Genomic DNA, 66,102 nt, shown 5'->3' on the forward strand with positions numbered 1-66,102 from the left:
CTGAGATTCTCATGCATGGTCAAGAATGACCCTCCTCCCGGTCCCCTCCGTCCCCAGGCTGTGGGAGGTGCTGGGACCAGGCACGGGGTGGGGGGGGGGCCGGAACTGGTTCAAGGCCAGCCTCCCAGGGTGACCGGATGCTTCCGGATGACACAGTGTCAGTTTCCTCCTCAGTGTGATGGGGACGGGTCCCCCGTGGGTGGGGGCAGCTGGGAGGGCGAGTGGCCTTGCACATCAGGTGTGGCTGTGACTGGTGGCCCCGGTGGCCCACGGCCTGCCTTCCCCGGCCCCTCTCAGAGCCTGCTGCCACCAGGGGGACGGGGTCTCCGGCCACTGGAACCACAGCGGGGTTTCTCGCCTCCACGCTGCTGGCACTTTGGGCTGGGGACGTCTTTGCTGCGGGGGGCTGTCCCGTAGCACCCCCGCCCTGTGGTGACAATGCAAAGTGCCTGCGGACATTGCCTGATGTCTCCTGGGGGGAGCCCCCCTCGCGCTCCCCGTGGGATCCCCCACCCCCAGCCCCGTCCTGCCTGGGGCACAGGGACAGAGCTGTCCCGCGTCCCCTCCCCACTGTCCCTCGGGAGCGTCCTTCAGCCCGCGCGTGAGGACCTGTTGGTCCCTCCGAACCAGTTTCTAACCAGACCGGTGACACTGGGGCACAGTGTCCTTGCCAGACGCCCCAGGGGTCCCGATGACGCTGAGGGGCCTCTGACCACCGTCCCCGGGGACGTGGGGTCCCTGCTGGTTGACCTCGCTGTCCCCTCCATCCTGGCGCTGCTGTTCTTGTCCATCGCCTATTTCTCCACTTTTCAAATTATTTTTTCCCCCTGTTCCTTGGTGCCGCCTAGGAGCTCCCCGTTGTCACATACTCTTCTTGGACAAACGTTTTGAGGCCAGAACCCTGTTTCCCGCCGTGACCCCGACCGACAGAGGCTTTTGGGTCGGGATGACATCAAATGACACTCGGGAAGTCGCACAGCAGCGCCCGGGCCACCAGGGTGCCCGAGGGGTGGAGGGAAGGGCTGTTTGACAAATACATAATAAAGGGACGTTACGAGCTCCCGGCAGGCAGGGGCGTGGGACACACAGGGGACAGCCTAGACAGATGTCACCCGGGCAGCGACTCACCCCACGGGTTCCTTCCGGGTCAAGGTCAGGTTGCGGTTGGGCCGGGCGTGGTTGATGGGGATGGTGGAGCCCTGGAGAAAGCACAGGGAGTCGCTGGAGGACGCCCGGGGGCCCAGGGGGGGTGTCTGGACCCCTGCACCGTGATGCCAGGTAGGAATGACAGGGACACCCGGGGAGGCCAGGGACGAGCAGACAGGCCGCCTAGAGGGGCACAGCGAGGCTGTACTTGGAGCCTGTCGGGCAGAGCCCGGGGGCGGGAAGCTTGTCCCACCGGCGGCTGGGCTGCCTGTCCCCCCAGCTCTAAGCAGCTGGGCCTGCCTATTGCTGGGGGTGACATCTCTTGTCGGGAGTGACAGGAGTGACGCAGCAGCAGCAGCAGCTCTGGGGGCTGGGACCGCCAGGCTGCAGTGCAGAGGAGGGACGCCGTGAGCCCTGGAGGGCTGGGTCTCCCTGGGGACCCCCCTCCCGGACACGGTTCCACACTCGACTCTTGGGGCCCGGGAATGTGGCGAGCTCTCCCTCCCGGGAAGATGTCATGTATCCCATTGACCTCAGGATGGCGGGGGTCATGCACGTGGTTCTAGAATCACCGCAGGGGCCCCCAGAAAACCACATTGCTTTCTCCAGTTAGTTGCAAAGGAGTCACAGGGATTCCAAGCCGGAGAAAGACGTGCTGTCGCCAGGAGACGGGGACCCGTGGGCAGCGGGGGGACTGGGGATCTCAGTCCCCCAACTGCACAAAACTGATCTCTGCCAGCAGCCGATCGGGCCCGCACGGAGGTTCTGCCCCGGAGCTCCCAGAAACGGCCCAGCCTGGCTGACACCCTGACTTTGACCTTGGCAGGCAACCAAGCCGAGGCCACCCAGAATTCCCACCTGCAGGATCTCGGGTTGGTGAATGCGTGTTGTTCTAAGCCACTTAGGTGTGGTGGTTACTTGGCACACAGCAGACTCTGTTGCCGCCCTCGGGGCTGACCCTCGAGCCTGGCCTGCCCGCGGGAGCCCACCCACCTGGATCTTGTCACACCAGCCGGCAAAGTAGCGGAAGGTCTGGATGGACATGCCCACGTGGGTCTTCAGGGCCAGCGTGTAGACGGCGCCGGCGTCCAGGGCCTCGATGGTGGCCAGCTCCTCCTGGTGCTGCTCCATGAGGTCGGCCAGCCTGCGACGGGGTGGCGGTGGGGTCGGGGGGCTCAGGCCTGGGACAGCCCGTCTGTCCCCTCAAGGAGGCGGGGCCCCGCCCTGCCCACTGAGACACGCTGGCCTCAGTTTCCCCATCTGAACCGTGGGATATGAACATTGACTGGCCGGGCGTGGTGGCTCACACCTGTCATCCCAGCACTCGGGGAGGCCGAGGCGGGAGGATCGCTCGAGGTCAGGAGTTCAAGACCAGCCTGAGCAAGAGCGAGACCCCGTCTCTGCTAAAAATAGAAAGAAATGAGCTGGACAACTTAAAAATATATATAGAAAAAAATAGTCAGGCACGGTGGCGCATGCCTGTAGTCCCAGCTACTCCTCCAGTCCCAGCTACTCGGGAGGCCGAGGCAGGAGGATCACTGGAGCCCAGGAGTCTGAGGTTGCTGTGAGTGAGGCTGACGCCACGGCACTCTAGCCCGGGCGACAGAGTGAGACTCTGTCTCAAAAAACAAAAAGAAAAAGAAAAACTCACACCCTCCAGAAGCCAATCATGGCAGTTAAGGGACCAGGGTCCCATCAGCTACAGGACAGCTGAACTCACTCTCTTTCACACAAACGGGACCCGTTAGCTCCAAGCTCTGCCCGCACCAAACTCAAATGATTTTTCACGCACCTGATTATCTCTCAGACAGCCCCCAAAAAAACGTTTTTAGCCATGTAGAGCCTGCCTGCTTTGCATGCCCCAGGAACCTCACCCAACAGTTGTTCCGGCTGCTCCCCGGAGGCCCCAGAGCCTCCCTTGTGCCCATCGGGATAGTCACTTTCTCTAACTCTCCCTTCTAGATGCTTCTCTCACAACAGGAGAAGGTCTTCTTCCTGCAATTCGTGCTGTGCTGTGCTCCGTAACACCTGTCACCACCCCACAGCCCTGACTGAACCAGGGAGCTTTGCAGTCACCTCCCTGGGAGATCGTGTCCCACCCTGTCCCGGGGCACCTCGGCCGGCCTCTGTGTTACTGAGCTGGGCAGAGGCAGCGGTGGGAACGCCCCGTCCGGGCCACGGGGACTTTGCACAGGGCACGACCGGGTCACTAGGGAGCTCTTGGGTCCCCGAGGTGTCCGCCCTCCTGCTGGGTCCTGGCTTGGAGCTGCACATTGGGGCTTGGCAGGCGCTGTTCCGACAGACGCCACCAGAGGGCAGCAGAGCACCTCGGGAAAGGCCTCGTCCACTCCCACAAGCTCAAGGTCGGGCCAGCATAGTGGGTCAACCAGACACACAGATCGGGGCCACTGGCGCTGTCCCCAGCTCGGTCACGCACGTCCCCAGCTCTGCCCGACCCCCACGAGCTCTAGGGACTGTCTGGCACCAGCCTATGACTTCCTAGAACCAGTGGCCTCTCCAAGGGTCTCCAGCCTGGGGCAGGCTGAGCACGCGGCCCCCACAGCCCTGGCCTGTCCCCAGCCCCCTGGTGTGTCTATTCCCCGTGCAAACCACGCAGGTCTCCTGGCTCTGGGTCCCTGCGGCTGCAGCCCTGGCGTTTCTGGCCTCAGAAACAAAAGCCAGGCCCGGCGCGGTGGCTCAGGCCTGTGATCCCAGCACTCTGGGAGGCCGAGGCAGGAGGATCACTCAAGGTCAGGAGTTCGAGACCAGCCTGAGCAAGAGTGAGACCCTGTCTCTACTAAAAAAATATGCAAAGAAATTATATGGACAAGTAAAAATATGTAGAGACTAAAGAGCCGGGCGTGGTGGCGCATGCCTGTAGTCTCAGCTACTAAGGAGGCCGAGGCGGGAGGATTGCTCAAGGTCAGGAGTTCGAGACCAGCCTGAGCAAGAGCGAGACCCCGTCTCTACTAAAAATAGAAAGAAATTATATGGACAACTAAAATATATATATACAAAAAATTGGCTGGGCATGGTGGCGCATGCCTGTAGTCCCAGCTACTCGGGAGGCTGAGGCAGGAGGATCTCTTGAGCCCGGGAGTTGGAGGCTGCTGTGAGCAAGGCTGACGCCATGGCACTCCATCCCGGGCAACAGAACGAGACTCTGTCTCAAAAAAAAAAAAAAAAAAGCCACACCATCCAGAAGCCAATCGTGGCAGTTAAGGGACCAGGGTTCCATCAGCTACAGGACAGCTGAACTCACTCTCTGTTGCAAAAACGGGACCCGTTAGCTCCAAGCTCTGCTCGCACCAAACTCAAATGATTTTTCACGCACCTGATTATCTCTCAAACACCCCAAAAAAACCCGGTTTTAGCCATGTAGAGCCTGCCTGCTTTGCATGCCCCAGGAACTTCACCCAACAGTTGTTCCGGCTGCTCCCCGGAGGCCCCAGAGCCTCCCTCGTGCCCACCGGGCACGTCACTTTCTCTAACTCTCCCTTCTAGATCCTTCTCTCACAACAGGATAAGGTCTTCTTCCTGCAATTCGTGCTGTGCTGTGCTCCGTAGCACCTGTCGCGGCCCCACAGCCCTGACTGAACCAGGGGGCTTTGCAGTCACCTCCCTGGGAGATCGTGTCCCACCCTGTCCCGGGGCACCTCGGCCGGCCTCTGTGTTACTGAGCTGGGCAGAGGCCGCGGTGGGAACGCCCCGTCCGGGGCACGGGGACTTTGCACAGGGCAAGACCGGGTCACTAGGGAGCTCTTGGGTCCCCGAGGTGTCCGCCCTCCTGCTGGGTCCTGGCTTGGAGCTGCACATTGGGGCTTGGCAGGCGCTGTTCCGACAGACGCCACCAGAGGGCAGCAGAGCACCTCGGGAAAGGCCTCGTCCACTCCCACAAGCTCAAGGTCGGGCCAGCATAGTGGGTCAACCAGACACACAGATCGGGGCCACTGGCGCTGTCTCCAGCTCGGTCACGCACGTCCCCAGCTCTGCCCGACCCCCAGGAGCTCTAGGGACTGTCTGGCACCAGCCGATGGCTTCCTAGAACCAGTGGCCTCTCCAAGGATCTCCAGCCTGGGGCAGGCTGAGCACGTGGCCCCCACAGCCCTGGCCTGTCCCCAGCCCCCTGGTGTGTCTATTCCCCGTGCAAACCATGCAGGTCCCCTGGCTCTGGGTCCCTGCGGCTGCAGCCCTGGCGTTTCTGGACTCAGAACAAAAGCCACTCTGTCCCCAAAGCCAAGGTGGCAACTGTCCTGCCAGGCGACAAGCCGTGCTGGGACCCCGCTGTAACCGGTTCCACACCCTCCAGACCCTCCTCAGGACCCTGGGGATACAAGCCGGGGGTCCCTGAGACTGGCTCAGCAGGCCACCCTGACACGGCGTGGCTCCCCTGCCCTGCACCCCCCTTCTGGAAACATCGCCGGCCTCTTTCCCCAGGACCCTGCAGGGCCTCCCTGTCCCCCCGAAGACTTCTGAACTGGGACAGAGGGGGGAAGGCCCTGCCTCCCTGATTGAAAAATAAGAAAGGCAGGCGGGCAAGAGAAAAGAGAGAAAAGAAAAGAAAAGAAAAAGAAAAGAAAAGAAAGAAAAGAAAAGAAAAGAAAAGAGGGAAGGGAAGGGAAAAGATAAGAGAAGAGGAGAGGAGAAACAGGGAAGGGAAAGGAAGGGAAGAAGGGAAGGAGGGAAGGGAAGGGAGGAGGGGAGGGGAGGGGAGAGGAGAGGAGGGGAGAAGAGACGAGAAGAGAAAGGAAGAGGAGGGAAGAAAGGATATGTGAGACCAGGAGACTCCAATCCCCCCTGGCGCCCCCTGGCAGGATCCCAGGGACAGGAGCCTTTGCAGGAGTGTCCCCTTGTGCCCAAGCTGAAGGTGGCGGTGGCTGACAGGTGGCCACGGGGCTGTCACCTGTACAGAAGCCGGCCCCGGTCCCGTGCGCTGATCTTCCCCCACAGTCCGTTCTCGAAGGCGTCCTTGGCCGCGGCCACTGCCTTGTCCACGTCGCTGATCTGGGCCAGAGACACCTGGCAGATGACCTGCGGTGAGAGCAGAGCTGTGACAGCTCGCCCCGGGCTGGGGCACCCAGACTCCTCTGCCTGACCCCAGCCCATGGGTGGGCTCGGGGGCAAGCTCAGCCCAGGGGAGGGCGCGGAGAGCGGGACCCAAGACATGACGGGTGGCGCCATCTTGGGAAGGTCTGAATGTCTTTCTCTATATCGAGGGCAGTCTCTTCATACTCCCATTGAACCCAGATGGGGGCAGAAAGATTTTGCTTCAGTGAAATAGACTAGGCATTGGAGGCGAGTGTCGGTGGCCCTGGATCGGCACCTGGGCGCTCACGTGTACCCTCACCTTGTCTGGGGGTGGAGGCGAGGCCAGAGCTCCTCGCTGGCCACCAGGGACAGCCGCACCCACCCGCATCCCACCCCAGTGCCAGCCAGTCCACGGCTGCCTCCCAATGCTCCAGCCCCAGGGGCCCCGCATGTCCTCTCTGGGCCCCTAAGCCCTGCCCATCCCTGAGTCCCTAACTCACTCTTTCTTTACACTCCCCTCAGATGACCCCCTTGGAGTGGGCTCTCCGTTTTCTGCAGGGGCACGAGGGATATGACAGGATGGGACGGGATAGAAAAATATCTGCCCTAGCACTGTGGGAGGCTGAGGCAGGAGGATCGCTTGAGCCCAGGAGTCTGAGGCTGCTGTGAGCGAGGCTGATGCCACGGCACTCTAGCCCGGGCGACAGAGCCAGACTCTGTGTCTATATATATATATATATATATCCGCGTGCAGCCATAAGAGCGAGTCTTGCTCCATGCAACCCGGGTTTCGGCCCCATCCCCACATGCATGAGCAGCACGTGAGCTCTGGCTCTCGACTTCACACGGTCACGGTCAAGAAAGCTCGGGCAACATGGGATTCCACTACAGCAAGAGCGCATAGAACACGTAAATATCAAACCATGGGCCTCGTGCTGAAATATGGCGGGGAGGCGACGCCATGCTTCTTCCTAGGGGGATTGACCCGGTTCCCAGTCTCTGAAGCAGGCACGGGACGCTGCAGAGCCTGACCCCAACCTCACGCCTACCCCATCCCCGTAGGACGGGCTGGACACTGACCAGGTCTGTTTTCCTGTCCATATCAAAGGCGCACGTCCAAGAAGAGGCCCCCACCCATGGAGCAGGTGGGACAGGCAGGGGACGAATCGGGAAGAGGCCGGGGCAGGGGGGCAGCGGAGGGTCGCCACGCCTCTGCACTCACACTTCCGTCGGTTGGGTTGATGGTGTCGTACGTCTTGCCGCCGTCGGCATCCACAAACGCTCCCCCAATGAAGAGCTGGTGGGGCATTTGGAGGGTCCGCTTGTTGACGGCCATTTCCACCTGGGGACCGAGGCCACGGCTATAGCATGGATTGTCTTTGACCAGCACAGACCCACGCGGGCACGCACGGAACACACAGATGGGTAGACAGCCACACACACGCACAACCAACGGGACCGGGGCTCAAGCCCGCATGGCCTCCTCGGGGGGCTTGGGGAGCTATCACGTGGGCAGAAAGCCAGGTGAGCCACCAAGGGGAGAGGGGCCCTGGGAGCCACCGGGACTCACGTAGTCGATGGCACACGGGCCCTCTTCATCGTCCCCTCGCAGTTTCCTCACTAACAGCTGGATGAAGTCCCCGAAGGTGGTTGCCATGTAAACATCCTCGTTTTCTAACTCCAGGCCGTCACACAGCTCCTTGACTTCCTCCACCAGCCTGGAGGAGGGACACGGAAAGACAGGGAGCACGGGAGGAGGCGTGGTGGCCCCCAGTTGTCCCAGAGGCAAAGGCAGGAACGCCACGTCCCTCTACCTAGAAGGGGCCTCCATCCAGCACCCAAAGGACGGCCGTGAGCCTAGAACTGGGGGAAGAGCCTCGGCTGTGCATTCAGAGGCGCGGTGGCTCACACCTGTCATCCCGGCACTCGGGGAGGCCGAGGCGGGAGGATCGCTCGAGGCCAGGAGTTCGAGACCAGCCTGAGCCAGAGCGAGACCCCCGTCTCTACTAAAAACCGTCTCGAATCCCTCCCCGGAACTTCCCCGGGGAGACTGCGCACGGCTACACCCTCCTTGTGGACACTCACGGCTGTCCCCGAGGGCCCCGCACACCCACGCTTGAGCCCTGGCAGGTTCCTGGGCCCGTGCAATCCAAGAGCGTAGCAAACACACGGGCTGCTCCGTCTGGCGGGGACTTGTGACGTGGCACCCGCTCGGTGGGGGGCAGGGGGTGGGGACGGGGCGGGGACCCCTCCCCTCCTGGCCTTACCTGACCACGTCCACGGACGCGGCCCCGGACTTGAAGAAATCGGTGGCATCTTCAACCTGCAGGACGTTCGGCAGGATCCGTTGCCAAGCGCTCTGCAAAGCAAGGCCCGGTGACACGGTGGCTCGGGGGACACCTGGGGCCGGGCTGGGCCGCTCTGTCCTCCAAGCTGCTGCCCTTTCCCGGGGTCCTGCCGGTCCTGGAGCAACTGCCCCGCTGGGGCAGCCCGTGCCACCGTCCTCACACCCAGCTCAGCTGGACACCCAGCTTCTCTGGGGTCCCCACGGCAGTTCGGGACATGCGAGGACTCTGGGGATGGCTGGGCACCGGGACGGCGGGGTGACTAGGTTTTGGTGTCCCCAGCATGACACGGACCCCAGGGGGCTGCAGCGGCGGCTCAGGGGCGGGTCCGAGGGAAGACACAGGGGCCACCGATGGGCTCGGGACACCTGGCTCCTCGTGCGACAGCAGCTGAATGAGGGTCTCCGCGTGGCAGGCAGAGGGCTCGGGGTGCGGCGAGACCCGGCGGGTGTGACATCTCTGCCACCTGCCGCCCCCCCGCCCGGCCTCAGCTCGGGAGAGCGTGAGGGTGCCTCACTGCCCCCCACCAGGCTCGCGGCGGGCGCTTGGGAAGTTCTGCTGCATGTCCGCCCGCCGGGCCCTCTGCTCCGACACCGGGGAGCCAGACAGCCCCAGACCAGCCTCTCCTCGTCCCGGCCACCCGCCGTGCACCCCGGTGGCCTCCTGACCACACGTCCTGGGGGCCCAGCCCAGCTCTCAGCAAGAGCATGACGGTGACAATCCCATCGATGGCTGGGGGTGGATGGGGGGCCGCGCAGCACAGCTAGGCCTGATCCCGGGCTCCAAGGACAGCTGTACCCTGTCCACGGTGGCCCCCTCGGGCCTCGGCTGGGACACGGTGACGACAGAGCCTGCTTCCCAGAGCCGTTCGAATCAGCACGCGCTACCCCTCTTCCTCCTCCTCCTCCTCCTCCTCCTCCTCCTCCTCCTCCTCCTCCTCCTCTTCCTCCTCCTCCTCTCCCTCCTCCTCTTCCTCTTCCTCCTCCTCCTCCCCCTCCTCCTTCTCCTCTCCCTCCTCCTCTTCCTCTTCCTCCTCCTCCTCCCCCTCCTCCTTCTCCTCTCCCTCCTCCTCTTCCTCCTCCTCCTCCTCCTCCCCCTCCTCCTCCTCTCCCTCCTCCTCCTTCTCCTCTTCCTCCTCCTCCTCCTCTTCCTCCTCCTCCTCCTCTTCCTCCTCCTCCTCCTCTTCCTCCTCCTCCTCCTCCACCTCTTTCTCCTCCTCCTCCACCTCTCCCTCTTCCTCCTCCTCCTCCTCCTCCTCTTCCTCCTCCTCCTCCTCCTCCTCCTCCTCCTCCCCCTCCTCCTCCTCCCCCTCCTCCTCCTCCCCCTCCTCCTCCTCCTCCCCCTCCTCCTCTTGCTCCTCCTCCTCCTTCTCTTCCTCATTCTCTTCCTCCTCCTCTTTCTCCTCCTCCTCCTCCTCTTCCTCCTCCTCCCCCTCTTCCTCCTCCTCCCCCTCTTCCTCCTCCTCCTCCTCTTCCTCCTCTTGCTCCTCCTCCTCCCCCTCTTCCTCCTCCTCCTCCTCTTCCTCCTCTTGCTCCTCCTCCTCCCCCTCTTCCTCCTCCTCCTCCTCTTCCTCCTCCTCCTCTTCCTCCTCTTCCTCCCCCTCCTCTACCTCCTCCTCCTCCTCCTCTTCCTCCTCCTCCTCCTTCTCTTCCTCCTCTTCCTCCTCCTCCTCCTCCTCCTCCTCCTCCTCCACCTCCTCCTCCTCCACCTCCTCCTCCTCCTCCTCCTCCACCTCCTCCTCCTCCTCCTCTCCCTCCTCCTCTTCCTCCTCTCCCTCCTCCTCTTCCTCCTCTCCCTCCTCCTCTTCCTCCTCTCCCTCCTCCTCCTCCTCCTCCTCTTCCTCCTCCTCCTACTCTTCCTCCTCTCCCTCCTCCTCCTTCTCCTCTCCCTCCTCCTCCTCCTCCTCCTCCAACTCTGCCTACACACACACTCTAGAACTATCTGCTGTTCTCACGATGACTCCTGGACTCGTGGCCACCAGGGACTGAGCCCCGGACCCATGACGGCTTCTAAACCACAGCATGTCCCTCACCAGCTTGGTGTCTAGTCCTCCGCCCGTGACCTTATCGTAGCTGTTTTAAAGTCGCATCTGCTGGCTCCGTCCTCGGTCCACAAACAGATGTCCCCACCCCACCCCGAGGGCCACTCCCCCCAGCAAGCTCCAGAAGGACCTCGTGACCACAGGCCAGGAACAAAGTCCAGAAAGTGACCACTGACCGAACTTCAGGAGGGGGAGACTCAGTCTCAGAGGGACAAGCAGCCTTGATACCACCCGGCAACGCTGGGCTGGAGCCCTGGTCTGTCTGACGGGCAGCTTGTGCCGGCCCACAGCCTGGGACTCTCCCTTTCGGGCAGCCTTTCTAGAAGTTTCTAGGGCACACATCCTCATCGCAGCGCATGGGGTTTGGCACCTGACTCTTTCAAATATTCCAGAGGCTTCCTGTTTCTTTTGTTTACTGTTGACAATGAGTCCCTTGAAGAATCAGAGTCAGCTGGGCAAACCCCAGGGCCCCCCCACTTGTAGAGGAAGGAGGGACAAGATTGTCCAAGACACAATAGAACCAACATTGCACCTGGGGACAGCACAGACACCCACAGAGGGTGGGCACAGCCCAGCTCTAGGAAGCGGGATTTGCAGAACACTTGTGCAGTGCACGACCTGGCCAACTGGACAGCAGCCTCGAAGCTGCCGCTTACCCGCACAGCCTCTGCGGTGACCAGCTCCTCCTCTGTCAACTCGAGGGCACTGCTGTCTGCTCCCTTGAAGAAGTTCGAGGCCGGGATCATCTTGCCGTCTTCCAGTTGGATGTTCTTCACCAGCAGCTGCAAAAGCAAGGATTTCACAGTCCCTGTGGTGGTCAGACCTCGGGCGGGGATGACAGTGGCCCCACAATGGGGCGCTGCGCTGGGCACCCCACCCTCCGTCTCCAGCCCTCACGGCAAGGCGGGAGCAGGGAGATCCAGATTCACGACGAGGAGAGAGTTCCGAGGGGGCCACTATTCTAGGGGACGTAGGAAACCGGGGACCCCCTGCCCACCTCACCCTGCCACACTCTCACTTCCCTTGCACGAGTAACGGCTTTATTATTGCTGTGACAAGGACGCCCACTCGTCAGAAAACCACGATTCAGGTGCCACATGGAGAGCCAGTCAAGAAAACAACGACATTCCCCATCAACCAGTAGCTCCCAGATTCCCGTGGAAACTTCTGGAGAACATCGTCAGAAGCCCGCGGGGGTCAGAGAGGTGGAAGGAGGAGAGGACGGGAAAAAGAATCGGGCATGGCCCCTCCGGTCTACACCCCAAGGGACGACACTCCAGGCTGGCCCCTGACCCCTGCGTCCATCCATCCGTCGATTTAGAGGGGTTCTGGGTGCCTGACGTGAACATTATAGACACATCCGGAATACTCCGCCGTCCACCTCGGATTTACTGAATTCAGTAACACGCTGGCATCGTTTGGGACCTGCTTGCTCATAAATACTTGCTCAATAAATGTCTTTGTTAGGCAGCAGGAAAAAAAAAAACGCATAAAACAAAACGAGCTGTGGCTAAAGTCATGGGTGGGCGGCACTTCTCTACTTGGTGGTGCCGTACCCTCTAGACCCCCACCCTGCCGCCTTTGGGGGACTTCTGAAGCTTTCTGTGACCTCAGGCCCCGCCAGACCCAGAAGTTTCCGAGCGAAGGCTTCACGCCAAGGGTCTCCACAAGCTGCCACCGTGGGTGTCATGGCGGATGCAGATGGGGCCTGGCATTGTGGCTGGAGCCCGTCCTCCTGCCCCTCCTCCTGAGCACAGAGAGGCCGAGGGGCTGTGCTCCCCTGCCCCTCCAGCCCGTCCCTAAAACCAAGCACTGACCGGCGTGGGGACAGGCAGGTGTAGCAATTCGTACTCCTGAGCCCACCCTGGCAGAGACCCAGGCCAGACTCCACCTGAACCTTGACCTTTGCAAGCTCCGCAGCCAGCCCCCGGCTGCCCTGCGCAATTCTCCAAGAGCATCCCCTCAGCGAGCCACTAGAACTCACTAGAACTTACTAGAACTCATTAGAGACAGATATTCTCTTGCAACTGCATTGCTCACCCATGAATACCCAACACCCTCAATCGCAGACATCAGCGGTGGCCTCTAGAACTTACTAGAGCTTACTAGAATGCACTAGAAATTACTAGAACTCACTAGAAGAGACAGATATTCTCTTGCAACTGCATTGCTCAGCCATGAATACTCAAAACCCTCAATCGCAGACATCAGCGGTGGCCTCTAGAACTTACTAGAACTTACTAGAACTCACTAGAATGCACTAGAACTTACTAGAACTCAATAGAACTCACTAGAGACAGATGTTCCCTTGCAACTGCATTGATCAGCCATGAATACCCAACACCCTCAATCGCAGACATCAGCGGTGGCCTCTAGAACTTACTAGAGCTTACTAGAACTCACTAGAATGCACTAGAACTTACTAGAACTCAGTAGAACTCACTAGAGACAGATGTTCTCTTGCAACTGCATTGCTCAGCCATGCATACCCAAAACCCTCAATCGCAGACATCAGCGGTGGCCTCTAGAACTTACTAGAGCTTACTAGAACTCACTAGAATGCACTAGAACTTACTAGAACTCACTAGAACTCACTAGAGACAGATGTTCTCTTGCAACTGCATTGCTCAGCCATGAATACCCAACACCCTCAATCGCAGACATCAGCGGTGGCCTCTAGAACTTACTAGAGCTTACTAGAACTTACTAGAACTCACTAGAATGCACTGGAACTTACTAGAACTTACTAGAACTCACCAGGGACAGATATTCTCTTGCAACTGCATTGCTCAGCCATGAATACCCAACACCCTCAATCGCAGACATCAGCGGTGGCCTCTAGAACTTACTAGAGCTTACTAGAATGCACTAGAACGTACTAGAACTTACTAGAACTCACCAGAGACAGATATTCTCTTGCAACTGCATTGCTCAGCCATGAATACCCAACACCCTCAATCGCAGACATCAGCGGTGGCCTCTAGAACTTACTAGAGCTTACTAGAACTCACTAGAATGTACTAGAACTCACTAGAACTCACTAGAGACAGATGTTCTCTTGCAACTGCATTGCTCACCCATGAATACCCAACACCCTCAATCGCAGACATCAGCGGTGGCCTCTAGAACTTACTAGAGCTTACTAGAACTCACTAGAATGTACTAGAACTCACTAGAGACAGATGTTCTCTTGCAACTGCATTGCTCAGCCATGAATACCCAACACCCTCAATCGCAGACATCAGCTGTGGCCTCTAGAACTCACTAGAACTTACTAGAACTCACTAGAATGCACTAGAACTTACTAGAACTCAGTAGAACTCACCAGAGACAGATATTCTCTTGCAACTGCATTGCTCAGCCATGCATACCCAACACCCTCAATCGCAGACATCAGCGGTGGCCTCTAGAACTTACTAGAGCTTACTAGAACTCACTAGAATGTACTAGAACTCACTAGAACTCACTAGAGACAGATGTTCTCTTGCAACTGCATTGCTCAGCCATGAATACCCAACACCCTCAATCGCAGACATCAGCGGTGGCCTCTAGAACTTACTAGAGCTTACTAGAATGCACTAGAACTTACTAGAACTTACTAGAACTCACTAGAATGCACTAGAACTTACTAGAACTCAGTAGAACTCACCAGAGACAGATGTTCTCTTGCAACTGCATTGCTCAGCCATGAATACCCAAAACCCTCAATCGCAGACATCAGCGGTGGCCTCTAGAACTTACTAGAGCTTACTAGAATGCACTAGAACGTACTAGAACTTACTAGAACTCACCAGAGACAGATATTCTCTTGCAACTGCATTGATCAGCCATGCATACCCAACACCCTCAATCGCAGACATCAGCGGTGGCCTCTAGAACTTACTAGAACTTACTAGAACTCACTAGAATGCACTAGAACTTACTAGAACTCAGTAGAACTCACCAGAGACAGATATTCTCTTGCAACTGCATTGATCAGCCATGCATACCCAACACCCTCAATCGCAGACATCAGCGGTGGCCTCTAGAACTTACTAGAACTTACTAGAATGCACTAGAACGTACTAGAACTTACTAGAACTCACCAGAGACAGATATTCTCTTGCAACTGCATTGCTCAGCCATGCATACCCAAAACCCTCAATCGCAGACATCAGTGGTGGCCTCCCCAGAACAGAGCAGTGTCTACACGGCTTCCGATAGGACTCAGGCCGACCCAACGCTTGGGGACCAATGTGGGCTTTTTCCTCCTGAATCTCATTTCTTCCCTTTTTTTTTTTTTTTTCTCAAAGCATCCTGGGCTCTTGCCGTAGGGCCTGAGCCCAAGGACTGGGGTGTGGGTGGCCTCGAACCCGAGGAACCGGCAGATGACCCCCAGCGTCACGCTCACCATTTTGTCATCATTCCCGAAGAGGATGAGTCCCGCTTTGGTGACCACGCCCGGCCGGTGGGCTCCCGGGATGGGCAAGGGTTCTCCCTCTGGCACGAGCCCCGAGGTGTTCAGGGTCGAGTTGAAAAACGTCAGCTTCTGCGGAGGGAGGAAGACCAGACAGTGGCGGACTCTGTCGCCCGGGCTAGAGTGCCGTGGCGTCAGCCTCACTCACAGCAGCCTCAGACTCCTGGGCTCAAGCGATCCTCCTGCCTCGGCCTCCCGAGTAGCTGGGACTACAGGCATGCACCACCACGCCCGGCTCATTTTTTCTATATATATTTTTAGCTGTCCAGATCATTTCTTTTCTATTTTTTAGTAGAGACGGGGTCTCGCTCTTGCTCAGGCTGGTCTCGAACTCCTGACCTCGAGCGATCCTCCTGCCTCGGCCTCCCTGAGTGCTGGGATGACAGGCGCAAGCCACCAGCACGCCCGGCCATCAAAATATTTCATAACCCATGACCCAGCTGTCCCCCAGAGTTACTGCAGGGAGGGCCACCCTTCTGCCACCGGATGGTGGACAGGTCTCTCGGGCTTCGGGGAGAGGCTGAGGTGTTTAGGGGGCAGTTGGGTGGGGGGTAAAGGTCAGGGCAGCGGCTGTTTGCTGACAGCTATCATGAACACGTGTGACAGTTTTACAGCCAGGGGGCACACGGGTGCAGCCAGCCGCGGGCGCGAACGCACCTGTCCGCAGGTCTCTGTCCAGGCTCCCGGCACCTTGTCGTTCCCGCGGATCCAGTTGTGGATGGCCTCGGCGGGCTGGTCCCAGTTCACCTGTGGGCGGTGGGGACGTGTGTCCTCGACTGGTCTCTCCCCGCGCCCCTGACACCCCGAGGCCCCCTGCACGGCGCGCCAAGCCCTGCTGAGGGAGTCGGGGACCCCCGCAGCCTCTCGGACACCGGCCTGAGTCCCTGCACTGGTGCGCCCTCCATCCTCGGTGCTCTCGGACCCTGCTCAGACCCGTCCCCCGGGGCCCCACGCACGGCTTCTTGTCACCTGCAGGGCCCCTGGAGGTGCCCACAAAGCACCTGTCATCCTGCACGTCCCCAAGGCCCCCCGACCGCTGCACCGCCTGGGCCACCTCATCTCGGGGACCTGTGACACCGCGTCTTATTTTTACCCCTACTCCCTCCTACCCCTACCCCCTCCGCTTGGGGACTGTGCCTGCCCGTCCCTCCTAAAGAGGAAGAGGAAGGAGCCCGGAGTAGCTCGTGCATGCCCCACGCGAGCTGCCCTCTCTTCCGGCTGCAAACAGTGACAACCTCAGTCACCCCTGCAGCCCCAGCCCACGCTCAGGCTGTCCCCGGAGGCGGGACAGGGCACTCACCATGGCCTTCTCCTTGCTCTGAATCCCCTCGTAGGTGGCTCCTTCCTCAGGCTGGGGGATTCTGGGAGCTTTGCCCTCCGCGATCAGCCTCACGGCCTGCACCTGCGGAGACCCCCGGGGCTCAGCTCTGGCAGGAGTGGGACCCTCCCTTGCTCCCGGCCCCTTGGGCGACACTAAGCCCGGCCCCTGCCCCAGACTGACCCCGCCTGCCCGGCAGAGAACAGGCACCCCGGAAATATCTGCTGTTGTGACCAGAGTTCGCGTGACTCTAACTCCAGGCTGCACAAAAGGGGCACAGAGCCACCGTCTCTGCCACACGGGGTGGGGGTCGGCCGGGCGCGGTGGCTCCCGCCTGTCCTGTTCCGTTTTTGGCTAAAGCTATCGGAGTGGATTCTGCCAGTCGTGAGCAAGAGCCTCTCCTAACACGATGCGCTGTTTGTTCTGGAGGTGTCTCTCGGGAGCCCCAAAGTGACAGGTCTCTCTGTTCAGAATCCTGGAATTTGGGGACTAGATTCCTGGCCAGCCAGGGACAGGCGCCTTCTTCTAGAAAGGGGGTCTCAGAAGGGAGAGGCCCGGTGGGCAGGAGTGTGTCGGGGGGGACAGGGCGGGGTGGGACTGGCTCCCGGCTCTTACCATCCCTTTGATGCCTTCGGGGAAGAGGAAGCGATTGTACAAGGTGCTCACGGTGTCGTCCGGGAGCACCTCACACTCCTTCTGGAGTAAAAGGTCCCCGGTGTCCAGACCGTCGTCCGCCCAGAAGATGGTGAACCCCCCTTTCTTATCTCCGTGAATGAGGGTCCTGGAGGCAGAAGAGTGAAACCTCGAGTCTGGAGGACGCCCTGGAGCAGCCCTGTGGCCTCTCCACGTTCCCGCCCCCCGGGAGGACCCATCCGTGCTCCCGAGGGAGGAAGGAGAAGGAGAAGGAAAACATTTATTAACACCAGCCAGGCCGGGTGCAGTGGTGGCTCATGCCTGTCATCCCAGCGCTCTGGGAGGCCGAGGCGGGAGGATCGCTCGAGGTCAGGAGTTCGAGACCAGCCTGAGCAAGAGCGAGACCCCGTCTCTACTAAACATAGAAAGAAATTAGCTGGACAACTAAAAATAGAGATAGAAAAAATGAGCCGGGCGTGGTGGCGCATGCCTGTCATCCCAGCTACTCGGGAGGCTGAGGCGGGAGGATGGCTTGAGCCCTGGAGTTTGAGGCCAGCCTGGACAGCATAGCAAGACCCCATCTCCACTAAAAAGAAAAAAAGAAAAATGAGCTGGGCATGGAGGCGCATGCCTGTCGTCCCAGCTCCTCGGGAGGCTGAGGCAGGAGGATCGCTGGAGCCCAGGAGGTTGAGGCTGCTGTGAGCGAGGCTGATGCCATGGCACTCTAGCCCGGGCGACAGAGCCAGACCCTGTCTCAAAAAACAAAAAAACCCACCAGCTAAGGGCCAGGCACCGTGCTAACAGCTCTCTCTATGCCTTGTGTAAACTTCACCCTCGCACCTTGGGGACCGGCTAGGACACGGTCGGGGTAAGGAAACCAACCGAGGTCCAGGGAAGCCAAACGGTGTCATCGAAGGTCAGGGGAGCCCGAATCCCCAACCAGACACGTCTGAGTACAAACCCACTCTGCCCTTCCCGGCTCCGCTGGCCCCTCCCTGACGTCCCTTCCGAAACGTCGCCGGCCACTGTCTTGCCGGGACAATCTTTGAGTCCGGCTTTCTGTGCTGGGGGGCGTGGCTGAGAGTAGCAACAGTGGGACCCCAGGCAGACGGCCTGGGTCGGTGTCCCCTCTCCCTGCGCACAGCCGAGGGCCCTGGGTGTCCCCAGCTGCAAGGAGGGAACACTGACAGTGCGGGGCGCTCAGCCACACCTGCTCCCGCGCCCCAGAGCCTTCTGGATGACACGTCACCCGTGCGTTTTACGCCAGCGTGATGCTCCCTCCGAGGCCCCTGGAGAAGTGCTCGGGGCCGAGGGACGGTGACAAGGCCGCGGGCCGGCGGAGGGGACCCCCGGGGACGTCTCACCAGTTGATGGAGGAGGCCCCGCGGTGCCTGGGCAGCAGGGACGGGTGGTAGATGATGGAGCCGTGGCGGGGGGCGTCGATGACCTCCATGGGGACGAACTGGCTGCAGAAGGGCAGGACGTTGAGCTCGGCCCCCAGAGCCCGGTACTTGGCCAGCACGTCCGGCAGGACCTGTCCCCGCGCCCGCCACCGCGGGAACTTGAACACGGGCACGCCGTCCTTCTCAGCCTCCAGGCCTGCGGGACGCGGACACGGGGGTGACAAACCGGCCCCGCTGAGCACCCACCCGCGCCCGCCGCCACCTCTGCGTCCCCAGCGAAGAGGCCGGTCCCCGCACCTGTCACCCCTGCCGGCCCCTCCCCCGCAACCCCGCGGGCAGCACGGCAGGGGACGCGCCAGCCGAGCACGGGGGGCTCCGGGGACGGCTCTGCCTCGACTCTGACTTCTGACCCCCCGAGACCCCCGAGCACCCCCGTCTTCCTGACCCCTGCCTGACCCCGGGTGGCCTGGCCACGCCCACTGCTCGGCCCTCTGGGCTGGGGGGGGGCGGGTCCCTGCGCTCGCGTCTCCGCCTCTCCGGGAGGAGGATGGGGAGGAGGAGGATGAGGAGGGTTTCCGGTCCCGGGAGCACCCCAACCTGTTCTGGGAGCACCCCCAACCTGTCCCGGGAGCACCCTCAACCTATCCCGGGAGCACCCCAACCTGTCCCGGGAGCACCCCCAACCTGTTCTGGGAGCACCCAAACCTATCCTGGGAGCACCCTCAACCTATCCCGGGAGCACCCCCAACCTGTCCCGGGACCCCCCCAACCCGTCCCGGGAGCACCCCCAACCCGTCCCGGGAGCACCCCAACCCGTCCCGGGAGCACCCCCACCTAACCTAGCCCAGGAGCACCCCCAACCTGTCCCAGGAGCACCCCAATCTGTCCCGGGAGCCCCCCAACCCATCCTGGGAGCACCCCCACCTGTACCGGGAGCCCCCCAACCCATCCCGGGAGCACCCCCACCTGTACCGGGAGCACCCCCAACCCGTCCCGGGAGCACCCCAAACCCATCCCGGGAGCACCCCCACCTGTCCCGGGAGCATCACAACCTGTCCTGGGAGCACCCCCAACCTGTCCCAGGAGCACCCCAACCTGTCCTGGGAGCACCCCCAACCTGTCCTGGGAGCACCCCCAACCTGTCCTGGGAGCACCCCAAACCTGTCCCGGGAGCACCCCAACCTGTCCTGGGAGCACCCGCACCTATCCCGGGAGCACCCCCAACCCGTCCTGGGAGCACCCCCAACCTGGCTCATACACACACGCACACGCACACACGTGCACTCTGAGACCCAGTCCCAGCCCGCAGGCCCCTCCCCCTGCCCTGTCACCCTCCTCAAAGGCCTGAATCTCAGCCCTTCCGGCCCCCAAGTCCCCCTAGTGGCAGCCTCTCTCTGTGCCCCGCCCCCGCCGTCCCCCCTCCACCCGTAACAAACACCTCTTGCGTTCCACTCCCTGTTCACCCCTGGCGTGACGTTTGGCCCCGGACTGTCCTGACCCTCTCTGCCACCGTGTCCCGGTCGCTGGTGATTCCGAGCGAGGCGGGGACACGTGTGAGCAGACCCGACCGCATTTGCAAAAGCTGCTCCACCAGGGACCTGTGACATTCCGCTGCGGGACCCCCGAACTCGGAGGGAAGTAGGAGCCCCGGCCGGGTCCCCCGTGGGCGGGGGCAGGGCTCGAGGGAGTGTCACACGTCACAACTGTGGTCAGGTGCAAGCCGTGCTAAGGTCCCCAGCTCACAGGCACGGGCCCAGACCCGTGATTCTCAAACTGTGCTCCTCCTGGAACCCGGGGGGGGGGGCCACCGGCGTCACCCGGGGACTCGTCAGAAATGACGATTCTCAGACTCCACCCGAGTCACCCGAGTCAGAAACCCCCAGGGTGGGCTCGGCGACACTCTGGGTTTTAACAAGCCCCCCCTGGGGCTGGTGACCCCTGGGGACGGGCCCACCTTTGCCGATGCTGATCCCCGGTGACCCTGCCCTGGGTTCCTTGCCAAGCCTGGGCGTTGGGGTCACAGAAGCTCAGAGTGGGACCCGGGACCAGGTCGGGGCTTCTCCGGGACGAGACCCCCGTCCCCGGGATCAGAGGGAGGGGGGAGACCTCCCCTTGGCTCCAGAAAAGTCCAGAAGCCAGTCAGCCCCAGGGCAGGCTTTGGAGTCGACCACTATGGCTGCCTCCCAGCAGGGACCCCCGCCCCCAAGCCCCCCGCCAGCCCTCTGTGCTCCCGGCCGCCCACTCACCCAGGGGGTCGGCCTTGCCGTCCTTGTCCGGCACGGTGAACACGCCCACCACCGTGTGGCCCTCTTTCCGCAGGTGGCAGTAGACCTCTTGGCCAAACAGGCTCTGCCCGATCACCGCGATCTTCATGGCAGCCGGGGGTGTCGGCAGGACTGGGTGACAGAGAAGAGAGCAGTGACACAGGGCTCGCCGGCCTCGGGTCCGAGCAGAGGCAGCTCGTGGTGGCCTGTCCTCCGCCTGGGGCTGTCCCCGTGGCCCCGTGGGCAGGGACACGGCCACGGCGGGGGGGGATGGCGGGGAGGACCCTAGACAACATGCGTGTGACCCAAAGGGTTCCCCAAAGGGTCCCCAAGGGTGCAATCTCAGATGCCACAGCAGGTGAGCCCGATGCGGATTGCAGAATGAAGGGATTCCTTCTAGAAACTCTCCAAACTGGCCTCTTTCGGTCACTGCACCCCCCACCAGGGGACAACGGGGCTTCCCATGGCAAAGACAGGTGGGTGTATGCGTGTATTTCCTTTATATTTATTCCTCGGAAGTCAGTGCAAGGCTAATTTTCTTTTCTATATATATTTTTAGTTGTCCGGATCATTTCTTTCTATTTTTTTTTTTTTTTTTTAGTAGAGACGGGGTCTCGCTCTTGCTCAGGCTGGTCTTGAACTCCTGCCCTCGAGCGATCCTCCCGCCTCGGCCTCCCAGAGCGCTGGGATGACAGGCGTGAGCCACCGCGCCCGGCCCAGTATCTTCTTTCTAGTCACAGTTTTATAGAAGCATCACTACTGTTTCCAAAACTTTTTCATCACCCCAGACAGAAATTCTGTGTCCATTAAGCAATAACCTCTAACCTACTTTCTGTCCCTATAAATGTGTCTGTCTGTCCCGGGTATCTCGTGCATACAATTTGTATCCAGCTTCTCCCACTTGGTATAATGTTTTCAAGGTTTATCCATATTGTAACATGTATCAGAACTTCATTCCTTTTGATGAAGGAATTCGTCACAGAATTCTTAGTTTTGGATAACATTTTTCAACTGCAGTGTGCTCACGTGATTCTTTTTAAATATTAATTCTAAATAACTGGTAAAAAATGTTCCATCTTTTTTATCTATATTCTTTTAATATACTATTTTGAGTTATTTTAACATCCTGGCCCGCTGACTCGATTATCTGTGGGTCTTGTACCAATTCTCCACAATCTCGTTCAGAAAATAGAAACAGAGGGAAATTCTCTCATTGTCTTTGGCCAACATTACCCCGAGACCAAAACCAGAGATATTGCAAGAAAAGCAAACAACAGGCCGGGCGCGGTGGCTCACGCCTGTCATCCCGGCACTCTGGGAGGCCGAGGCAGGAGGATCGCTCGAGGTCAGGAGTTCGAGACCAGCCTGAGCAAGAGCGAGACCCCGTCTCTACTAAAAATAGAAAGAAATTAGCTGGACAGCTAAAAATATATATAGAAAAAATGAGCCGGGCGTGGTGGCGCATGCCTGTCGTCCCAGCTACTCGGGAGGCTGAGGCAGGAGGATCGCTTGAGCCCAGGAGTCTGAGACTGCTGTGAGCGAGGCTGACGCCACGGCACTCTAGCCCGGGTGACAGAGGGAGACTCTGTCTCAAAAAAAAAAAAAAAAAAAGTCACTGGGTAGAGGTTTTTGGTTTTCAGGGTTTTCCATGACTGTCATTATTTTTTTCTTACCACAATGTTCTGGGGTTTTTGGTTTTTTTTTTCCCCCTATATTGAACATGATTGCTTATGGGAAAAAATAAAGGAGTATCCAAAAAAAAAAAAAAAATAGATCCTTTGGCTACAGGTGGGTAGAGTTAGAGTAGCCACCAGGGACACTGTTGTCACAGTCCAGGGACGCTGAGCTTGGCAGGGACAGGAGCCATAAGAGGGGCCTTAGCCGGTCTTGGCCTTTGGCTGCAGAAAGAGCAGGTGTCACGGGGGGAGGGGCTGGGGACGAGGCCACAGAGCCCCACGTGGGCAGTGGGGGGGGGCGGGTGGTGGCCTCGGCTGTCTCGCTGAGTCTTTGCGCCCTGTAGGGCTGGCTGCGGTGGCACCAGCTAGACTGTCAGGGCTTCCCAGGCCACCCGAGTCCCCCCAACCCAGGACCTGGCTTCTTGGGACCCAGCTGCCAGCCCTGCCGGGTCCAGCAGCCCCGCGGGGTCTGTGTCACTTGCTCTGGGTCCCCTCTGAGCCACGCTCTACCCGCCGTCTACCCACAGCCCCGGGCACAGGGGGACAGCGGCCTGGCCGGTCCCCTGAGGCTGCAGACCTCAGCCTAAGCTGGGTAGACGGGGTCCATTTCCGCGTCCTTGTCCCTACAGGGAACATCAGAGCGTCGTGTCCCCCGACATCGCGCTAAGAGGGGGTCACCGCTCGCAGGAAAGCGTGGGGTCTCCCTCCCCGGGGGGCCAGACGCGGGGCAGAGGCTCATGTCACCGTCGCGCGACCTGGGCAGGTAAGCACTGTGATTTGTGGTCCCTCCCGCTTGGGCAGACAAGAAACTGAGATTCAGCGCTCAGGGGACCGCGTGATTGGAGAGGAAACAAAGTCACCAGAGTTGGGGGGCGGCGGGGTCTGGCCTCGCCCAGGCAGGTGACAAGTTGGGAGCCTGGGGGGGGGGGGTGCCCGGGGAGGCTGGGATCTCTGGAGCGGGCCCAGGCACCACGACATGGGTCTGGGGTCTGCCCCTCCTGCTCACCCCCGGCCAGAGGGACCCGGGGACCCGGCCCGGTCCCCGCGGCTCTGGGGCGACCGCTCCAATCACAAGACGCCCTCGGCGCCAGGCCCCCGGAATTGGCCAATCGGAGGAGACCTTTCCCAGTCCCCGAATGGGGTGACGGGCCCCTGGGGGGAGGGGGGCCAAGCTGTCCCTCCAGCTCTCCCAGCCTCAGTTTCCTGTTCTTTAAGCCGGGCCAGTAGCGCCCACCCGACAGGGGTGAAGACCCCCGGCCGGGTTGGAGGCTCGGCTGCTCCAAAGAGAGCCCCGGTCCCCGGGTCCCAAGCCCGGCGACCCGGTGGCGAGGCAGGAGCCCTAGCGCGGTGGAGCTTCCGGGCCCTCCCCTCTCCGGAGTCCCCAGAGCCCCGGAGTCCCCTGGAGTCGCCGGGCGGGACAGTCCCCCTTCCCTCCCGCCCGGTCCTGCGCTCTCGGGGCGCGCGGGGACTCACCGGCTGCGGCAGCAGGCGCAGGCTTCTGGGGACAGACGGGACCTCTGGGAGCCCAGCAGTCCCGGGACAGGGGATGGTGGCCCAGACCCGCCCCCGCCAATCGGCCGGCTCCGGCCAAGGCCAGCGCCCGCGGGGGGAGGGGCGCGGGGCGGGCAGAAGGTCACCCAGTCGCCGGGTGGGGGCGGGGACGCTGCGCCCTGGCGCGGGGATCGCGGTGGCTGTCCCGCTCACCCTCTCCGGGCCCCGCGGGCATCTACGGAGGCCACAGTCCTAAGGCCTGTCCAACGGGGGGCAGGGGGGTCCCCGCACTCATGCACTCATTGCATCTAGAAGGGCAAGGGACCCTTCTAGAACGTGCTGGGCACCCAGGGGCGCTGGGAGTTCTGAGGACCCGCCAAGGCCGAATCAAATCGAGCAACCCCTTCCTTCACCCGAGTCCCTGCGTGGGTGGCTGGGGACGCAGAGCCAAACAAGACCCCCCGTCCCCGGTGATCCTGCAGCCGCAGGGACCATGCCCCTTGTACGGTGGCTCCCCCAGTCCCGGTGGGTATCGGGGTTCCCGCCTGCCCAGCGCCTCCCCGGGTTTCTCTCTGGGCAGCTCTTCTTCCTTCCCTTCTGTCTCTCTTCCGCCTGGTCCCGGGGTGCCGACCCCTCCCCTGGTTCCCTGGGGAACCTGGTCAGCCCCGTCTCCAGCAGGGACGTCTGTGCCTCTCTGCGCCCAGGGACACGCAGGGAAAAAGAACACAGCGGATGATAAATCTGAACATCGCTCCCGAGGCAGGAAACCTGTGAGCTGCATTTCCTGCTGTAGACCCAAAACCCAGTTGATGACACATAGTAGTTGGTAAATAAACGTTTGTTGAATGACTTCACGATGGTATTTTGCCCACAGGCCAGCCCGGACGAATCGCTCCGTTGTGGGATCCCAGGAAGACTCTGAGTTTATTTCATGAACACTCCTCAATGGCAATTTTTCCAGGGATCCTGGAATGATTTAATGGACATGTCACCCGCTCCGCCACACCCACCCCAGCAGGAAAGCAAAGTCTGTCTTAGTGTCCTGGGAATTCCAAGGAGCCTCATCCCATCTGAAGCTGATTGAGACGCAAAGATTTTTTTTTTTTTTTCAGACAGAGTGTCACTCTGTCACCCGGGCTAGAGTGCCGTGGCATCAGCCTCGCTCACAGCAACCTCAGACTCCTGGGCTCCAGCGATCCTCCTGCCTCAGCCTCCCGAGTAGCTGGGACTACAGGCATGCGCCACCACACCCGGCTCATTTTTCTCTATATATATTTTTAGTTGTCCAGCTAATTTCTTTTTATCTTTAGTAGAGACGGGGTCTTGCTCTTGCTCAGGCTGGTCTCGAACTCCTGACCTGGAGCGATCCTCCCACCTCGGCCTCCCAGAGTGCTGGGATGACAGGCGGGAACCACCGCACGTGGCCAGATTCTTGACACTGAGCTAATTCTGTAGTACAATGAGGCTCCTCAGGGATGTTTGCAGGGTTGAGTGTGTTTTGCATGTAGGAAAAACGTAAATAATCAGAGACCAGGGGATGGACCTGGTAGTTTTAAAACTCTTCGATGCTCTTCCCCTTGAGAAGTGGAGTTTCATTCCCTGCCCTTTGAGGGATGGGGAATGGACTTAGCAAATTCCTTCTGCTACGTGACTGTGATTTCTCAATCCATCCTTTCCTAGAGCAGACAGGGAAACTGAGGCTCACGGTCAAAGCCTGGCAGAAGCCAGCTCGTCTGAGTCCCGGGACTCTATGGTACTCTCTGAACCAGGCTCACTGAAACCCTCTTTGGCCAGTTTGGTTCAAGGTGCCAGGCCTGCCCTGGCCCTCGATGCCACCTAGCAGAGGCTGGCTGGTGCTTCAGGGATGGCCTTGTGTACGGTGTCCTTTGGGACCCCCAGCCCTGTCCCTTGAAAACTCCCTCATTTATAGCACAGACCACACTCTGCTATAACCATCAATATGTTTGTGTCTCTCTCTCAGCTGCAGGACCTCCGAGGGCAGGGACAGGGTCTGGTGGCCGGGTCCTCCTGGGGAGGGCAGGGTGAGCTTACACAGCCCTCGGGTGGGGGTAAAGGGATCAGGGGGGCCGGGCGCAGTGGCTCACCCTGCCTGCCATCCCGGCACTCTGGGAGGCCGAGGCGGGAGGATCGCTCGAGGTCAGGAGTTCGAGACCAGCCTGACCAAGAGCGAGACCCCATCTCCACTAAAAATAGAAATAAATTAGCTGGACAACTAAAAATATATATAGAAAAAATGAGCCGGCCGTGGTGGCGCATGCCTGTAGTCCCAGCTACTCGGGAGGCTGAGGCGGGAGGATCGCTGGAGCCCAGGAGTCTGAGGCTGCTGTGAGCAAGGCTGACGCCACAGCACTCTAGCCCGGGCGACAGAGCCAGACTCTGTCTCCAAAAAAATAATAATAAATAAAATAAAGGGTTGGCCGGGCGCGGTGGCTCACGCCTGTAATCCTAGCACTCTGGGAGGCCGAGGCGGGTGGATCGCTCGAGGTCAGGAGTTCGAGACCAGCCTGAGCAAGAGTGAGACCCCGTCTCTACTAAAAATAGAAAGAAATTATATGGACAACTAAAATATATATATACAAAAAAATGAGCCGGGCATGGTGGCACATGCCTGTAGTCCCAGCTCCTCGGGAGGCCGAGGCAGGAGGATCGCTTAAGCCCAGGAGTCTGAGGCTGCTGTGAGCGAGGCTGACGCCACGGCACTCACTCTAGCCCGGGCAACAGAGTGAGACTCTGTCTCAAAATAAATAAATAAATAAATAAATAAAATAAAGGGATCGGGGAGCCTGGCTCAGGCTGCGTGGACGGGACAGAGACGCAGATTCTTCTGTTGTATAAGGATGATTCAGCCAGTTCTTTGGGGGCTCAGGAACTGGCTACCGTGTGCACACTGCAAAGAAAACATTAACTCTAAGGACTATGGCCTTTGGGAGATCAAAGAGCGCAGGGCAAGTGACCTGGACTTTTTTTTTTTTTTTAAGTTTTTTTTTCCCAAGTTTTTTTTTCCCCAAGTTTTTTTTTCCCAAGTTTTTTTTTGTTTGTTTGTTTAATTTTTAAATTTTTTTTTAAATATCTCCCACCTGTGAGTTACTTGTGATATCACCTGGCGCTGCCCCTCCCCCCCACCTTAGGAAGGCTCCCCAGTGGGAATCTAGAAATCAGGGTGGGATGGATTGAACCAGAATTTGAAAGGCAATCCAGATGGAGAGAATAGTAAGGACACAGCACAGATGCACGGAGGTGGGGACATGGGTCCTTTCTGAGCAGTGACAAGACGGTGTCGCTCACCGGGCGGCGGCAGGGGACATCCTGCCAGGTGGGGGCGGGGACTGTGGGTTACCCCGTGTGGTCCTGGTACCCAGTGTTCTGATGTCATAGCCAGGACAATTTCAATCACGTTTCAGGAAGACATTATGGTATCAATTTTTCATTTTACAAAATATAAACATCTTAAAAAAAACCTAATCAATTTCCTGGAATAGTATTTAGCCATAAAAAAGAACGTTCTGGCATATGCTACAACATGAGTAAACCTTGGGGACATTATGCTAAGTAACATGAGCCGGTCACAACAGGACAAGTGCTGTATGATGCCACTGACATGAGGTCCCTAGAACCGTCTCATTCGCAGAGACAGAGAGCAGAGCGGTGGGTGGCAGGAGCCGGGGGACGCGCCCGGCCTAAAGTCGTATAGTATCTAATCATATCAGAATTTAGGAGGGTGGGAGCTACATGAGGTTGTATTATTAAAGGCAGAAGCCTTCCAGTAACTTCTTCATAAGGAGTCAACTTACGTTTCCCACTGGGAGTGGGTCTGATGGCCATCAACGTTCATGACGGCACCTTGGGCCAAGGTGACACAGGAAAGGAATTCCCAATGCTGGGAATCACTTGAAGTCCAAATGGGTCCTTAGCTTTGCACAAGAAAGAATTCAGGCCGGGCGCGGTGGCTCCCGCCTGTCATCCCAGCACTCTGGGAGGCCGAGGAGGGAGGATCGCTCAAGGTCAGGAGTTCGAGACCAGCCTGAGCAAGAGCGAGACCCCGCCTCTACTAAAAAAATAGAAAGAAATGATCTGGACAACTAAAAATATAGATAGAAAAATGAGCCGGGCGTGGTGGCGCATGCCTGTGGTCCCAGCTACTCGGGAGGCTGAGGCAGGAGGATCGCTCAAGGTCAGGAGTTCGAGACCAGCCTGAGCAAGAGTGAGACCCCGCCTCTACTAAAAAAATAGAAAGAAATGATCTGGACAACTAAAAATATAGATAGAAAAATTAGCCGGGCGTGGTGGTGCATGCCTGTCTTCCCAGCTACTTGGGAGGCTGAGGCAGGAGGATCGCTTGAGCCCAGGAGTCTGAGGCTGCTGTGAGCGAGGCTGACACCACGGTGCTCTAGCCTGGGCAACACAGAGAGACTCTGTCTCAAAAAAAAAAAAGAATTCAGAGCCTGCCGACCGTATAAAGCAAAAGCGAGTTTTATTCAGTAAGTATAGAAAAATCTCTGCAGACAAGGGTAGAGGCTAATCCTCCCGACAGAGGAGGACTGGCCCCCATTTGTCCTTTAGCCCCCTCTATTTAAGAAACAGATTAATTATAGGGTAAACAAGGGCAGGAATATTCATGTTATTTCTTGGAAAGGGGCAGTGTTTTCCTGGAATTAGGGTGACGCTCTCCTTCTGACTAAATACGGTCTAGCGGGAGGTGTCATGGTGTCAGGTGCATGCTGGGAGTGGGAGCTTTCCTTATGGCAATTTTTGGGTAGAATTATGGTCTTGTGGGTAGAATGAAGCCACGAGGTCAAGGAGCGGCCAACTGCTCCGCCATCTTGGTTCCAGCTGCTTGGCTGGTCTTGCCGTCCTCCTGTTTTGATCAGGGTAGTTCTGAACTTTGCTTGGAGATCTCCTGACTCGGTTGAGCAACGCCTGCAGCCGTGCCTGCCTGTTCCCCGTCTCCAAGGCAATCCAACCGATTCGGTTCACTTTGTCAATCTCAGTTTTTAAGCTACACTTTGTTCTTTGGACCTTTCCAGAAGTCTAAGGGTGACAGGTCCAGCGGGAACGCCATCGTGGCAGTAACACTGTATTTAACCACTCCATAAATTGCCCGGTAAAATGTGTTCTCCTGTCGCCGGAGAGCTCTGCAGGGACACCCCAGAAAGGAAGCACATTTTCTAGTCGCTTCTTAGCACCAGCTTGCTTGCAGGGGGAAGCTTCTCTCTGACTAGAAAACAGGAAAACTATAACAAGAACATGCCGATACCCTCTTCACGGAGGCCACGGAATCAAGTCCAACCGTAAAAGTGCAAAGGGTCCATCAGGGGGTGGAGATGCACCGCTTGGAATTTTTCTTCTCTTCCCAGGATTATAAGTTTGACAAAGCAGACAGTTGCTATGAATGGGTTTTACAAATTTGAGACCTGTCTCTTCACCAGTATTTTTTTATAGTTTGGATCATCTTTTTTTTTTTTTTTTTTTTTTTTTTTTTTTTTGAGAGAGAGCCTCACTCTGTCGCCTGGGATAGAGTGCCGTGGCGTCAGCCTCGCTCACAGCAACCTCAGACTCCTGGGCTCAAGCGATCCTCCTGCCTCAGCCTCCCAAGTAGCTGGGACTACAGGCATGCGCCACCACGCCCGGCTCAATTTTTTCCATATATATTTTTAGCTGTCCAGATCATTCCTTTCTATTTTTAGCAGACACGGGGTCTCGCTCTTGCTCAGGCTGGTCTCGAACTCCTGACCTCCAGCGATCCTCCCGCCTCGGCCTCCCAGAGTGCTGGGATCACAGGCGTGAGCCACCGCGCCCGGCCTGATTTCTTGTATTTTATTTAGAGACGGGGTCTTGCTATGTTGTCCAGGCTGGTCTCCCCAGAGTGCTGGGATGACAGGCAGGAGCCGCCACGCCCGGCCGAGGAAGGTTTTTCATTTACTCTTCATCTCAGAACTGCAGGAGCGCAAAGACCTCCTCGCCCCAAAAGCTCCATGTTACCATGGGGGAAACTGAGGCCTGGGGCCTGACCCCCTCCCCTCCGGACTGAGGTCTCACGGTGAGCGGCGAAGGTGGGACCCGGGCGCGGATCTGTCACTCTGTGTCAAGGACAGAGACAGAGAGAGACCTAAGGACACAGCTGAGGGGCCGTGGGCTGTGTGGGTGTTTCCTTTTCTTACTCAATGCGGGTGGACATCTGTCGGGGTCCCCAAGAATGCGCAGAAGCGACAGCCATAGATGCGCGCTGGCTTCAGCGCCGAGGAGGGAGGGGCTCTTCTGCAAGAGGGGACAAAGGTCCCGCCCCCCCAGAGCACGGGGGACTGAGGCATCCCGGAGCCTGCCTAGGGGTTCCGCAGCCCTGCGCTGGGGACCTACGGGTGACCACGGGGTGGCAGCGCCGTCCCGCAAATGATCCTGAATCTCCATCCTCCGGAAGCCTCTTGCCAGCGAGGACAGAGGGGACCGCTGCGTCCCCCGGGGCTGAGGTCCCAAGACCAGGGTCGAAAGTCCCCACGCAAAACACCTTAGCAAGTGACAGCGTGGCGCGCGACAGGCCTGGGGAGGTTGGAGGTTGACACCGTGGGGTTGTCCTGTCCTGCTGGGGGTCGGGTCCCCGGGTATGCGGATTGCAAGACCTCGCTGCCTGAGTCGTGCCTATTTTTTTTTACCCTCTGGAGTCAGCCTCGGTGAGGGGACAGCCGGGAGCCCCGGGACGGAGACCCACCGTGGGACAGGCGACGCCAGGTTTGCCACCCGCCGCAGGGCTGCCGTGAGCAAGCGCAGAGCCCTTAGCGTGGTCCCCGTCCTCACCCCCTCCCCGGTGACCCTCGGGTCCCCTGTTGCAAAAACGGAGACCGAGGTTACATCATCCTCCGCCCCGGCCAGCGCCGGACTCGGCACATCCCAGGAGAAAACACGAGAATAAAAGCAAACTAAACAAACCGGAACAAGATAAAAGACGATCGCGTTTCAAAGCGAGAGATCTGCTCTAAAAACGCAACCACGACAGGCAGCGAAGACGACTTTTCAGCCAACAGGGCGCATCTGTCATTTGAAATGTGATTTTTTTTTTTTTTTTTTTTTTGACCGGGCTAGAGTGCCGTGGTGTCAGCCTCGCTCACAGCAGCCTCAACCTCCTGGGCTCAAGCGATCCTCCTGCCTCAGCCTCCCGAGTAGCTGGGACGACAGCCATGCGCCACCATGCCCGGCTAATTTTTCTTTTTTTCTTTTTTGTAGAGATGGGGTCTTGCTATGTTGTCCAGGCTGGCCTCAAACTCCGGGGCTCAAGCCATCCTCCTGCCTCAGCTTCCCGAGTAGCTGGAACTACAGGCATGCACCACCACGCCCGGCTCATTTTTTCTATATATATTTTTAGCTGTCCGGCTAATTTCTTTCTATTTTTAGTAGAGACGGGGTCTCGCTCTTGCTCAGGCTGGTCTCGAACTTCCGACCTCGAGCGATCCTCCCACCTCGGCCTCCCAGAGTGCTGGGGTGACAGGCGGGAGCCACCGTGCCCGGCCCACATCTTGATTTCAATGAGACTTTCTCCCCAAACCTCTGCCTCCCTCCACTTAAAAAACACACAGAAGCCCAGAGTGCTGAGTCAAGGGAGTTCATCCCTCATGGGTTGTGACAGTCTGGGGCTGTCCCCGCTGGGGGACTTGGGGCAGCCTGGGGCACGGGGCGGGGGAAGCCCGCAGGCTTCCTGATACAGAGACTCCTAGGGCTGAACCCCAGCACTTTGTGAGCCTGAGGACAGGCCGGGGGAGGGCGGAGAAGGCGAGATGTGGGCAGGGACAGGACAGGGTGTGTCGCCCAGGCCGGTCAGGAGGACGAGGCCACCAGCCGGGCTCAGCGTCAGGCGTAGCTGCTTGGTGGGACGTCAAGTCTCACGACAGATTTGCCCATTTTTTTCCCAGGATGGAACTCTGGATTTTGATAACCTTATTTTAATATTCGAATAGTGTTATTTAATTTTAATTAAATAATAAATCAATTAATTACTAATAAATCAATGTATTGGTTAATAATAAGTTAATTATTAATTAATGAATTAGTTTGTTGAGTGGTGATCAACTGATTCGTAATTAATTTATTGAGTGGTGATAAATTACTTATTAATTAATGGATTAATTGATTGAGTGGCGATAAATTAATGGATTGACTTATTGAGTGGTGATAAATTAATTATTAATTAATGATTAATTTATTGAGTGGTGATAAATTAATTATTAATTAATGGGTTGATTTATCGAGTGGTAAATTAATTATTAATTGATGGATTAGTTTGTTGAGTGGCAATTAATTAATGGATTAATTTATTGAGTGGTAATAAAGAAATTATTAATTAGTGGATTGATTTATTGAGTAGTAATAAATTAATTGATTAAATTATTAATTAATTAAATTAACTTATAGATTAATTGGACTAATTAAAAGTCCGATATTCATTTTACTATTATGGAAATAATTTTTTAAAATGATTTTAAAAGTTCTAAAATCACAGCCAAGCCGCACAAAACATCGTCTGTGGGCTGGAAGTTTGTAGGGCACAGGGCACAGGGGACAGGGCACCCTCACGGGCCGTGTTGCTGCGGTGCCCGGCGTGTCGTAGGCACTCAGCCAGCAGTTCCTGACTCCACGAATGAAGGAATGGACGGATGAGTGGATGGATGGATGAGTGGATGGACGGATGAGTGGATGGATGGATGGACGGATGAGTGGATGGATGGATGGATGAGTGAATGGATGGATGGACGGATGAGTGAATGGATGGATGGACGGATGAGTGAATGGATGGATGAGTGGATGGATGGACGGATGCGTGGATGGATGGATGGATGAGTGGATGGATGGACGGATGAGTGGATGGATGGATGGATGAGTGGATGGATGGACGGATGCGTGGATGGATGGATGGATGCGTGGATGGATGGATGGATGAGTGGATGGATGGACAGATGAGTGGATGGACGGACGGATGCGTGGATGGATGGATGGATGAGTGGATGGATGGATGGACGGATGAGTGGATGGATGAGTGGATGGATGGACGGATGGACGGATGAGTGGATGGATGGACGGATGAGTGGATGGATGGATGGACGGATGAGTGGATGGATGGATGGACGGATGAGTGGATGGATGAGTGGATGGATGAGTGGATGGATGGACGGATGAGTGGATGGATGGATGGATGGATGAGTGGATGGACGGATGAGTGGATGGATGAGTGGATGGATGGACGGATGAGTAGATGGATGGATGAATGAGTGGATGGATGGATGGACGGATGAGTGGATGGATGGATGGACGGATGAGTGGATGGATGGATGGACGGATGAGTGGATGGATGAGTGGATGGATGAGTGGATGGATGGACGGATGAGTGGATGGATGGATGGATGGATGAGTGGATGGACGGATGAGTGGATGGATGAGTGGATGGATGGACGGATGAGTAGATGGATGGATGAATGAGTGGATGGATGGATGGATGGATGAGAGAATGGATGGATGGATGAGTGGATGGATGGATGGATGGACGGATGAGTGGATGGATGGACGGATGAGTGGATGGATGGACGGATGAGTGGATGGATGAAAGGGTTGGCAGGATGTCCCGTTCCCGTGGGGCCGGAGGGCTCGCGTGGACCCCGTGTCCCGCGGGAGAACGCAGGGACCAGAGGCGGATGCGGGAGCCGGTGAGCACACGGGGCCAGCCGGGACCCTGCTGACACTCTGGTTCTGCAAGGCGACAGCTGCTACTTCCTTAGCCCTCAGGCCAGGGCTTAGCACAAACACAAGGACCTGAGCCAGCACAAGCCCCAGCGACACCTGCGAGCTATTCCCAGCCGATGGCCACCTGCGGGGGGGGGGGTGCTCAGTCCTGCGAGGCCAGGCAGGGAGGCCAGTGGCTGCGCCGGCCCAGGGACCCTGGGGCCGGCACCCGGTTGGCCGGGACTTGGAGACCCTGTGTGGGGTCCCCCTGTCCACGGAGGAGCTAGAAGCCGTGTTGAGGGGTCGGGGTCTCTCGTCTGTGCATCCCCCGCTCTGCGTGCGCTAATGACACGCATGCTCGAGTCCCTTTCGGTGCGGGCACACAGCCCGCTGTGTGTCGTGTGTGCGTGTGTGCGTGTGTGTGTGTGTGCACGTGTGTGTGTGTGTGTGCACGTGTGTGTGTGTGTCTGTGCGCCCCGCCGTGTGTGCCCGGGAGCTCGTCCCCACGCCCAGAGGGTCCCGGTGGCCCAGACTGGCTGCGCACGCGCCCTGGGGCCTCGCCCCGAATGCCTGAGGTCTGAACGTCCCCGGGGAGCCGGGCCGGGGTGGGGAGGTCGCCGGGCCGCATTCCTGGCTGGTGCGCGCAGGCGCGCAAGGCGCACATTCCATTCATAACATCCCCGTGCAGTTCGTGATTGACAGGGAAGAGGAAGGGAAGGCCGGCTCCTCCCGGCAGCTCCCGGGGCTGCCCAGCAACCCGGCCCCCCGGAAGCCACGCCCCCCCTCTCTGGGTGGCCTTGGGGGAGGGGGGTGCGCTGTGGCTGGGAACAGGGACAAGGTGCCCCAGGCCCAGGGGGACTCCAAGCGTCAGAGCCAGCCAGGGCTGCATCTGCCCCGCACAGGTCCCGCCCCGGGATGGCTTCCTGTCACTCCCATTTCACAGCTGGGAAGACTGAGGCTCGGCGCGCTGAAGTCACTTGGGCCTGTCATTCTCCATCCTGTTGACTGTGCAAAGGCCCCGGGGCCGCTCACCAGGGGCTTTTTCCTCCCGTGACCTGTGAACATCTCCCTTATCTGAGTCCCACCGTCCTCCCGAGCCACCTGGGCCCTCCCCCAGTCCCTCCTCCTGGCCCTGCGTGTGCTTGTGTGTCTCTGGTGACAGCTTTGAGGAGATCCCAGCACTCTGGGAGGCCGAGGCGGGAGGATCGCTGGAGGTCGGGAGTTCGAGACCAGCCTGAGCAAGAGCGAGACCCCGTCTCTACTAAAAATAGAAAGAAATGAGCTGGACAGCTAAAAATATAGATAGAAAAATGAGCCAAGCATGGTGGTGCATGCCTGTAGTCCCAGCTACTTGGGAAGCAGAGGCAGGAGGATGGCTTGAGCCCCGGAGTTTGAGGCCAGCCTGGACAGCATAGCAAGACCCCATCTCTACAAAAAAGAAAAAAAGAAAAATAAGCCGGGCGTGGTGGCGCATGCCTGTCGTCCCAGCTACTCGGGAGGCTGAGGCAGGAGGATGGCTTGAGCCCAGGAGGTTGAGGCTGCTGTGAGCGAGGCTGACGCCACGGCACTCTAGCCCGGGCGACAGAGCCAGACTCTGTCTCAAAAAAAAAAAAAAATCCTCTAAGTCCCCCCTAGATCTGTGCTCACAAAGGCCCAACTTCTCAGCAGGGTACAAGACCGAGTGGTTCTCAAAGGGGTTCCAAGAGCCCTGGGGCTCCGAGACCCTTTCAGGGGGTCTGAAAGGGGAAACCATGTTGGTGACAAAGTTATTTCTCTTCTCGTCCTCGTTCTGTCCTTGGGAGGTGTGTTGACCTCTAACCGTCTGGGTTCAGTGCCTTAAGTCCCTCCAAAGTCGGTTAAGGGGTACAGAGATGCAGTTAAGCAAGAGGAGTAAGTTCTAGTAAGTTCTAGTAAGTTCCAGTAGGTTCTAGTAAGTTCTAGTATCACAGCAGGGAAATTGCAGTTCACAGTAACGTATCGTCTATTTCAGAATAGCTAGAAGAGGAGATTTATAATGTTCCCACACAAAGAAAAGGAAAATATTTGGGGTGATTGGACACATCCCAGCTGCCCTGAATTGACCGTCAGACATTGTATACAGGTATCAGATTATCCCACGTTCCCCCAAAATCCGAACAGCTAATATATAACAAAAAACAAATAAAAGTAATAAAAGCCTCTCCTCATATTTATTTATTTTTTTTGGAGACAGAGTCTCGCTCTGTCACCCGGGCTAGAGTGCTGTGGCGTCAGCCTCGCTCACAGCAGCCTCAGACTCCTGGGCTCCAGCAATCCTCCTGCCTCAGCCTCCCGAGTCGCTGGGACTACAGGCATGCACCACCACGCCCGGCTAATTTTTTCTATACATTTTTAGTTGTCCAGATCATTTCTATTTTTTTTTTATTATTATTTTTTTAGTAGAGACGGGGTCTTGCTCTTGCTCAGGCTGGTCTCGAACTCCTGACCTCGAGCGATCCTCCCGCCTCGGCCTCCCAGAGTGCCGGGATGACAGGCGTGAGCCACCGCACCCGGTCGTAAAGGGGTCTTGAGATCAAAACATTTGAGGATCTCGGGCTTAAAGTGGGTTCGAATCCAGCCCTGTCCCCGAACGTCTGTGACTTGAACTTTTGCAAAGATGCAGTTCCTCTTCCTCAAAAGCGTGTTCCTCGCGGCGCTACGTGGGCCATACATGAGATGACACGGCCAGAACACGGAGCTGCATGCAGTTGGCCAACCGTGCAACTTTGCTCAGGCTGCCAGCTGCCCTGGACGAGGGTGCCCGTGGGCTCTGGAGGGGACTCTTAGCAGCTAGGTACTCAGAGCCTGGCCAGCAAGGACGCGCCAAGCCCCTGCCCGTAGCATTCATCCCGCCTGGCACCTTCCCCAGGCGGGCACCCGGCCAGCTGCCTGAGTACACATTTTCCTGCATGTCCAAGGTGTGAGAAAATTTGCACATTCGTTGTTGATCTTGCCGGAGAAGGCCTGGTTTTCAAAAGCGGCGTGTTTTCGACCGGTTGCAAAGTACATTCTGTAATTCCCAACCAAAATACCAGCTGACGTAAAAGAACCTCCTTCACGGAAAAAAAAAAAAAAAAAAAAAAAAAAAAAAAAAAATTTGTTTAGAGCTGAATCTCCGAAGGCTCGCAGAGGGTGAAATAAATATTTCTTCCCCAGGCTGGGCCCCCCCCACCTCCCCAGAAGGATCACGCTGGGACTCCCCTTGCACGGCCCGGGCCGTGGCCACAAAGCGGGTACAGAACTGAAACACCCAAAGCAAACCACAGGAGGCGAGAAGCTATGCAAACTGCAAAGAGAATTCAGCGCGGTGGCCGCTTACAAAATAAATATACAAACCCCTGTGGCTCGCCAGATGCCCCAAAATAGCTGCAACAAAATATATTGAGGGGGAAAAAAGGTCCCATTGACAATTCAACGAGAAATCAGAAATTCCTAGGAGTATACTAACCCAGGGAAGCACACGCAGGAGTTTAATCAGAGGACTCCGGACTCTTCCCTGACAGATGGAGAGAGAGAGAGACTTCCCGGGTTAGCAAGACATAAAATTGTAAACATATGTTTCTAGCAAACATGTTTCTAGCAAGAAATATTTGAAAAGGGAGTCAACTGGGTGGGGAGTTGGGTTTGTCTTATCAGACAATAAAACTAAAATTCTTTTCCGGCCGGGCGCGGCGGCTCACGCTTGTCATCCCAGCACTCTGGGAGGCCGAGGCGGGAGGATCGCTCGAGGTCAGGAGTTCGAGACCAGCCTGAGCAAGAGCGAGACCCCGTCTCTACTAAAAATAGAAAGAAATGATCTGGACAGCTAGAAATATATAGAAAAAAAATTAGCCGGGCGTGGTGGCGCCTGCCTATAGTCCCAGCTACTCGGGGAGGCTGAGGCAGGAGGATGGTTTGAGCCCTGGAGTTTGAGGCCAGCCTGGACAACATAGCAAGACCCCATCTCTACAAAAAAGAAAAATGAGCCGGGTGTGGTGGCGCATGCCTGTAGTCCCAGCTACTCAGGGGGAGGCTGAGGCAGGAGGATCGCTTGAGCCCAGGAGTCTGAGGTTGCTGTGAGCGAGGCTGACGCCACGGCACTCTAGCCCGGGCGACAGAGCCAGACTCTGTGTCAAAAAAAAAAATTTGAAACTGTCCTCTGGCCTCCCGCGCACCTACCTGTGACATGTTCCCAACAGCATCGCTCAGCCAAGGCAGCTTCCACGGTGGCTCTGCAGTCACGGGCTGGCGTGGGGACCATGCAGCGGAGCTACTTGCTGGCCGTGTGTGATCCGGACCAGTCCCCCCTCCGTGCTGGGGTCCCCTTGCCCCCTTGCGGCGAGGGAGAGGGTCTGAGCGAGCACCCCCGGCTCACTCCGTCCACGATGGTGACGGTGACGCTGGCTGTCCACCCCAGGCCCCGGGGACACAGAGGGCCTTTGAGCCGGGCTGGCAGGCTGAAGGCTGGAGTCCCCGGGGCTACCCGAGCGTCCCGGCGGGAATGCTTTGAAGACGCCCTGCCCTTCCTGGGGCCGCGGCCCAGCTCCCGCCATCCTTCATCCCACAGGGGTCCCCGAGCTGGTGGGGGGCAGGTGGATCCCGGCCAGGGAGTTGCTGTGTCCCTTCTTGTCCCCGTCACCCGCCCCCCCCGGCCCCCGGCTGCCTGTTTCCTCCCCCAACCCCCTCGTAGGAGCTCGCTGGAGCTGCAGAAATAAAGATCCGCATTGACTCAGAGCCAGAGCAAAGCCCAGCTTGCCGGGAGCCCGTATTTCCCGTGGGGACCCGCATGCCACCGCGGGGACCCACATGCCACCGAGGGGATACAGCTCGTGCTTAGCGGTGGCAGCGCCAAGTGGACTCCTTAATTCCACAGCAGCGAAGGATGTCTCAACTCTGAGATTCTTTCCTCTCCGGCATTCCGAGGCGGTGGGGGCCAAAGCCACGCTGTCACAGGTGCGGTGGCTCAAAATGACGCCACAGCGGGTGTCTGGCTGGTTAACGATGAAGGGGTTAAACCAAGATATCCCCGGTGGCTTGGGGACATGGCAGATGGCAAAAAAAAAAAAAAAAAAAAAAGAAGGGTATCAATAGCAATTGATCTTCGTGAGAATCAGGGCTCTGTCGAGGTGGTGAGTTCGAATTTATGCCTGTTCGCGTGACGGACAGGAATAAATCTTCAAAATCCCAGAACAACTCAAGGCAATTGTTGGCCTCAACCCAGCCTGGCGGGGGGGGGGTCTGTCTGGCATTGACTCCGGCCCTTGGGAGGGAAAGATGGCCAGTGTCACCCGCCCTGAGGGTCCGGCACCAACCCGACCCCGCTCCTACCTGCTACAGCCTGTCCTTGACGTCACTCGACGGTCGGGGTGAGGGTTGGACACGCCCTCAGCGTGTGATCTGCCCACTGGGTCCCGGACAGACAGACGGACAAGGCTGGACGCCCCCCCCAACCCCCCCCCCGTCCTGATAACACTCCCCCCCCCCCCCGGCTCGACCCCAAGGCGGTCGCGAGTGACAACGTCCAATGTAGGGACATCTGGACACAATCCCGAAACAAGAAAGTAAACTCCAGGTGTGTGAAGGATCTAACCATAAAAACAGTCTATTATTATCCATGCTGTAAAGGGCTGACCACGAGAATCTGTACAGGACTCAGGAAAATCAGCAAGAAAATAAAAAAAAAAAATCAAACAACCCCATTCGAAAGTGGGCAAAGGACATGCGGAGAAACGTCTCAAAAGAACACAGAAAAATATATGAAAACATGCTCAAGGTCTCTAATCACCAGGGAAACGCAAACCAAAACCACAGTGAGATATCACCTTACTCCGGTGAGAATGGCTGTTATCAAAAAAATCCCAAATCAACAAATAGTGGTGGCCGGGCGCGGTGGCTCACGCCTGTCATCCCGGCACTCTGGGAGGCCGAGGCGGGAGGATCGCTCGAGGTCAGGAGTTCGAGACCAGCCTGAGCAAGAGCGAGACCCCGTCTCTACTAAAAATAGAAAGAAATTAGCTGGACAACTAAAAATATATATATAGAAAAAAATTAGCCAAGCATGGTGGCGCATGGCTGTAGTCCCAGCTACTCGGGAGGCTGAGGCAGGAGGATCGCTTGAGCCCAGGAGTCTGAGGCTGCTGTGAGCGAGGCTGACGCCACGGCACTCTAGCCCAGGCGACAGAGCCAGACTCTGTCTCAAAAAAAAAAAAAAAAGTCTAATGAAGTTTTAGAACCAAATATAGAAGAGTATTTTTTAAATCCCACCAGCGAAGAAGGCTTTACTAAGCAGGAAACCAAACCTGGAAGCCCTAAAGGAAAAATGAGTGACAGGTTTGAATCTTGCAAAAACTAAACGCATGGTGTTGTAAGCAAACGAAAAGACCAGTTGCAGGCAGGGAGAAAACAGTTCGCAGCAAATGTGATGTATCAGCGGTTAATATCTGCGTTGCATAAACATCTGTTACAAATAACTAAGGAAAAGGTAGCAAGGGGGTGAGGATAAAACCAACGATTCCCAGGAGAAGTCAGAGGGCCCCTCTGAGAGGGAATATATCTCAATCTCACGAGCAATGCTGAAAAGGAATTTAAAAGAACGCACCATTTCTCGTTTATTTCTTTGATGATGGCCACGTTCTGCTGTGGCGCTATAGCCTGCTATTTTTTTTTTTTCATTTAATCACATAAGCATAGATTAATACATTTTTTTTTTTTTGAGACAGAGTCTGGCTCTGTTGCCCGGGCTAGAGTGCCGTGGCGTCAGCCTCGCTCACAGCAACCTCAGACTCCTGGGCTCAAGCGATCCTCCTGCCTCAGCCTCCCGAGTAGCTGGGACGACAGGCATGTGCCACCACGCCCGGCTCATTTTTCTTTTTTGCTTTTTTGTAGAGATAGGGTCTTGCTATGTTGCCCAGGCTGGCCTCCAACTCCCGGGCTCAAGCGATCCTCCTACCTCAGTCTCCCGAGTAGCCAGGACTACAGGCATGCACCACCATGCCCGGCTCATTTTTTCTATATATATTTTTAGTTGTCCATATAATTTCTTTCTATTTTTAGTAGAGACGGGGTCTCGCTCTTGCTCAGGCTGGTCTCGAACTCCTGACCTCGAGCGATCCTCCTGCCTCGGCCTCCCAGAGTGCTGGGGTGACAGGCGGGAGCCACTGCGCCCGGCCCAAGATTTTATTTCTAGAAACCACCACCTGAATTTTGTCTTTGTACTTTCACAAGCTGTGATACTTTCTGCTTTGGAGAAGGAGTTGGAGTTCAGAGCAGCCCAGACCCTCAGGAGAGAAGTCTGGAAAGAGACCCCTGCGGCTTTGGGAGGGTTACGAGTGTCCTGCTCACGGATCTTTTGGTAATTTAAAAATATGGGACATTTTTGTATTTTAACGGAGCCATTTGATACAGTTGCTTTTTAAACCAAGAACAAAAATTTACTTCTGTCTTTATCTAGTTTCACCTTGTTAGGGGCTGTTGAGTCCCCAAAGCATGACAGAGTGCCATGCCTGGAACATTCTTCCCACAACCAAAAAAAAAAAAAAAAATCTCAGCAGTAACTGCAAAGGACAGGAAGATAAATTCAAAGAATCATAAGCTCATGGAGGAAAATGCCAGCTCAGGTCCCGAGAGAAGGTTCCGGAAGGACAGGAGCAGCACCCTTGCCCTGTTGGCAGGGTCCTTGGGACGGCCTCCCCGGCAGACACGTGAGGGGACTTTGGCCATGAAAGAAGGCACGGCCACTTTGAGACCAGAGCAGGCCACGATTATTTTTAAATGAGGGCAAAAGTAGGAAACCTGCAAAAAAAAAAAAAAAAAAAAAGAAAAAAGAAAAAAACCATGAAAAAATGCAAAACATCAAACCGAGACTGCACCTAAGAGGGTCAGCAGAACAGAGAAACAGTCTGAGAACCGTCCAGAACCACACAGACAGAGAGGTCAGGACAAGGGAAAAAGGCCGGGCGTGGGGGCTCACACCTGTCATCCCGGCACTCTGGGAGGCCGAGGCGGGAGGATCGCTCGAGGTCGGGAGTTCGAGACCAGCCTGAGCAAGAGCGAGACCCCGTCTCTACTAAAAAATAGAAAGAAAGTAGCTGGACAGCTAAAAATATATAGAAAAAATTAGCTGGGCGTGGTGGCGCATGCCTGTCATCCCAGCTACTCGGGAGCCCTTGGTGGCCACTCAACAAAGTCCCCAACCCTCAGCGGAGGCTCCACGTGTGCTCCTGGCGACGTCTTCCCGGTGACAACCTCGCCCACCTAAGTGCTTAACCTTCCGGCTGCGAATTTTAATATCTCGCCGGGGACCCTGGTGTAGCAGCGACAGCTCCTCTCTCGTCCCCTCCACGGTTGGTCACTGGAATTCGGCTGCGGGGAAGAAGTCCACCGGCTTTGGAACATCAATGATTAAGCCACACGCCGGTCCGCAGAGCCCGGGGCACGAGGACAGCGGGGCTTCCAGTCCAAAGGGTGGCGGGAGTCACTTTTTAACCGGGCGGGCACTTGTCCCTGCGCAGGGGCTGACCTTTGCTGTCGCTGCCCTCGCTGGCTCCCACCCAGCTCCGCTGCTGAGCTCAGCGGGCCCAGCATGAGCCCGGCGTGTGCTCCGGGGGGGCCTGGCTCCTCCCTGCGCGTCCTGGTGTTTCTGCGCCCCTGTCCTGCCCCAACGAGGACACCTCCCTGCCACGGCCTCCCTTCTCCTAGCAGAGACGGACTCGGGTCTGTTGCTAGTGGCTGTCCCCTCTGCACGCACATGTACACACATGCACACCTGCATACATGCACACGTACATACACACAGGTGCAAACATACACACGCGTGCACAGATGCACACGTACACACACAGACATATAAATACACACACACACAGGTGAACACATATATGCATATACATACGCACAAACACAATACATGCATAGATACACACCTACACACATACATATATACACATAAACATGTACATATATACACACAGATAAACACATATACACATATACATGTGTGCACACACATGCAGGCATAGATACACATATGCACAACACATGCATATACATATACATGTATGTACACACGCACACAAATACATATGCACACATACATGCATAGATACACATATGCACAACACATACATGTATACATATACATGTGTGTACACGGGCACACATATGCACATGCATGCATAGATACACATGTACACACACATACATATACACATATGTGTGCATATACACACCTATGTGCACATACACCTGCACACGCATACACACATGCACATATATGTGCACACATATACACATGTATGCACATACGTGCATGCATAGATACACACGTACACATATACACATACATATACACATATGTACGCACATACACACCTATGTGCACATACACCTGCACACACGTACACACATGCACACATGTACATGTGCACACACACAGTTACTTAGACACACGTGCATACACATGCCTGAGCTCACCTGGCTGCACAGGCACACACGTGCACACACGTGCACACACATGCACGCAGCATTATACCTCCAGCAGCAGCCTAGCTAGACGTCCGCGGGGCCCCTCTCTCTCCGCCGTCTCGGGGAGAAGCCCCGGCTGCCCTCTGGGGCCACTTGGTGGCCTTTCCCAGCTCTGCTGAGGGTGGGCGTCAGACAAGGGGGACCCTGATGACATCGGGGCCGCGGATCGAACTGCACTTCGGGCCGCCTGGTAGGAGGGGAGGGGCAGCCACGTTGGACTGTCTGGTTTCCGTCCTTCTAGTGAGTCTGTCCGCCCGCGACTGTGACAATGACCACAAACTCTGTGTCTTCAAACCACACTCTTTTAAGAGGTCTGAGAATCGAGGTGTCGTCAGCACGGCTGGCTCCCCCCGAAGCTAAGGGGGACTCTGCTTTCTTCGCCTTTTCCTGGTGCTAGCTCTCAGCAGCCTCAGACTCCTGGGCTCAAGCGAGCCTCCCGCCTCGGCCTCCCGAGTAGCTGGGACGACAGGCGTGTGCCACCACGCCCGGCTCATTTTTTCTATTTTTAGTTGTTTGGCTAATTTCTTTCTATCGTTAGTAGAGACGGGGTCTCGCTCTTGCTCAGGCCGGTCTCGAACTCCTGACCTCGAGCGATCCTCCAGCCTCGGCCTCCCAGAGTGCTGGGGTGACAGGCATGAGCCACCGCCGCCCGGCCAAGTTCCATTTTTTAAAAATCCACCTCCCCCCCGCCAAGATTTGTACTGGAATCACGTTGAATGATAGATCAGTAGGACAAAAATTGGAATCTTTACGAGGCTGAGTCTTCCCGTACAGGAAAGATGGTAGACAGCCTCCTTTGGTTTTCCTTCTGTTTCCCGTTAAGGTTTTACTGTATCCCAGCTGACCACTGGGCTGTTTGTGATTTTCCTCACTGTCATGAAAGCCACAAACGCTCTTTATCGCTACAGCTCTCAGTTGGGTTTTTATTGCATTGCTGGCCCCAGTGGGGACTGTCCCTTCACCCCTGCCCTGTGCCAGGCTTGGCCGTTTGACCTGTTTTGCCCAATGTGTCTTGGCAGAGAGGATGCAAGCTGAGGTTGGAAATGGGCTTATATGTCGTGGCTCTGCCCTCGCCGTGAGGACATGCCCCGCTGGCCCGAGGGTTCCAGGAAGAGGACCGGCAGCCCCCAGAGCAGAGTTATGGCAGGACCCCCTCTGTCTGCCCGGCACGGGACCGAGGCCAGCTGAGATCAGCAGACTCCCAGCCAACCACGGTCTCCCAGCTGTGATGCCAAACCACTGCTGTTTCAGAGCAGTGAGCTTCGAGGTGGGATGTTCCTTACGCAGCAGTTGCTGACTGATACAATGAAACTCGAATGGCCTGTCCATTTCCGTGGGTTGATCTCACGGCTGGCCATCAATCGAACAGCTTTATAAATTCTGGTAGATTTCAGTCGATCGTTTCCTGCCTTCCCGGATAATCACCTCGTATGCTGTGGAGGTCGTCTTTCCCTTCCTCTCCTATCATTGTCCTTTATTTCTTTTTCTTGTCATATCACATTGGCAAAGACTTTGCAAACCACGAGAGGGCGTATTTACGTTTGTGCGTGTGCTGGGTGTGTGCTGCTGTTTGTGAATGGATGTACGTGTGTTTCTAGCGGCCTGAGAACATGTCTGCAGGCGTGGTGAATCTGGCCGGAGTCCCTCTCATAAAGAAAACCAAAAATGGAATCCCAGCACTCTGGGAGGCCGAGGCGGGAGGATCGCTCGAGGTCAGGAGATCGAGACCAGCCCGAGCAAGAGCAAGACCTCGTCTCTACTAAAAATAGAAAGAAATTAGCTGGACAGCTAAAAATATACAGAAAAAATTAGCCAGGCATGGTGGTGCATGCCTGTAGTCCCAGCTACGCCTACAGTCCCAGCTACTCTTGTAGTCCCAGCTACTCCTACAGTCCCAGCTACTCCTCTGGTCCCAGCTACTCCTCTGGTCCCAGCTACTCCTGTAGTCCCAGCTACTCCTACAGTCCCAGCTACTCCTGTAGTCCCAGCTACTCCTCTAGTCCCAGCTACTCCTACAGTCCCAGCTACTCCCACAGTCCCAGCTACTCCTCTAGTCCCAGCTACTCCTACAGTCCCAGCTACTCCTCTAGTCCCAGCTACTCCTACAGTCCCAGCTACTCCTGTAGTCCCAGCTACTCCTACAGTCCCACCTACTCCTCTGGTCCCAGCTACTCCTACGGTCCCAGCTACTCCTGTAGTCCCAGCTACTCCTACAGTCCCAGCTTCTCCTGCAGTCCCAGCTACTCCTCTAGTCCCAGATACTCCTGTAGGCCCAGCTACTCCTCTAGTCCCAGCAACTCCCACAGTCCCAGCTACTCCTACAGTCCCAGCTACTCCTCTGGTCCCAGCTACTCCTACAGTCCCAGCTGCTCCTGCAGTCCCAGCTACTCCTCTAGTCCCAGCTACTCGGGAGGCCGAGGACAGCATGGCGGCAGGAGATGAGATACCTCCTGACACTCAACTCCACCAACACAAACTCAAGAGTCGCCAGCCCCCATCATAGGGTGGGCAGGATCCACCTGGCTTTCTCGGGTAAAGGCTCAATATGCGAGGCCACCCAATTGTCCAAGGGTACAGTGCCCTGGGGCTGGGGGTACATTGGGGACCCTTCTTATAGATACAGGGCTGGCCCCTGTGTGGGGGTGGAAGGAGTGAGCCCCGGGGTCTGGTGTTGAACAGAATGGTCCAACCATTGGTTCTCCCAAGAGATCCGCCATATTGTAGGTGTGCACACAGCTCCCCGGCGAAGACTCCACTTTCCAGCTCGTCTGGCAGTGGATGAGGCCGTGTGACCGAGTTCTGGCCACGGGGACATGCACAGAAGCGGCTGAGCGGGTCCCCCACTGGCCGGCGCCTGTTGAGACGTCTTGGGTATCGGAGGAGCCACAATGGTGAAGGAGGCTGGGTGCTCCCACGAAGGCCACGGTATCAGCCCAGACTGCTCACTCGCGGGCTGTCCCAAAAAAGTGTGACACACGGGTCCCTCCGTAGCCTCTCGGTTGTCCCTGGCCCTGAGGCTGGCTGCAGCGGGAGGGTGGCAGGCTGTCCCGCCCAGAGGCGGGCTGCCACCCACTGTCACCCAGAAGGGACAGCTTAGACCACTCCTCTCACCGCCACCCACACTCCCTGTCCCCAAGACAGTCAGTGGGCTTCTGGGCACACACGCCGAGAGGAGGTCAGTGGCGTGTACCGTGTACAGTGGGTCCTCGGCGCAGGAGGTCCGTGTGCCCGAGGTCCTTCCTCCTGCGGCGTCACCGTCCTGGCCAAATGACAGTCCTCCCTGTCCCCCCCTCCTCCCTCTTATCTGGGGCTGGATGACGACAGCCTGTGTTAACACGGCTGGAAATCGATGCCTCGCTTCCCCGGGCACTTGCGGGCAGGGTCAAAGGGCAGAGGTCACCAGGGCCAGCCTGCTCCCTGGGGCAAAGGCCACTTAGGACGGGATGCCCATCCTCCCAGCGGCTGTGCTGTGTGTCCTGGGCACTCATGACAGCCCCGTGCCTGCCAGCTCTTGCCGGGAGGGACAGACAAGTGGCGGTCGGTCCCCAAGCCAGCGAGCGCGATGGCTTCTAGCTTCTGGGATGCGTGTGACGTACGACTCCTGTCTCTCTCTGTCTCTGTCTCTGTCACCCCGTGACACCTCTCTGCTGCAAACCCCCGGGTGCTGTGCCACCTGCCTGCAGATCGCTAAGGGTCTCACTGCAAAACACTTGTCCTCGGGTCCCCAACTGCCCCAGCCTCCCAGCCGGTACACGATGGTGGATAAGTGCGTACAAATCTCAACGGCAGAGACCGCACGTGGGTCGGGCAGTTAGGGACGGCAGAAGAGTCGGTCTCATCGCATCTCTGGGCTTCTCGGAGTGTCACCTCTCTGCCTGGTCAAGATTCCTAATATTTTTAGGCCGGGCGCGCTGGCTCACGCCTGTCATCCCAGCACTCTGGGAAGCCGAGGCGGGAGGATCGCTCGAGGTCAGGAGTTCGAGACCAGCCTGAGCAAGAGCGAGACCCCGTCTCTGCTAAAAATAGAAAGAAATTATACGGACAGCTAAAAATATATATAGAAAAAATGAGCCGGGCGTGGTGGCGCACGCCTGTCGTCCCAGCTACTCAGGAGGCTGAGGCAGGAGGATGGCTGGAGCCCAGGAGTCTGAGGCTGCTGTGAGGGAGGCTGACGCCACGGCACTCTAGCCTGGGCGACAGAGCCAGACTCTGTCTCAAAACAAAACAAAAACCAACCAAACAAAAGATTCCTGATATTTTCACGGTCACTATGCAAGAAGGAAGTGCCATGGATCTGGGGGGGGGGTCCAAGAGGGTAAATGACCTTCCTGCCAGCACTCAGCGACCAGGGCTGCCAGGTGGCTGGGAGCAGGGGACCCCTGAGGGACCACAGGGGACGCTGGCGTGTGGCCTGGATTTGGGTTCAAGGAACACCAGGGTGGGAAGTCGGAATGAGCAGAAGCCCCCGTGGCTGGCACGGAGCCGGCCCGACCCTGCTGGCCCAGGGCTGGGGACCCCAAGGGGCCTCTGTGTCCCTCCGAGGACAAAACAAGGTCCCCGTGAGCCCCGCAGATCCAGACTCATAGACTCCGCCCCAGAATGGTCCCCACGTCCCCTGCGCCAAAGCCGAGGGCGCCAACACACGAATGCCAAGACGCTGTTAAGAAGTTCTTTTTTTTTTTTTCTCTCTTTTTATTGGCAAAGTAAATATTTTTATGAAGGACCAAAGAAAATATACATAATTGTCACATATGTACACCAGCTTTATAGATTTTTTTTTCCTTTTGTAAATTTCAAATGTACACAAACGTTGATATGTTATTAAAAGATCTTTTTTGTTGTTTTGATGTCGCCGTAGCTATGTACAGTTTATTTACATACATTCATAGGATGTGAAATAAACCTGTCCCAAACAAGCTAGTTCATTTCGTGTTCATGGCTGGGCGGAAGGAAGGAATGGCCGTTCTCCATCGGAGTCCTCGCGCGCCCGGCCACCCGGCCCGCTCCCGGCTCCGGAGGGCGTCCTGGAGGCTGGCACCCGGATTTGTGCGGGACCCCGGAGCAGGGTGGGGACCCTAACGGCTGTGTCTGTCTGCCCCGTGCGTTTAACTCAAGCACCCGGTCCCCAACGAGGGTCGCTTTTGGCCTCTCCCAGCGCCAGGCCCCCAGGGCGCTGCCCACGTCCCCTTGGGGACCACGGCGAGGGCGGGAGGCATTTTGGACGGAGGTGGGGGGGGCTGAGGGGGGGGGACCCCTGACACCCGCAGTGCAAGACCCGGACTTTGGCCCAGTTCCTTCTCCGCCAGCAGCGCTCGCTCCCTCCTCCGGGAAGGCGACATTGCAAAACGGCACATTTCCGGGGAAGTGCTGGCGTGGGCCCGGGTGGCGAGCCCAGGGGGAGCAGGGCCAGGGCCTGTCCCCTCAAAAATAAACCAAAAAACCCCCCTTCTCCACCCAGCTGCTGCAGCAGAGGCCGCCCCTCCCCCCCCTGCAGAAGGGAGGCGCGAAGGCACCAAGGCGCAAAGGCCTGTCCCAGCCGCGTGCGCCCCAGCCCCGTGCGCCCGGGGACGCAGCGCGGCTTGAGTCCCCCCCCCCCAAGAAAGGCAGCGGGTGCAGACCGTGGGCTGGTAACATTGCCACGGTCCTCTGGAGGTGGCCAATAAATTATTTCCGTCCCCTCCAAAAAAAAAAAAAACCAGAAACGGGGTTGGGGACCCGGGGCCGGGCGGCGGGCGCGGTCAGTTGGTGGCGCGCACGGAGCGGCTGCCCCGCGGGAAACGGTGCACCTTTATGTGCTTGGACAGGTGGTCGCTGCGCGCGAACTTCTTCTCGCACACGGGGCACTGGTACGGCTTCACGCCCGAGTGCGAGCGCCGGTGTCGCGACAGCTCGTCGGAGCGCGAGAACCTGCGGGACACGCGGGGTGGGGGGAGGGTGGTCAGCGGGGGCTCGCGGAGGCCACACCAGAGCCTGCAATGGCCACTGGGGAAAGCTCCTGTCCCCGGCTTCGCGAGTGTCGCCTGCCCCCTCCCCCCCAAAGATGCAAAGGGCCACAAAGAGAGGCCAGGGCGCGCGCGAGGCAGGTGCCACTCTGATGCGCCAGGGCGGCTGCTGAGGGCTGCGCACGGGAAAGGCCCCCAAGGCCACCGAGCCGGGGACTGACTCCCCATGGCCCTCCCGGCTTGGGTCCCCAGCGTGCTGGAGCGCTCAGGCCCCGACCGCGGCCACCTGTCACACCCCGTTCCATCCTCCTGCTGGACCGGAACTCCCCAGGGGTGCGCGCGCGAGGGTGGGCGTGGGGCAGCGTCCCCCAGCGCGCCGGGGTGTCCCTGGTCCCTGTCTCTTCTGCTTCCCCTGTGGCAGGGAGAGGGGTCCTGGGGCTGGAGCCAGCCCCACCACGCCTGGACCAGGCTGTCCTGCAAGCTGTCCCCTCTAAGAGGGCCCCGGACAAAAATGTCCCCCTTGACAGGTGCTTCTAGGAGTTTAGATGGTTTCCCTGACATGTCCCGTTCCGGGCTGCTGCTGGCCTGGGAGCAGGTGTGCTGCTTGTCCCCGACTTCAGGGATGTGGGGCTCTGCCACCTGGCAGCAGGACCCCTCCCACCCCACTTATCCTACTCTCTCTCTCTCTTTCCTCAGTGCTCCACCTACACGCACCTTTCCTTGGTCCCTCCTGCCACAGGACATTTGCACAAACTTCCCCCTCCATCGAGAAAGCCCTTCCCTCCCCTCTTCTTGCTCTTTTCTACCCATCCTTTAGAGCTCATCTCAAACATCACCTCCTCAGGAAAGCCCTCCAGGATTGCACCCCCATCTGGGCACCTTTGGCATCGTGCATCTCTCTTCCCCCCACTCCTGCCGCCGTTGCAGTTTTAAATGCGTTTCAACTTTTTGAGGGACGTCAGCCTGGCCGGCTAGACCGCGGCTCCACGCAGGGCACTTCTGTCTGGTTCCCTGTGGTCTCCCTGGTGACCCGCCCAGTGCTTGGTGTGTGACAGGCGCTTGGTGAGGGCATTTCAGTGACAGAGCGGGCACAGCGAGCAGCCTCAGGACAGAGCAGTGTCACGGGGACAGTCCCCATGCACACATACACGCGTGCTCACCCACACACACATACATGTGCTCATGTACACATGTACACACACGCACACGCATACACATGCATGTGCTCACATACACACATACATGTGCTCGTGTACACACGTGCACACATACACATGCATACACCTGCATGTGCTCACATACACACATGCACACAGACACACATACATGTGCTCATGTACACATGTACACACATGCACACACATACACGTGCTCACATACACACATGCATGTGCTCATGTACACATGTACACACACGTATACACCTGCATGTGCTCACATACACGCATGCACACAGATGCACACACATGTGCTCACGCACACACACGTGCACACACATGCATACACGCGTGCACACATACACGTGCACATGTATACACATACATGCACTCACATGCACGCTGCACATATACACACATACATGTGCTCACGTGCACACACATGCACATGTATGCACACATGCACGCAAACACGTGCACACGTATACACATACATGTGCTCACGCATACACATACATGTGCTCACGCGCACACACATGCACATGTATGCACACATGCACGCATACACGTGCACACGTAAATACATACATGTGCTCACGCATACACATGCACGAACACACATGCACACACAGGAGCGCCGGGTCCAACGCCCCCTTCCCGGACCCAGGGCCACGTGGCGAGAGGCGCCGCCCCAGGGTAGCAATTCCCGAACCGGGAAGGGCTGCTGACCCACCCTCTGTCGCCGCCCCCTGTGGGTGGAGGCCTGGACTGCAGCCTGAGGGGGAGCAGAGGGACCCGGCAGACCAGCACTGGGCAGGACCCGGGCAGTGGCAGGAGGGGCGAGTAGGAGGCCAAGGGCGTCAGCCTCGGCTGCTGCCCGATGCCAGGGTCCTGCTCCCAGACGGTGGCGGCTTCTGCACTTGCAGGCTGGCACCCCCGGCCCCCGCCCCCGCATCCCGGAGCGCCAGAGGGGCCCGGCACAGGGCAGGGCTCTCCACACATCTTCAGACTACATGACTCTCCTGCCTGCCAGATGACGACACCGAGGGTCAGAGTGGTCAGGGCCTCATCGAGGGGCACGGACAAGACAGACAGAGCTGCCGAGACTGGAGCACAGGTCTCAGCACGGTCCCCTAGACCTGTGTCCCACGGCCAGGACCACCGGCCCCCAGCCGGAGCTGAGCAAACGGCTTCGAAATAGACGAGCTGGCCCAGGGCAGGGACAAGCAGAATGCCAGGCGTCCCCAGCCACAGGGGTCACCTGGTGCCTCCCTGGCCAGGGGGCCCGGATCAGCCCTGTCGGACCCGCAAGTTACAGCCAGGGGTCAGGGAGGCCAACTCGCGTGGCCGGTGGAACACCAGGGAAGACCCACCCTGCGGTCCCTGCCTCAACGGTCCCCACCCTGGGCCTCAGTGTCCTCACGTGTCCAGCGAAGACCTTGCAGCTCCTGCTTGCCTTCTGAGATTCACCTCAGAGGCCACAGGCAGCGACACTGAGCCATAGCAGCCTGCTGGCCCCAGTGACACCCTGGGACGGCCAGGCAGGCAGGTCGAGCCTCGCTCCTGAGTCCCTTCCCGCTGCCACAGGGCCCAGGCGGAGGAGGCGCAGTTTTTGCAGGCAGTGAGCGCCGCCACGTCCTGGCCAGGCCACCTGGGCGAGGTGCCAAGATCCCGGAGCCTCAGTTTCCCCTCCCGGAGACGGGGAGAGTGACAACACTGGCCCACAGGACGGTCACGATTGGAGAAGGGAACCAGCAACGTGTTTAGCGCTGGAAACGGTTCCAGAATCTGCGTTCTCGTTACCTGCGTGGAGCTAAGCGCAGGGCCCGGTGCGTGCGGGGCGGGGCCTGGTGCGTGCGGGGCGGGACAACTTGCGCTGCTGAGCTGCAGGACGGAGGACGCACGGGAGCCCAGGCGACTCCCGGGGCATCCCATAATGTCAGCGCCGGCCCACGCAGCACGGCTGGGCGACACTAACCCGCCAGCCTCCACAAAGCCGTCATCGTCAACCGTGCACGCTCGGGGACCCCACTGGGAACGGTGCCTCTAGATTTGTGAGTGCACAACCTGCCCAACCGTACCTGGGCCTCCGCCTGCTTGCGGGGAGGGGGTCAGAGAATGCCTGGTCCCCAGGGGCGGCGGCGCCACAGGGGTCGAGAGAGCAGGCTGGCGCGCCAGACCACTGGGTTCGAATCCTGTCCCTGCCACCTCCTTGGGGCCTCCCGTGTCCTCTGTGGGTGACAACGGTACGTGACAAGAGGAGACTGCCGGGAGCTATTGACGCTCATATTCGCTGTGGCAGGAGGGGACTCTTTCTGGACGGGATGGCTTGGCCACTCCGGAACGGGACGTTCCGCTGCGGGGAACAAAGGAGGCCTGTGTCTGCGAGGGAGGCGAGGAAACTTCTAGAAAGGCGGCGGACGCTTCCCAGAGGCTCCGATGGGAACAGGGAAAGTCTGGTGGCGTCACCGGAGGGGAAGGGACAGGAGATGCTGAGTTCGGGCCCGACAGCACGAGGAGGAGGGGTTGGGTACGACACCCCTGCAGGGTACGGAAGGCACCGGGCTGTTCCCTGCGCACAGGACAGGGCACCGGGGCCAGAGGCTGTCGGGTCTCGAGAGGAGCATCCCAGGTGCCAAGGCCACCGTGAGGAAGAGGAGGGGCCTTGGCGTGGGGAGCAGCGGGGGAGGTCGTGAGTCTGGGGGTTACAGACAGCCCCGGCTGAACGCCTGCTTCCCCGCGTCCTCGCTGTGTGACTGCGGAGGACTCGCTTAACCTCTCTGAGCCTTCATTTCTCCCTCCGTAAAATGGGTACAACAAACCGCCGCCCGCTTACAGACGAGTCACACGGACGCACGTAGAACGTGCGTTCAGAGCAGTGCCCGGCGCGCGCGCGCGGAGGCTCGGGGCTGTCCCCGTGACACCTGCCATTAGTTAGCTCTTTCCCCAGCCCGGATGCGAAATGGCTAAAACAGCCAGCGGCGTGGGGGTGGGGGAGGGGAGAGTGACAGCAGGGCCGAGGCGCCCGCCTGAGGGTGCACCCCAGATCGACACTCACTCCCCATGTCCCTGTGGGCAGGAGCGTGTCATACGAACATTCTGTGCCTCAGTTTCCCCCTCTGTAAAATGCACATTGGAGCCTACGCTTTTCCAGGGCCGTTGTGCGGACTCCGTACGAGCCGTGTGACAGCTAGGACCGTCACAAGAGCACGGGACGTTAGCTGTCACTGTGGCCACCAGGGGCAGGCGGCAGCGTTTCAGACCGGGGGCACAGAGGGGGCCGATGCCCAGGCGGGAGCCCACGCCGTGGGCCCCACCCGGCGAGGGGAAGAGGCGGGAGAGAGGACTGAGAAGGGGACAGGAATTTAGGGCACGCTGAATGGCCAGGGAGAAGCTACAGGAGATTCAGAAGCCCAGGGCGTGGCCCACGGCAGGGACCGTTCCCACGGTGATGACATCACGCCAGGCACATGCCACACACCTTCTCCTGCCAAGCGGGGCCGAGCAAGACCAGCGCCAGGGCTCAGACAGCAAATCCTCTCCGCAAACCCCGGCTCTCACTTGCATACCTCCTGCCACGGGGAACTCACTACCTCTCATGGCCAGCGTGTGGAGGGCTAAGATCTGCCTCCCTAACATACAGCTGGGCTCAGCCCAGAAGGAGGCAGGGCCTGTCCTCCTGGGGGAGCTGGAGAGGGGGTGGCCTTGATCTGGGACCGCCACACGCTCCCTCCCTGCCATCCAAGTCGGCCTCAGCCCAACTGGAAGGGCCACGCGCCAGCGGTCAGCACTGACCAGGGGCCGGTGCCCAGGAGGTGGCTGTCGCCCCTGCGCCCGCTCGGCAGGCCAGGGCCCGGGTCTCAGAGGGACGGGGACGCCAGGACCGAAATGTCACCAGGCTGCAGCCTGGGCTGTCACGGAAGCCTCTGGGCTGTCTGAAGGGAGCAGGGGACAGGACCGCGAGTGATGTCCTCGCTCAGGAACGGCCTCCATCACCCAAGAAAGACACCGTTTGGGAAAAGTCCCTGCTCTGGGCCGGCTCAGCGCTCTGGGCAAAGGCGACAGTATCAATGTCACGTTCCACGCACACGCCTCCCCGCCCATGCCACGCCCCCTCATCCATGCCACGCCTCCCCATTCACGCCACGCCCCCTCATCCATGCCACGCCTCCCTGCCCATGCCACACCCCCTCATCCATGCCACGCCTCCCCGCCCACGCCACGCCCCCTCATCCATGCCACGCCTCCCCGTCCACGCCACGCCCCCTCATCCATGCCACGCCTCCCCGTCCACGCCACGCCTCCCCATCCATGCCACGCCCCCTCGTCCATGCCACGCCTCCCCATTCATGCCACGCCCCCTCATCCATGCCACGCCTGCCCGCCCATGCCACGCCCCCTCATCCATGCCACGCCCCTCATCCATGCCACGCCTCCCCATCCATGCCACGCCTCCCCGCCCACACCACGCCCCCTCATCCACACCACGCCTCCCCATTCATGCCACGCCCCCTCATCCATGCCACGCCCCCTCATCCATGCCTCCCCATCTATGCCACGCCCCCTTGTCCACGCCACGCCCCCTCATCCACACCACGCCTCCCCATTCATGCCACGCCCCCTCGTCCATGCCACGCCCCCTCATCCATGCCTCCCCATCTATGCCACGCCCCCTTGTCCACGCCACGCCTCCCCGCCCACGCCATGCCCCCTCATCCACACCACGCCTCCCCATTCATGCCACGCCCCCTCGTCCACACCACGCCCCTGTCCGTGCCACGCCCCCTCATCCATGCCACGCCTCCCCACCCACGCACACGCCTCCCCGTCCACGCACACGCCTCCCCGTCCACGCACACGCCTCCCCACCCACGCACACGCCTCCCCGTCCAGGCCACGCCCCCTCATCCATGCCACGCCCCTGTCTGTGCCACGCCCCCTCATCCATGCCACGCCTCCCCGTCCATGCCACGCCCCCTCGTCCATGCCACACCTCCCCGCCCACCAGGACCCCTGCCCCGGGCCGAGTCTCAGAAACTCAGGACCAGACTGCAGCGCGAAAGCGCAAAAGCTCCAAGCGGCTCCCTGCGCGTGGCTCCCATGCACAACACACGCGCGCACACGCACGCACACCAGGTGCACGCATAGACACATGCAAACACACATGGTCACGGGTGACAGACATAACAAAGAAAGCAAGACACGTACACACGCGCGTGTCCACACACACACACGCACCCGTGCGTGCTGGTGAGGTCCGGGTCTGCACACCCCTCCCACGCAGCACGCCGCGTCCCACACCGCACCCGCACAGCCCGGGAACGTGTCGGCGGCACACGGCGCCCTCCCGCGCAGGCCGGGGACACCTTCAGGACGGATGTCCCAAAGCGGGGACGGAGTTGCAGCAGCCCTGAGCACATGGGCCCGGGCAGGCTGCCCGCATTTCAGGAAAAGGTGCACGTGCCTCCCCCGCCACCCCCGCCCCTGTCCCTGCCCCGGGGACGGTGACTCCCTCCTGGCCCTGGGCCAGGTCCCCTCCCCGGGCAGGCTGCGTCCCCGCCAGGCCGCGCAGAGCACAGAGCCTCCTCAATGGCTTCTGCCACCTTGGACGCGGCACCGCCGGCCACGCGGGTCCCCCTCTGCCGGGGCTTTGCGGCTTCCCCCAGGTCCCCGAGGAGCAAGCAGGGGCCCGGCGCAGCCCACACGCCCGAAGACGTCTGTGGACGAAGCTAGTCCCCCTGGGGCCGTGTCCTCGGGGTTTCAGCCGGGAGGGATGCTGGTACTTACCCTGGGGGTGCCGCGCGCCGGGAGCCCCGTGTGCCAGCGTCCCCGGCTGTCCTTGTTAACACAAGGGGCCCCGGCGGGCAGCGCAAAGCCACAGCCAGCCTTACCTGGCCGTCGTGAGGCCGGAGACCAGCTGGCCTGCGGCTCAGACACCAGGAGAGACAAGGACGCCTCCGGGCGGCCGTGCCAGCGCTGGGCCTGTCCCCCCTGCCCGCCCCGCTGTCCCCTGGCTACTCGGCCTTCTCCAGCGGAGGAGAAAACGGCTTGGCCGCGCACGCGAGCAAGCAGACACGTGCTCGGGGACCGCGGTGACCGCCCGGGGCCTGTCACCGCCACACATACTGACCTCCAGCCGCAGCCCGGCCAGGTGCAGGCGAAGGGCTTCTCACCCGTGTGGCGGCGCAGGTGGGCCTTGAGGTGGCTGCTTTTGGTGTACATCTTGCTGCAGCCGGGAAACGTGCATTTGTGCATCTTGATGACTTCCGCCGCGGGGTTCTTGGGGAACTTCTGGCCCACGAGGAGGCCGGCGGGGCCGCTCCCCAGGGGTCCCGACCCGACGGGCTTGGCCGCGATGGGCACGGGCGCGATGCGCACGAACTTGGAGGACAGGTGCGGGCCGGACGAGGGGGCCACCTGCGGCACCAGCGCGAAGGTCTGGCCCTGGATGCTGACCAGGAGCTGGGCGACCCTGACGTTCTCGGCGGTGGCCTGCCCGGGGGAGGCGGGCGCTGAGCCGGATTCCTGCTTCACGGGCACCGGCTGGATCTGCAGTACCACCGGGACGGGGCCGTCGGGCCCGGGGCCCCCGCTGGGGCCCTGGGCGCCCCCCACGCTGGCGCTGCCGGGCGGAGAGGCGCGGCACTCTTTCCCGCCGGCCCCGGGGTACAAGTGGCTCCGGTGGGGCCCCGTGGAGAGCTGGCCGCGGGCCTCCGAGTCCTTGCCGCTGCCCTGGAGCGCCTCCTTCACCTCCGGCTCCATGTTCTCCTCCAGGAACTCTTCGATCTCCTCCAGGGTGGGCTGGAAGGGCCTCTGGGCATCGTCGGGGTCGCCTCCCAGGGGACACTCGGGGAAGCAGAAATGCTCCCCCTTCAGCGCTGTGGGTGCCCTTCGCCAGGGCCCCCAGGCCATGGGGCTGGCACTGGCCGCAAAGTCGCCGCCACCGCCACCGGCGCCGCTCAGAGTGGCCTGGGACAGCAGGAAGTCCAAGATGTTGTCCTGGCCCTCCGCCCCCGGGCCCCCGGCGTAGCAGGAGCACAGAGCTTGGGAGTCGGGGCTGGCGCAGGAGCAGGGGCTGGAGGCGTCGCTGTCGTCTTCGGAGAGAGGCGAGGGCGGCCTGGGGTACTCCCGCCGGCCGGCCAGCCTGTCGCCCAGGTAATCCACGGGGCACTTTGGGGACGAGAAGCTCTCGTCCACTGGAAGCATGTGGTCCACCATGCTGGCCTGGCTGGACCGGCGGCAGCTGCAGAGAGAGAGGGGGACAAGGGAGGCCCGGTCAGAAGCACGGCGGGGCTCACCGGCCACCACCCCGTGGGCCCGGCAGCCCCCACCCCCTGGGCGGCCGAACGCCCGGATCCCGCCTCGGTCCCTCGGGAGAGAGAGCTGCTGCAACTGTTGTCTGAAATTGCACCACCTGTTTGCAAAAGAGCCCTCTCCCGGGCCCATTGCACAACCCGGGGCACTCGTGGTGGCAAACAGATTTTCCAGAAGAATCCTGGAAAAGAACACGCAAGTGTGTGAGGAGGCGGGTACGCGAGAAGGCTCCCCAGACATCCCCCCCCCCCACCGCGCCGGGGGGGGCCCCCTGGAGATCGGGGACCGTCCTGCCACCAAGGCAGAGAGTCACCCACCGTATGACTCGGGACACCAGAGCCCAGCTTCAAGCCTGCTGAGTCCCAGAACAACGGGGAGCAGGACATTGGCTGTCTGCCCTCTGACCCCCGCGTCATTGTCGTCCTCGGGGACTTGCGTAGCTTGCCCAAATAAAAACACAGCCTTCCAATTCAATTTGAGTCTCAGATTTATAAGAAAGAAAAAAAAAGGACGATTTTTCTTATAAATACGCTCCCAGTGTTGGACGGGAACGCTTATGGTTCGAGATTGTTGGACCTGAAATTCGAATGTCACCGGGCTGGCCGAGAATCGGAACCTGGTTAACTGTAGTTTGGAGACCAGACCCTTAGAGACCAGATAAACGGCTGCGCTTGCGGGCTCGGTTTCCCCACCTGACGGAGACGGAGGGTGGGCGGGGGAAGCTATCTGCTCTCAGACCCCCCTGGACGTCCCGCGGCCCCCGTGGATGGGACAGGCTTGCACCAAGCACCCTCCACCGCCGCACCTGGAGGCTTCGGCAGCCTGGGGGACAAGCCCCGCCCCCCACCCGGGACACTCAGCACCTTAGGCAGCCTCAGCTAACGCCCCCCGAGACAGCGCGCTCCCGTCTCTGCTGTGTCCCCAACTCCTGCTGTGGCACCTGGTGCCCCCAGGAGGGGCTCAGAGAACTGTGACAGACAGCAGAGGGGAAAGCTGCGTCCCCTGACGCCAAAGGACACGCCGGGTCCAGTGTCCAAGGAGAGTCAACAGTGTTGGGCTGTGACAGGGCCACCTGTGTGGACCTTTGTCCCCAGCCCGGGACCACGGCGGGCTGGGTGTTTATCGAGGGAAACGTTCTGCGTCTGAAGCCAGAGGCTCTCTGCCGACTGGCGTCACCTCTGCGCCCGGTCCCTTCTGGGTCCAGGACCACTTCGGGGCCCGGAGTCACCACTGGGCGTCACCTTGGGCAAGTCCTTGCCGCCCCCACCCCCCACCAACCGCAGCCTCCCCATCTGTTCCGGGCTTCAATGATTTCCGAGTCTCTCTCCTGCTTGGGGACCCCGGGCCCTTTGACGCCGAGCTCCCGACTCATCCTGGAAGCTTCGTGGAGCTCCAGGAAGCCTGAGGCAGGGTCTGCGTCCCCCAGGCTGGTTTCTGCCAAGAGGACCTTGGCCTTTCGGGCCGAAATACTCAGCCGAAGATTGAACACGGGGAGCGCGTTTGGCGACACACGCTATTCGCCCAAATCAGGTGCCAGGAAGGAACGGAAGGGCCACATAACGAACCCACATTCCACCCCTGGGCTCCCCACCCTCCCAGCAGGGACTGCAACTTATCGGCTGGGTGACCTGGGCAGGTGGCACGACCTCTCTGTGTCTGTGACTGTCTGCTCAGTCTAGACCAGCCATTGGGGGGTCTCTCTGCGATGCTAAGGCCCCCAGTGTGGTCCCCCCCGCCGCCCCCAGAGAAGGGCCACTGCAAAGCCAGGAGGGGCTTGGGGACTGCCCGGGCGCGGTGCTAAAGGCAGGGCCGGCTCCAGCTCCTAAAACACAGCAGCACGTGGCAGGGCCAGAGGCACAGGCTGCGTGCAGGGGGAGGGGACACGCTGTTCCGGGCACAGTCCCCGGCCAGCCGCCGGACTCCGCCCCCTCCCCAGGCCAGGCCAGGCCTGCTGTTTATCCTCGCGGGGACAACATGTAATTGATAACAAGCCCAGCGCCGGCCAAGGGCTCGCCATTGGGTCAGCGTGCAAAGCACGGGGGTGGCGGCTGGGGGCCACCCTTCAAAATAAGAGTCTCCGCTGGCGGCTGCGCGCCACCCGCAGGCCCCAAAGTCGCCCGAGTCCGGGCGTCCCTGGCACCTGTAGGGCAGCGGGGTCTCCCCGGGAGCCACCCGGTCCTCAGGGGGAAGGGGGCAAAGGTTGGAGGGGCTCAGGCCTTTGGGGGTCTCATCGCGCGGGAGAAAACAGCCCCTCTGGGCCCTCCAAGAGAGGGGGTTCCAGGGGTAACCCCACATTTTGGGGGGGGGGGAGAGGGGACAGGACGACCATGCAGGGGGGCGGTGGTCTCTCCTCCGCCGCAGCCGGCCACCGCTTTGGGTCAGTCTAAGGGGCCGGGGGACGGGGGCGGGGAGCGGTGCGGGCGTGCGGGGAGGGGCGCGAGTTTGTGTCGCGTGACTGCGTGTGCGGGGCGTGGGGCGGCGGCCGCTGTGGCCGCGCGGAGGGGGACCCGCGAAGCGATCGCGCGTGGAGTTGTCACGGGTCCCCGCGAGTGACGGGGAAGGCAGGCGGGGGGGGGGGGAGCCGGCGGAGCCCTGGAGCGCGGCCCGTTGGGCACCATGCCCTTGGCCCGCGCCCCCCGCCCCCGCCCCCACCGTGTCCCCGCCACCGCCGCGGTGACCGACAGTGACCTCTCCGCCACCGGCCCCCTACGCCCCCCGGAGCCCCGGGCAGGCCAGCGCGTCCGCGCGTCCCCTCCCCTCCCGCCAGGCCCCCGCCGGGTGCTCGCCATATGGGAGCGCGGAAAGTCCGGGTGGCGTCCGGCGGCGGTCGCTGTCCCACGGGCCCGTGCGACCCCGCTCGCTCCACTCCCGCGGGGGGCCGACCACCCCCCGGCTCCCCCGCCGTGGCCTCGGGCCCCCCGCGCCGAGCCGGGAGCGCGGCCACGCGCCCAGAGGCGGGCCACCCCCCACCCCGCCCCGCGTCCCGGCCACCCCCGTGTCCACCTGGGGCCGCGTCCACGCGGCCGCCCGGCCCCCGCCGCGCCTCTCCCACCTGAACTGGGCGCGCGCCCGGCCCCTGCGCCCCTGCGGCTCCGGCCCCCCGGGCTGGCGGCGGCCGCGGGCCGGGCCACCGGTGCTGCGCTGGCCCGCGGGTCGCTGCGGCGGAGCCCTGGCCGCCCGCTGCTCGCGCTGCGCTCGGTCCCCGCGCTCACGTGACGCCGCGGGCGCCGCGAAGGCTCGCAGGAGGCTCGGCCCCGGGCGCGCGCCCCATTGGCCAGCGCCGCGCGTCACGCGCCCCGCCCCGCCCCCGGCCCCGCCCCTGGCTGCACCCGGCCCCGCCCCAAGCCCCGCCCCCAGCCCCGCCCCGGCTGCACCCGGCCCCGCCCCCAGCTGCAGGAGGCCGAGCGCAGGCTGCGCGCTCCGCACGCGCACGCCCGGGACCCGGCCCCGCCCAGGCCCCGCCCCGCCCCGCCCCCAGCCCCGCCCCCAGCCCCGCCCCCGGTTGCTCCCAGCCCCGCCCTCTGCCCCGCCCCCGGCTGCACCCGGCCCCGCCCCCAGCCCCGCCCCCAGCTGCAGGAGGCCGAGGCAGGCTGCGCGCTCCGCACGCGCACGCCCGGGACCCGGCCCCGCCCCCGCCCAGGCCACGCCCCGGCCCCGCCCCAAGCCCCGCCCCCGGCCCCGCCCCCGGCTGCCCCGGCCCCGCCCCTCCCAAGCCCCGCCCCGGCTGCAACCGGCCCCGCCCCGGCCCCGCCCCCAGCCCCGCCCCCAGCCCCGCCCCCGGCTGCAGGAGGCCGAGCGCAGGCTGCGCGCTCCGCACGCGCACGCCCGGGACCCGCCGCGCGGCCACCTCGCTGCTTCCCGCCCCGCGCCGTGGACTCTGCTGCGCCCACGAGGGTCCGCCGCTAAAGGTCCCCAGGTGAGAGCGTGAGCGGGGCTTGGAAGTGCGGTGCACCCGCTGTGGGCTGGGGCGCCCTGGGGGAGGGGAACGCGGAACGGCCGGGCCCAGGCGGTCCCCCACGGCGCCACCTCCACGCCGCCGGCGGGGTGGGCAGGCCGCTGTGTCTCCGGCTGAATGACAGACGAGTAGGAGACCGCCCGAGGAGCCTGTTGCTGGAGAAATGCGGTTTCGGACCTGTCCACCGCGCAATGAGGAACCTTTGGGAACGCGCGCGCTGCCTGGGCCACCCTCCCCGCGTTGTCGCCTCCCCGCCCCAGGCCTCCAGAAGCAGGTTCGCCGCCCCCCCCCACCACCACCTCAAGACAATGACACCCTGCCTCTGGGACCCCTTTGTGAAGACTAAATAGCGCTTCACAGTCTACAGCTGCCGCTGGCAAGCGTGCGCTGGTCGGTGGCAATCCTGGGACACGTTTGGGTCCCCGCTTGGGGACAGGGACAGTGAGGCTCAGAGTGGCTCGCTGCGCCCCGGCACCCCCACGCTGGCTGGATCCTCAGCATCTCGTAGATGAAGAAACGGACTCCGAGAGGGCACCGGTCCCCCGCGCCCACCCCAGCCACACGCCTGGTAAGGAGAGAGAGCAGCGGTGTCCGGCGTCACGATGTCGCTAGCCACAGTGGACAGAGGAACAGGTAGGGTTTGCCCATTTTCATAAGAGAAGAGACAGAGGCCTGTCCATTTTAGTGACGCACGCTCGCGTCCCTTGCACGGGTCAGGGACAGGCACAGCACAGTAATATTTCATTGCTCCAGCTCCCAGGTTTGTCCTTGGTCCCTTGTTTCTCGGGCATTCCCAGCCTCAGTGTCTCCCATCCCCTTGGAGTTAACCGGCAGCAAAAAGTCAGAAGCAGCTTGGAAACAAAATACACCCGTAGCAGCCTCAGTCGGCCAGAGCCTGAAAACCAGCCAAGACGATCCTGGTCACCTGCCTTCTTGGTTCCGAAATTTCCAGTGGCTCCCACCTCACTCAGGGTAAGTAAAGCCCGAGGTTTGGGCACAATCTTTTTTTTTTTTTTTTTTTTTTGGGACAGAGTCTGGCTCTGTCGCCTGGGCTAGAGTGCCGTGGCGTCAGCCTCGCTCACAGCAGCCTCAGACTCCTGGGCTCAGGCGATCCTCCTGCCTCAGCCTCCCGAGTAGCTGGGACTACAGGCATGTGCCACCACGCCTGGCTCATTTTTCTTTTTTTCTTTTGTGTAGAGATGGGGCCTTGCTATGTTGTCCAGGCTGGCCTCAGACTCCAGGTCTCAAGCCATCCTCCTGCCTCAGCCTCCTGAGTAGCTGGGACTACAGGCATGCGCCGCCATGCCTGGCTGATTTTTCTTTTTTTCTTTTTTGTAGAGATGGGGCCTTGCTATGTTGTCCAGGCTGGCCTCAGACTCCAGGTCTCAAGCCATCCTCCTGCCTCAGCCTCCTGAGTAGCTGGGACTACAGGCATGCGCCGCCACGCCCGGCTCATTTTTTCTGTATATATTGTTAGCTGTCCAGATTATTTCTTTCTATTTTTAGTAGAGACGGGGGTCTCGCTCTGGCTCAGGCTGGTCTCGAACTCCTGGCCTTGAGCGATCCTCCCACCTCGGCCTCCCAGAGTGCCGGGGTGACAGGCGTGAGCCACCGCGCCCGGCCCGATATAGTCTTTCAATCTGAAAACTCGTCTTTGTCCAGTTCAGGGAGATTTTCCTCTGTGAGTTTCTTCTTTTCCGCCACTTGGTAGCTGCACAAATTGCTCCCTCATTTATTCCGGCCTCTGCTCTCCAATGCCCTTCCTTGCCCGCCTCACCTAAACAGCACGTTGGCGTCTCTCTGTTCCCCAGCTTTGATTTCTTTGACTCCGTGGCCCTGATGTGTGTGGCCCGGGTTTGTGTCTTTCTGCCAGCGTTCCTGGGGGCCCAGAACCTTGGAGTCTAGTCCCGTCTCTAACTGGCTGCAGAGATCTGAGCAAGCCACCACCCTCTACGGACGGGTCCCTGTGTCCTCTGCACCAAGAGTTTGGCCAAAACAGCCTCTGAGGGGGTCCTGAGTGGGGGACTCAGAACCCACAGGTCTTGGGAGGGGACGCAGTGCGTGCCCCAGGCCATTGGCACAGCCCCGGAACGTCCAATCTTTCTAGGAAAAGCTTCTGTGGACGGCCGGCTAATACAACAGGTGACTTTCCTGTGGGCTTATGAGCACCAGGCACCGAAGCTCAGCGCTAACACTCCTAAGCTGTCACCAGACGCCCGTGCTTTAGAAATCCCACCTCCCTTAACCCGCACAACCTCCCTGCGAGCTGGCACTATCCTTCTCGCCATCAGCACGGCGAAAAGTTGTGTCGCTTTTTGCCAGTGGGACGGGTCAAGGTGTCACCGTATTCATTTGCATCTCTGATGGTTCGGGACGTCGAATGTTTTTCCCGTTAAGTTTGTCTTCGACGGGCAGATTGAGGTGAGTCTATGCGGTGCCCGTTTGGACCTGTGCTTTCTCGGGAGGTCTCAGCGTCTTCCATCCCGAGGGGCTCGAACAGCTCTCTGGTCACATGGTCACCTCTGTCCCACGGCGACACATTCACCTCCGGGGACTGTCTTTTGTGGTTTGCTTTTATCGTCAGCCCCTGCAAGGCAGAGGGGAGCTATTTGCGTGGTCGTGTGCCTAGAAGTCGAGACCAGGCCAGCCCCGGCCGCCTGCCGCCCCCCTCGACAGCTTCCCTGCAATGAGGGGACGTTTCCAGTGTCCCCTCCTGCAAGAAGAGCACGACCGTCTGCCACCTCGAGGGCCGAGGGGTCTCTGCACAGGCTTGGCGGTGGCATTTGCAGTTTATAAGAGGACCCAGGAGAGGACGCCCGGCGGGGAGGTCCAGCCAGTGGGATTCCAGCCATGGCCTGGTCCCCGAGGGCCCCCTGCCCTCCCCAGCCCTAGCTGAGCCTCTGAGTTGAGCCCTCCCCTCCCTCACCCCATCCCCCATTCCCCACCCCCCACCGGCTCCCCACGGAGATGCCAAAGCCCCCCAGTACCAGCGCATTCCGTTCCATTAAACCGGGGTGCACGGAATTCAGTGCACCTCCCGACCCACCAAGAGACTGCAAGTGGCAGTTTAGAAAGCGCAATTGTAGGCCGGGGGCGGTGGGTGGCTCAGGCCCGTCACCCCAGCACTCTGGGAGGCCGAGGCGGGAGGATCGCTCGAGGTCAGGAGTTCGAGACCAGCCTGAGCAAGGGCGAGACCCCGTCTCTACTAAAAATAGAAAGAAATGAGCTGGCCAACTAAAAATATATATAGAAAAGATTAGCCAGGCATGGTGGCGCATGCCTGTAGTCCCAGCTACCTGGGAGGCTGAGGCAGGAGGATGGCTTGAGCCCCGGAGTTTGGGGCCAACCTGGACAACATAGCAAGACCCCATCTCTACAAAAAAAATCAGCCAGGCGTGGTGGCGCATGCCTGTCATCCCAGCTACTCGGGAGGCTGAGGCAGGAGGATCGCTTGAGCCCAAGAGGTTGAGGCTGCTGTGAGTGAGGCTGACGCCACGGCACTCTAGCCCGGGCGACAGAGCGAGACTCTGTCTCAAAAAAAAAAAAATAATAATAATAAAATAAAATAAAGCAGGAAAGGAAAGGAGAGAACCTGTTAGAGCTGGGGAGGTAAGCGGTGTTCGATGACACTCCTCTTTCTGGCTTGGGACAGAAAATGGGTTTCTGCACTTGGGAAGCCAGTGTGTCCTCAGGCGAGCGGCCTTGCTGCCCTGCACCCCACACCCCTGCACTGTCCCGTCCCCCCGTCCCCATCCCCAGGGCCTGTGCAGACGCCCCCTCCCTCGGCGCCAACCCTGTCCTCTGGCGTGTGGCGTTTTAAAGCAAGGATCCCAGAGGCAGAACTGGTTAACTCACTTCTAACCCACTTTGCCTGGGTAGCGCCAGGGCTGGCTGGGAGCCCCGTGCCAGCTCCCGTTCCTCCTGCAGGGCGGGGCCCGCACTCTGCTGGGGTCACTGCAGGACCCCCCCCCCACAAAATCGTCTCCCAGCCCCCGCCAGGCCCCAGGCTGTCCCCAAGGCCGAGAGCTCTGCAGCGGCCGGGAAAGAAGCCTTTGTCTGGTCAGGCTGTGGCTGGAACTTTCTTTCCAGGCCCCTGGCCACTTCTTGCAAAAGCAAATGTTTCTCATCGAGCGTCAGGGCATCTCGCCACCGTGGCAGAGGCCAGAAAAGTCCGGGTCTTGAACGGCTAGAGCCTCTCAGATGGCAGACGTGGTCTGTCCTCTCTGTGCTGGGGAGCGTGAGGCCCAGACTGGGGGGGGGGGCGGGACTCTGCTTTTGCGGGAACCACTCAGGGTGACAGCCACACGCCAGGGACCAGCAGGCATTTGGGCCACACGCGTGAACACCACAGGCGACGATTTCTGCCTTCAAGGAGCCTGTTTTCAGGCTGGGCGCGGTGGCTCACGCCTGTCATCCCAGCACTCTGGGAGGCCGAGGCGGGAGGATCGCTCGAGGTCAGGGGTTCGAGACCAGCCTGAGCAAGAGCGAGACCCCGTCTCTACTAAAAATAGAAAGAAATTAGCTGGACAACTAAAAACATATAGAAAAAAGGAGCCGGGCGTGGTGGCGCATGCCTGTCGTCCCAGCTACTCGGGAGGCTGAAGCAGGAGGATCGCTTGAGCCCTGGAGTTTGAGGCCAGCCTGGACAACATAGCAAGACCCCATCTCTACAAAAAAGAAAAAAGGAAAAATGA

At 59.6% G+C, this 66,102-nt stretch overlaps 2 protein-coding genes and 1 long non-coding RNA gene across 4 annotated transcripts in view; all 3 read right to left on the bottom strand.

Moving 5' to 3' along the window:
• The window catches only part of ALDH1L1 (aldehyde dehydrogenase 1 family member L1), a 37,325-nt gene extending 13,457 nt beyond the window's left edge, over positions 1-23,868 (bottom strand). Inside the window, exons 1-14 of the mRNA XM_069497659.1 lie at positions 23,784-23,868; positions 20,617-20,766; positions 18,332-18,566; positions 16,950-17,115; positions 16,317-16,418; positions 15,674-15,763; positions 14,951-15,088; positions 11,217-11,342; positions 8,442-8,533; positions 7,745-7,892; positions 7,397-7,516; positions 6,050-6,177; positions 2,140-2,290; positions 1,129-1,199 (exon numbers count right to left, since the gene is read on the bottom strand). Of these exons, the coding sequence (XP_069353760.1) occupies positions 1,129-1,199; positions 2,140-2,290; positions 6,050-6,177; positions 7,397-7,516; positions 7,745-7,892; positions 8,442-8,533; positions 11,217-11,342; positions 14,951-15,088; positions 15,674-15,763; positions 16,317-16,418; positions 16,950-17,115; positions 18,332-18,566; positions 20,617-20,743 (1,694 nt within the window). The 5' untranslated portion in view covers positions 20,744-20,766; positions 23,784-23,868. The remainder of the gene's footprint in view (positions 1-1,128; positions 1,200-2,139; positions 2,291-6,049; positions 6,178-7,396; positions 7,517-7,744; positions 7,893-8,441; positions 8,534-11,216; positions 11,343-14,950; positions 15,089-15,673; positions 15,764-16,316; positions 16,419-16,949; positions 17,116-18,331; positions 18,567-20,616; positions 20,767-23,783) is intronic.
• Positions 23,869-35,963: 12,095 nt separating this feature from the next.
• Positions 35,964-38,121, bottom strand: LOC138402055 (uncharacterized). The gene is made up of 3 exons (XR_011236606.1): positions 37,698-38,121; positions 36,988-37,035; positions 35,964-36,592 (listed from the first exon to the last, which is right to left on the bottom strand). It is a non-coding gene; the product is annotated as an uncharacterized lncRNA (long non-coding RNA).
• A 9,608-nt stretch (positions 38,122-47,729) lies between these two features.
• Positions 47,730-60,604, bottom strand: KLF15 (KLF transcription factor 15). Of its 2 annotated transcripts, XM_069497725.1 has the most exons (3): positions 60,506-60,604; positions 56,270-57,382; positions 47,730-48,947 (listed from the first exon to the last, which is right to left on the bottom strand). In XM_069497725.1, the coding sequence occupies exons 2-3, from the start codon at positions 57,355-57,357 to the stop codon at positions 48,779-48,781; spliced, it is 1,257 nt and encodes a 418-aa protein (XP_069353826.1). In that variant the 5' UTR covers positions 57,358-57,382; positions 60,506-60,604; the 3' UTR covers positions 47,730-48,778. The 2 variants fall into 2 exon arrangements, with proteins under 2 accessions (XP_069353826.1, XP_069353825.1); XM_069497724.1 differs by lacking the exon at positions 60,506-60,604 and having other exon boundaries at positions 56,270-57,889.
• Between the last annotated feature and the right edge of the window lie 5,498 nt (positions 60,605-66,102).

This window comes from Eulemur rufifrons, chromosome 22 (assembly GCF_041146395.1).
Source record: "Eulemur rufifrons isolate Redbay chromosome 22, OSU_ERuf_1, whole genome shotgun sequence".
NCBI classification, from domain to species: domain Eukaryota; kingdom Metazoa; phylum Chordata; class Mammalia; order Primates; family Lemuridae; genus Eulemur; species Eulemur rufifrons.

What these genes read in the sequence shown, in the direction of transcription:
- KLF15 (XM_069497724.1), bottom strand. Translation starts at nt 57,693, where the DNA reads ATGTCTGGGGAGCCTTCTCGCGTACCCGCCTCCTCACACACTTGCGTG. An exon ending in TGGCCGGGCTGCGGCTGGAG is followed by an intron (nt 48,948 to 56,269) that starts GTCAGTATGTGT and finishes CGTGTCCCGCAG; the next exon opens with GTTCTCGCGCTCCGACGAGC.